Raw genomic sequence first — 72,089 nt, forward strand, 5'->3', positions numbered from 1 at the left:
CTGACCCGGTGCCGCTTCTCCAGGACAGCTGCTTGCTGCTCAGGGCTGCCCGTCACTGCTGCTGTTCTCCCCGCTTCTGCCGCCCCTGCTCTTCTGCCTCAGACTGTTGAAGCCGCTTGCAACCGGACCGCCCCTGGGATTCTGGCTGGTGACTTTCCCTGCGCTGTGCAAATCCTTGCTTCTTTCCTATCTTTCCTATTGCTCACCTTCCCTTCCCCATCACCCTTAACAGTGTCCGCCTTCCCCATCTCCCTGGTCAGTATTGGTAATAATCTGGTCGGACCATCATTTGAACTGTTACTTCTTAATCTCACACTGTGTATACACATAATCTAAGAACCTCGTTTCTCTCCTTTATATTGGAGCATGTCACTTGTCAACTGACTTCACTGAGTCTGGGCCTTCTGCACATTACAGCTACATACACACCCGTATTTTGTTTGCTGTTCTAGCCAAATATAGCACATAAGATCATTCTGGACAAGATGCTTCCATTCCATAGTTCTGAGGAGACACCATGTTCTGAGCTTTCCTATAGAAATGTTCCACGGGATATTAGGGAGAAACTTTAACACACAGCACAATGCACAGCATGGGTAGCTATATTATATCTCCATTTGAGATAGAGGTAAACTTCTGCTTCTCAAAGACCAAACGTTTCACTCTGGAGAAACTCCCTTAGAAACACCTCAAGATTATTCTCTATCCAGACTGCAGGTTTCCAAGAGGGATGAAAAGGACACTTAACTGCATCTAGACCAGTCTGAAACTCAGCAGTTTCTGCCCCTAAATTTTCAGAAAATACTCCCTGGTTTCAGTTTCTAGAGGGAGGAGTGGTTATCTCATGAAACTCAGTTTGAGTTTCAGGCTCAAAGCAACAAAGTAACTCCAAGTGTAAGACAGTAAGAAAAGAAACTGAACTTCAGCACATAAAACCATAATTCAATTGAGATTCACAAAATTATTCATAGGTTTACTTGAAAGGCTCACAACTTTAGTTAACCTTTTGGTAAACCTGACTGAGCTTTTAGAATGTGTGGGTGCAGGCTTTATAATGCAAGTTTTCATAGCTCAAGTCATCACCTGCACTCTGCACTCTATACATGCATTACAAAACAATTTCTATGCTCTTTTATACCAAGATAAATCAGATATAGTCCCCTGGAGTTCAGTTACATCTCTGAAAAAAGACCCTGCTCAGAGCATTTAAATGCTTTTTTTAAGGAATATCTTGAACTTGCAAAAAAATTCAAGCTTCCATTATAGATCGTAATTCTCAGGAGTAGAGTGCGCATTTGCACTGGCTTTTTTATATAAATATGCCAACTCTAGGAAAAGGAAATAGAAAGTTTAAAACCAAAACCAGCATCATAGATTCAATTTGGCTGCAAACTCTGTAAGATTCAAAGTAAACTTTCTAAAAACATGATGATTTCAGTTAAGTGACTTTAACTTTCATGTATTTTTTTCTAGAAAAAACAATTTCATTTTCAAGCTGAAAATGCTTTTGCAGCTGCTTTTATGCCTGCAGCTTTGTATAATCTGGAGTTCCTCTTATTGAAGACGGATGTTCTCCTGAGAATTGTCTCTCCATTCTATACAACACTCACTTGACATTTGCTGAGGACAAGAAATAAGGCAAAGGACAAAATATGGTTAAAAATCAAAAGCTATAAATACTTTCAGCCTTTGAAATATTCAGCATCTTAATGTCTCTACATATGAAGTTCAAGTAAAAAACATTTCAGATTCATTTTTCATGTTGTTTCTAGTTTGTGCTCAAATGTAATGTAGTATTCTGAGTTTAATTCAGTGATCATCTAATGCATTTATGAACAGAGATCAACACTGAAAATTGACATCAGATTAACACCCGCACAGTAATTCTTGGAGCATCTGAAATGCTTTTACACTTTGCTTCAAAATACCGTCATAAATTTTTTATTTTTCTTCAAAAGTGAATTAGTTGCTACCCACTCATCAACACACAGATCTACAAACATAGTTAAACATCCAGTTCTTAATTAGGCTTATAATTCCTGCTAAAATCAAAGGAATGTAAGCAACTGTATTTGTTTGGTACTTGAATATTTTTCTGACTGTAAAGCCTCAGTTACTGCATAGATAAGAAAAACAATCTGCATGAAGTTGCTAGTCAGGCATGAGGGAGGAATCAAAATAAGGTGTAAGAAAGTCATGGGGCACTAAAGCATTGCCTTACATTATTACTGTGTACATTAGAATGACACTCATACTTACACATAAATGTAATATACAAAATGGGAATAGTGACCAACACTGTCAGCATAACCTAGATCTCAATTTGGTACCTATTTATCCTGGATACAGTGAAAGAATCATAGAGAGAATGGCTAATGGCAGATGCTTTAAGGCATAGCTGGCTACACAGTGCAAAATAATCAGGGAAATTCTCTTGGGCCTTAAGGGAAGAAAAAAATAGCATTCTTCTAAATTAGGTAAAGGTGCAAGTCATCCAGAAGGTGGGTGTGAGGAGGGAGAGGCTCATGCTTAAATCTCTGCCTAAGAAACCAGCTGTCTAGTGCCAGCATGCTGCAAAGGTATTTAGGTGCCTACCACCCTTTTGAAGAAATTCAGTTTACTGTCTAATCATATCTTAGGTAATTTGGGGGTCATAAATAGCTTTCAAATTCAGCTCATGTTCTCTCTGTTCTCTTGAATGAAAAAAAAAATCTCTTTTTCTCCCATATGTTGTCAAAATAAATTCATGAATTCTGGTACAATTCTATGAAAAATGAAAGGCATCATTTCAGAGGTAAATAGAAGCATTATATTCTTTGTGGTGTTAAGTAAGTTGCGTAACTTTGTTGGATTTATGCCAGAGCTAAGCTCAAGTAGTATATGAAGGAGCCCTGTTAGTTCTTGTAATGATAAATCAGCCTAAATGAAGGAAACATTCCTGTTTCTGGCAGTTACATTCCAACACTGGCTGCTAGAAAATGAAATCAGCTACCTCTGTGCAGCCTCACCTCTGATAGTATCTGAAAAAATACTTTTTTTGTCAGCTACCGTACATCTTTTCTCTCAAAGATTCTTGGGATGTCTGCTTATGAAGTGACAGTCCATAGCCATTTAATCCCTCCATTTTCCTGTTTAAGATTATACATGCCATTTTAAATACCAGTGATAAAATCTTTCTGTTAAGCTGTGGCTGTTGTATTCGACTTGAGTGAACGCCGCAGAGTTTGTCTGGAGTGTTTGGCAGCAACACTGCTCTTGGAAAGAGATTTTAGACGGATATTTTGGACATCATTCTTATTATGAAGAAGAATTCAGCAAGTGTCTATCTGTCCTGAAAACTGTTCTAGAAGAAAAGTAAATTAGGATGGAAAAGGGGAAAGGAAATACTCATCCAAAAGATAGCGGTGCAGTGTAGATGCAGAAAGTTGAATCCCAGAGCAGCTGTTTTAGGAAGCAGAAAATTCCTTTTTTTTTTTTTTTTTTTTCAATTGTAACTCAGTTCCAGTCACTACTAAGTGTGGAAAGGCCTACTTGAGCTGGTTTGTCAGTGCAGTAATTTCAATAGCGAATGTCTGTGCTCACAGCAGGTCAAATTGACATAATGTTAAAACACCAGTCACTCATCTGTGCTGACTCCCAGTGCTATTGACACTTGCTGAGCTGACCTGGTGCTTGCATACCAGCAATTGACATATTTTTAGAATAAGCCTCTAATATAAAAGGATTCTGTATGATAGGAAAAAAAAAAAAGATGATGAAGAAGAAAAGGTAATTAGTTACCACAGCAGAGCAGTAGGAGGAATAGAATTCATTGTTTCTCTGAGACCACAAAAGTGCCTGTAAGGCTTTTTGTTTGTTTGTTTTTAATGTATCTATATTGAAGCATTTTTTTTCTCAGTCTGGGTATGTGCAGCCTGAAACATTTTCTCCATACAATAATTCTACACTGCTGAAAGGCAGCATCACCTGGGGAGGGCTAAAGAACTGTAGAAAAACTACGTCAATTTCTATGTCCAGATTTTCCATGAAAAAGCATGACAGTGCCCCCTTTTCATCAGACTTTGTTTGTCTCATTTAAATTTCAAAAGCTTTTTAGTAGACTTAGTCAGAACAGTTAAAAGAGCAAAGTTTTTGATAATTGCAATCTTTTGCAATCAAATTTATGACATTTATAAATATAGATGAATGGATTAAAATTCCTAGACAATGGAATATTGTTATTGGCCAACATCCTAGGCTGCATACCTGGTATGCTGAGGTATAATCAAGCTTAGGGTAGGGTTTTATGTGTGAAAGAAATGCTTGACTGGATTTAAATGGTTTTGATTGGAGCCGATATGATGCATAGTTGGACATAATGTTCATAATTGCCTATTTTTCTTGGCAAACAACAAGGTGCTTGATGACTGCTTTCTGAAATGTTCACATCTATTTCTTTGCAAAATGTACCATAATTTAACAGTAATTCTAAACAAACTTGTGTTGTAGTCCACTGGCTTTGAGAAAATGCATTTCTTATCGACTTAATTTCCTTATTATATCAGAATTGCAGTATCCCTTTTGTCAAGGTTGAATCTTGGTCTGGTTTTAATGACAGTTCCCACGAACACCTTTGCACGTTCTCATCTTTCTTCTTTTTCGTACACACATGCTTATAAACATAACAGGAATTCAGTAAAACCATTAAGAAATTTCACATGTTCTTCAGATAGATTAATTTTATCCTTTTACATTAGTATTTGACACAATCCAGAGGAGATGTTCTGAGGTAGATATCACAGAGTAATGATGATTCTAGTCACCTTGACACAGACATGCATGCATACTTCTTTATTCCCCAAAGAATGGCTCCTGCCTTCTTTGCATCTTTCTAGGCTTAACACATCAATATTTTCTAGACCAGAATAAACAGGAAGGACAGCCCAAGACCTTATCAAATAAGGCTTGATAAGCATTGCTGTGACTGCCTAGATAAACTGATAGGCTCTTTCAAAATTTTTGGTCATCCAGCCTGTTCTGTTCCAATTTAGTTTTCATGCAGAATGGCCTGAGATTTGTATTATTTATCCACTGTTGCCTTCTGGGCTGTATCTTAGCATGTCCTGATGATATGACAAAAAACTGGCACCTGTGAGGTAATGACTGTAGACGTTACAAGCTCAGGTGTGTTTTCCTTCTCTCAATCCTCTTCACTAGCATCTTTTAGCACTGTTTATCCCATCCCTCTTTTAGGTCCCCTCTATTCTACTGACATTAGAGGTTTAACAAGAGCAAGTGTAGAGTCCTGCACCTAGGGAAGAATAACCACATGCACCAGGTTGAGGGATGACCTGCTGGAGAGGAGCTCTGAGGAGAGGGACCTGGGTGTCCTGGTGGATAACAGGCTGGTCATGAGCTGGAAGTGTGCCCTGGTGGACAAGAAGGCCAATGGGATCCTGGGGTGCATTAAAAAGAGCATGGTCAGCAGGTCAAAGGAGGTGACCCTCCCCATCTACTCTGCTCTGGTCAGCCTCACCTGAAGTATTGTGTCCAGCTCTAGGCTCCCCAGTACAAAAAACAGACAGGAACCTCCTCAAAAGAATCAAGCTGAGGGCCACAAAGATGACAGAAGGTGTGGAACACCTCCCTTACGAGGAAAGGCTGAGAGACCTGGGGCTGTTCTGCCTTGAAAAAAGAAGACTCAGAGGAGATCTGATCCACATCTATGAATATCTAAGGTGTGGGAGGCAAAGAGACTAGACTGGACTCTTCTCAGCAGTGTGTGGCGATAGGACAAGGGGAAATGGCCACAAAGTGAGGCATAGGAAGTTCTGCACAAATGTGTGTGGGAACTTCTTCACAGTGCAGTGAAGGAGCAGTGGCACAGCTGCACAGAGAGGTGGTGGAGCTTCCTTCTCTGAAGATGTTCAAGACCCACCTGGACACCTACCTGTGCAACCTGGGCTAGGGAGCTGCTTTGGCGGGGGTTTGGAATCAACAATCTCTAGAGGTCCCTTCCAACCCCTACAATTCTGTCATCAGTATCCTTAGCATGTGCCAGCCTATTTTCTTAATTCCTTTCTCCAGCTTCTTTTCTCAGGACTGAAGAAGCTCAGTAATTGACCTACTCAAATCAGTATAATTCACATATTGTTCCCTACTTTTAGGCAAATTACAGAAGTTTCCAAATGACATAAACATTTCATAGTCTTATATAGAGTTCTGTGAAGTTTGTGTATGCAGTTCATCTCAGTTTAACTCTGTTGTAAGTACCAGAGACCTAACTGACACATAGTGTAGAAAGTTTTAAACACAGAAAAATCCTTCTCCAAAGTGGCTTGAAGATGTAATTCAAGATTTGGTGGGGACTGGGCACTGAAAAAAGAGTAGACAGATATTCAGCTCCTCTCCCTATCATCATAATTTAGAATTTACCACTTCTGGGCCAGCGCATCAGAGGGAAATCATAATTTGCTCATGTTGGATGCAAGAGAAATGCTATATGGGGAGCTGATGTGTAAGGCACTCCTTGAGCTGAAGTAAAGAACATGCCTATCTGACTAACCAAATCTCTTGTAATGACAGAGAATCAGGAGTCCCCACATCCTATCCTTTAAATGGGATGGTCTGGACCTCACACTAAGCTAAATGCTCCTCAGGAAATATATATATATATAATTAAAGTCATGCTGCTACAGCTTGAAAAATTCCTGAACTCTGTGCTCCAATGCAGGTGAAGAAAGCAGACCCTGAATGTACACCATAAAAAGACTCAGCTTGAGAGGATAGGGACAGAAACATTAGGTTCCTGGAAAGATGGCAGCCAGAAATGAATGTTTAGCCTGTACCATTTTTCACTCATGAAGAGCCCTGAGGAGCAGATGGCTGGGATGTATGAGCCAGAGACTAAGAGCCCCCCTGTATTTCTGAACAAATAAAATCATTTCCACAGAGCCTGGAAAGAGGAGATGCCAAAAGGGAATCCCACCTTGTCTTTTTCATCTCCACGATGTTCCTCTTTTTCTTTCATTTTAAACAGGCCATCTGCAGGGCCAGTGCAGAGAGTCCCTCTCTTGCTCAGGGGGGAAATGCTTCTGCGTAGTGGTGTCCCCAGTACTCAGAGCAGGTATCTAATTTTGACAGACTTTGCTGCATTTGTGTTAGTTCCTCTAGGAGAGCTGGAAAAGAAAATGAAGGCTCCTTAAAACCATTTCATAATGTCATGTCTAATAGTATATCCAGAGAAACTTCATATAGCGTACTTATTTAAGATAAAGCTGAAATTCAGGCTATCATCTAATATTCAGTAAATTTACTGTTTAAAAGACATGGACTTCACAGTCTTTTCACTGCCTCTGGGATTTGGGTGATCTGAGACAGCTCTGCTCCAGAACAGCCTACAAGCAATAAACTGACATTCTCCTGCTCATTTGTCAGATTTTTAGTGTGTGATGAATTAAAGTGTGGAGAAAATAGCCCAGAATCTGCTAGTTCTCTGTATGTGTTAGAGTCTTCAGCATTTGCTGATGATTTTAAACCTACTTTATCACAGAGGAGAAAGAGGCCAAGCAGATACATTTGTTTCAGTTTGGTGAAGTCAGTTGCAAATCAGATGATTCAAAGCTAAGTAAGAGTGCCTACATGAGTTTAGCACTGATTCAAGTGAATTAATCTTATGAAAAGGTATAGGTTTGCACAAAAATGAGTTTTCACTTTTTCTGCTCCCTGACAGCTATGCTCTATTCTACTTTATGTGAAAAAGGCAAAGGAGAAAGGGAGAAATGTCTGTCAGATAATCTTATTGGAAGGAAAGAAAACAAATATGTGCCCTGCCTACTCCAGCTGCTCTCCACCCCAGGAGTAACAGTTTGAAGTGAGCTTATGTATAAACAATAAACAAGATATTCTTGGATCATATGCTTTGAGCTAGGACTGTGTGTAAGGTATGGGGTTTGGACGTGCTGTCAAAGCAGTTACATTTTAATATTAGACTTCGCATTTCAAGTTCATTAAGATAGCCTTAAGCTATAGCATTTTATTCAACCTCTCTTGTAAGTATGGTATGATGTGTGAATTTGATGATTAAAAATAACTTGAGTGAGGAATGTCTAAAAATGGAGGAATTAACCACAGTGATATTTATGCAGCCTAGAGATGGATTTCAAGACACCTCTTTAACTCCTGTCTTCCTGCAATAATCTCTCTCTTTCCTGTTAGCATACTCTGCTCAAGAGCTTAAAACTAATGCTTCAAAATGGGAAAAAGGATAAAATGTGAGCTCTAGGGCTGGCATACATCTCTGGAGGATCTTTTGGCAATTTGTCATGCCATTTTTTTCTGCACAGAGAAGATAAATCTACCATCATGTACAGAATTTGAGAAATGGATTTGAGAAGATTTTATTTTCTCCTCCTTTTCCCAAGTCAGCTTAAAATCAATCACTTGGACAAGATGTAAATTACTAATATTGGGTCAAGCTTGTCAGAAATACTATCCTTGCAGTACATATGGGTGTGAAAATAGCAAATTGTATTCTTCTTCAGAGCAATTGGTATAATTAGGTGAGTTTTTCATGAATAGTTATGAACAAGTATCTTCTGTATGCAATTCAAAAGAAACCTTAGGAAAAAAAGAAGAACCTAAGTCCTAAAGCAACAAAAGCAGAAAAAAATACTTCTACAAATATCTTGGAACATTAATAACTTGACAGCATCTACTCATTCACAACATAGCCAAGGCAAGCTGAGTGTTTTCTGCTGCTGCATTAAAAAAAAAAAAAGTTGTTGATAAGTCTCAAGACCAAATAATTGCCCTTCAGAAAGTACTGTGGTATTAAAATATTTTTAAAAAATTATAAAAAAAAAGATAAAAAACATAAAAAGTTTTTTCAAAGCACATTGCATAATGTTTTCTTTTAAGGGAACATGATCCCTGGTGCCTTTAATAAAAAGCGAGGTAACAATTCTTCTTTAATTCCCTATGATTTCAGTCTAGAAATGACAGCTCTACCTCATTCATCTGCCATTACTTCTAACCACAAACACTTTAAGTTATGTAAAAGGGACAAATCAAGTTGACAAATCATTTTAAAACATTTCTTTAAGGTGAGAAAAAATAAATGTAGTTAGAAATGCTTATCTTTGAAGTATTTAGCTCTTCTTTTTATTTTTAATTTAATTTTATTTTTTAAGGGCTGTACTCCACTGATTTTCATGAAATGATATTCACTACTTGGGTAACCTTATCATAAACAGCACAGCTACCAATGTAAGAACAACTGTTCAAAATGGCAGAATCAAGTTCCAAATTTTCCAGAGCTGTCTTTAATATCTCTTTCAGATAATTAAGTAATTTCAGATAACAAGCACTTTGGTATGTCTTCTATGTTATTTGCTCTCTTAATTAAAGAGCAGAATATATTGGCATTCTACAGTCAAAGAAACACTTCTTAAATGAATCATTCTATTCAATAAAATGTCCCCTTGCAAACACTGTTTTCCTTGATAAGTGCATGAACAAATAAAAGAATGGAAAAGAATAATTGTTTGCTTGAGATGTAAGGGCACACAAAGTGGTTAGAACTTAATAACCTGGTCAGCAGCCCAACTAATCTACTGCAGTTTGTTTTCACAGCTTTGCTGTGAACATCAGCGCTGATGGCCTGACACTCCCTGCAGAGCCTGGGAGTGAATGGTAAATCAAGATACCAGCCACATAATGCTTCACCTGCGATGCCAGAGATTTGAAGGAGGGTGAACAACGGTTTGTAAATGCACTCATCAACTTCACTGGCTTTTTCTTTCTTTTTCTCTCTTTCTTTCTCTCTTTCTCTTCCTTTCTTCTTTCTCTCTCTTTCTTCCTTTCTCTCTCTCACTACATTGAGACTACATTTTCTCAAATACACTGTGAGATAATTTAATGAAGTTAGTTGAAGCACATATTTTTCTTTTTTTTCCTTTCAAATTTTAAATTGAACATTACTTTTTATTTTTTATTTTTTTAATTTCAAGCCTGCAATGCTAATGTGAGAGATGAATGGAATTCTGTTCCTCTCTAGGGGACTACACACAGCAGAAGATCCCTAAAGGATTTGTGTTACCCATTACAAAACCTTCTTATGTAATTTTGCCACTCCAGCCAACATCCATCTGGTAGAGGCAGCAAGATCCAGAAAAGTCTGCATGATCACAGATCAGCTTCAGCAAGGCTGAGCTCCCAATCTGTGCCAGATGATATAAGAATGAATTCTGCTAAAAAAGACCATAGAGCCAATTTTTTCTTTGTCTTTCCTTTGCTGTTTGAGGAGTTAAAAGCAGACAAAGTGTCTAAGTGAGATTTCACAACCCATTCAAAGCAAATGATTATTTGATAAGACCTACCTACCTAATTATGTTTTGAGACTTGACCCAGCTTTGTGCTGTTACTTGCTAAGGTCCATCATCTTCCACTGAAAACACTGCTCATACACAGCTAGGACCCTTTGCTGACAGTGAGGTCAAATGGGAGAGCAGTAATCCTGTCCTCAGCACACATTCAGCTGCTTTAGGCAGCTTCCTACTCAGCATCTGAGCAGCTCTGAGTTGTACAGACAGATATAACTGCACCCATTCTTGTCTATAATATCCTAACAATAGCTATAAAAGAGCAATGAAATAATACAATTACTGCAAGATCATAATTCAGCAGTGACCAACAGCAGGTACCTAGAGAATAAGACCATAATATAGTAAAAGGTACCTTATTTATTTTCTCACTCTCCATGAATTTGCAACACAAAACCTTCTTGAGCCAGTTAGCTGAGTACAGTGGAGGATTTTTCCGTTGAACCTAACCACTTTTCTGAACCCAGGTAAACTTTCAGTATCTCCAGCAGTTTAAGACAGATTTCCACAGTTTGTATGCCATCAAGGCGATCTCTCATATTGATTATTTTGAACACAGCTTTATCTGATTTCCTCCAATTCTTATCTTGTGAAAAAAACAGTAAATACTTGCTTTCCAAATTTTCTATCTCACTCATCTTTTTCAGAAGCCATCCATATCCAATTTAATTTCTTTTTCAGTCTTAAAAGTCCTAACTGATTTAGTTACCTGTTGTACACATTCCACATTTTGACCACCACCATCATCCTTCCCAGTTCAGATTTACTGTATTATTTCTGACTTCCCATTCAAGTCACCCATTCAATCATTTAGTGAAGTTCTTCTAAAAGGACACTAGTTTTCTATTTTTTACCATGTTTAATACCTTATAACACTTAACAAACTCTGACTTTCTTTTAGACACGTTAAGGCGAGGTAATTTATGGCTGGATTGGAAGGTACACCCTTTCACATGAAGATTCCTAAGTGTCTTCCCTTGAGACATTCTCACAGATTTTAACTCCTTACTCTTTACTTTTCTCTTTTTAATTTGGACTTAATTCACCTCATGTCTCAAAATTATACTTGATGTCCTTTTAGATGCCACAGAAGTGATCACTACGATGATCAGCTGTACAGCACCTAATGCTACTGCTGGATCTTAACCAAATGGCAACTGAAAATTCTAAGAGACATCTGCTCATCTGAGTTATAAGCATCACTGTCGTTACTTATGTATTTTTTTTTACCATCCCTTTAAATCTGTTACACATATAGTGAATAAAAAAAACAATTCATTATCCATTTTTTATGGATAAACATAAGTCAGTGTACCACAACAATGGTCTGTTCATGACTAGCACAGATTTGTGATGTGTAGCAAATGCTTTTAATAACTCTCTTGGCTTCAGGTCCCAACCATCTTCTCTGCATTTGCGATCCTTTTTTAATTTAAGGTCATTAGGGAACAAGATGTGTTTGATTATGGGTGTCTATGACAAACCATAAAGTGATTCTTAAGCTGTTGGCAATTCTTAGGTGGCACTTCAAGTTACTATTACAATAACAAACTTAAATAACTGTATGTATATGAAACGTAGGTCTGTGGATGCCTTAACATTTTTATTACTCTACTTCATGGTACTTTCTGTTACCAAAATGGAGCTCAATATCTCTTACAGATTTAGAACTAAACAGACAATATTTATTGGTTGTTTTTGTGGCATTTTTCTGGCTGTGTTTGGTTTTTGTGTTTTTGGGTTTTTTTGCTTTTTTTGTTTGTTTTCTTGTTTTTTTAGGGGGAAGGATGGGAGGGCTGGGAGGAATCAGTTCAGTTAGAAAGGAGTCCTTTGGGAAGTGAACCATTCTTATGTCCCTTGGAAAATCATTTAGCTCAAGAACTAAGTCAGAATGATTAGTTAGGAGAATAGGCACTACCACAGTTTTCTAATTCTTTTAAAATGCAAAGGAGCATTTTCCCTTACATATCCATGCCCTTGCCCCAATCCAATCCCTCCAGAAATATCTCAGTTCATGTATCTGGATGCAAAATTGAGAACTGGACAAAATAAAGTAGGAACTGAAATTTATTTAGATATCTATTTACTCACCAAAAGTATCTGGATCCACTTAGCTATTTAATGGCCGTGAAGTAAAACCTTAAAAAAAAGAAAGAATACAACAATTTGAGACCCAAAGCTAATCCTATCAATTAGACTTTCTAAAAGACTCACCTATGCTTCTGATAAGCATAGAATGACTCTTTTGAAATCATTCCCTGATCATTCTATAGGAGAGAAATTCTCCTTCATTATCTGTGACTCACTGGTTTCAATTTGAAAAACTATGAAAAGAGTAGGGTAGTAAAAACAAACCAGAGATGTTTCACATTAGATTTTGGAAACAAGAACTTTAGCATTATAAAAGAGAGGGGGATTTCTGACAACGTGATCACATCTCATTCAACCAGATTCAGATCCAGATTTTTAAATATAGTAAATAAACAGCATTCATTTTTTTTTAACACAAAATAGACTTCGGTTCTACGAAGATGAAAAAAAAACAACATTAATAAAGATTTTTTTTTCTAGGCCATAAGAAGTTGAGCATTCCCATTTTTCTATTGTGAGAATTTCTATACGACCTCCATAATTTCCTAATACACTGCAGTGGATTATCTGGTTCCCAGATAAGTTTCATGACAGTTTAATAAGAGAGAAGAAGAAGCCATTTCTTGCTACAGAATATCAGGAATAAGTTTGCTCTTGCAATGCCTAGAGCAAGGGTGTAAGAAAGAATAATCTGTGTAAAGGGAGATCAGACATACAGTGCTCACTCTAAAAATATTCCCTTTGTATTGAAGGCATGTAAATGCTGATTTAATGAACTCTGGGCAAAGGTGCTAGTTTTAACGAAGTGTTGCAGCACAGAGGCTGCAAATAGTATGCCATTAGCTGCACTTTCATGAGAGAAGCTGCTTCAAAAGTAAATAAAAAACTTTATTCTAACGTGAGAGATTCAACATATGCTATCAAAAGATGTGAATTTGGCACTACATACTCAAAGTGAGACTTCAGTGACAGGAATATTCACTACTTAAAGATTTATAGTAGGTTCTGTCTCCATCTTGCATGAAAATAATTACAAAATTCAAATATTTATAAATGATGTATACCAAACTGTAGTCTTCAGTGTGATTTTTAGAGAAAATGAATATCTCAATACTAAAGTGCTCCTAGCCTGCTGTTCAGAGAAAATGGGTTAAGAAGTTCCTACAGTGTCAGATGATTCCAGCTTTGTTGAACAATATTGAAATCAGCTTGATTTCCCATTGATGTTTTGTTTTTCTAATTCTGCTTAAAAGTTAGTGCTGACTAGGCAAATGGTGTGCTTATGGCTACAAGGAATGAATTTCCTGAACTGTAAAGATACTGTCTTCATACAGAGATCGGTTTCTTTGGATTTTCTTTGTTATTTTGTGGGGCATTATTTTCTGAATGTTGACCAGAAAATGAGGTTATGCATAAGAGATACTGAGGTCTCATGAGTGTAATTCTGGCAGCCAGTAACTGCACTTAAATAACCAGGCATTGAAATGTATATGGTACAGCCATGACACTGTCAGTATTCAGACAATTTAAATGCTGTTTGAATCTACTTTGCTGTTTTCATCATGTCTTCTGGAAGAAATTAGGAAACAAAGAGCCTTCCCATTTCAAACTCTTCTGGTTTAATACAGCTTTCCAGAAAAATAAGCTTCTGGTTTCAAACCAGTTGTGGGGAACAAGAAGGAAAGATGATAAAATTGAATTTTAGACATGTTTTGATTTTCTGAGACAGGAAGAGTGATAGTGACAAAGGACAGGTCTAGGATTTCTCAGTAGAATATCTCATCACAAATATAGTATGAATTTTAAAAGCAAAAGTTCTCAACAAATAAGAAAAATTGTTTCATGGAAACATGATATATAAGCTAACTGTAGCAAATACACACATACGTATACAGACCACCTTTTTTTTGAGATTCAGACCTTGCTTCATACATAACTGAAAAATGTTTTTAGCTATCTGAATCTTTAAAAGAGTAGTGAAAGAGAGAAATCCCCCTTCCAGCCCTAAAACTTTACGTAGTGTAAGGACAAATTCTGTTTGAGAAAGGAACCATCACTGGTTTCATACTTAAAATTACAACATTAAATATCACTTAGCTGAGTACAGTAGTCTAAGATCAGTATCTACATGTCAACCACTCTGTAGATTGTTGCAAAAAAGTAATTTTTCAATCTTTCAATTAATTGCACTGTAAAATTTTATGGCTTTGGTCTGCATGCATGGTTCGTGCTCAATTGTGTTAAACAATGAAAGGAGCAGCCTGGGATGAAGGAGAGACCACAGGGAGGATACAGCCTGACAGTGAGGCCAGCATAGCAAAAGTAAAAGAGTCATAAAAGCTGACAGACAAGCATGAATTTTAATTATCCTTTCCCATGTGCTGCTTATTGTACCTCATCTCACCTCCACACCTCTCCGTTTCTCTGCCCTAATGTTTGTAGTATGCCTCTTCCCCCTCTCCTCTCCACATCCTGAAATGCCCTTGCCTTTCTCTACATGCTTTTACTTTGTCCTGTTTGACTGATCTCCACCTACCCAAACCCCTATCAAATAAAAATAAAAATGTTTGGAGGCTCACAGGGTGTTTCCTGACAGGCTATTGCTCATTCCTCTCCTGTGACTCAACCCTTTCTCAGCCTGACTGTGCTCCTGTGTGGTAAGCCCATCATTTACATGTATACACCCTCACCCTACATTGCTATTCCATTGTATATTCAGCTGGTAAACTCTTCAAGGTGAAGGTTGCTTGCTTCCTTCATTATGCAATCAGATATTTCCATGTGTTGGTGTGCAGTTAATATCAATACAAATTGCATGCATTTTCAGAATTCTTGAGCAAAGTTAGCCACAGTAGAACATCGTGAACCTTTCAGTATTTTTTGCAAACCTTCCTTGTTTCAAGTACATACTTCTAATGAACAAGAAGATTGCAACTTTCTCATGTCACTTGTACAGCTCTACATCTGAAAAACAACTGTATCAAAACTGTAGTGGATATTTCCTAACATCATTCACTTCCGTGTTTTCTGGTATTCCAACCCATAATAAATCTGGAAATATGCCAGAATAAAGAAAGGAAAAGGAAAAAAAGAACCTCCTTTCTGTGGGTGGTCATAGGCAGGATTTGGAAAAGTAACAGAATAGACTGGCTCTTTGTCTCCTATTTCAGATATTTTCATCAATTCAGTTTGTCTCTAGTATAATCACAATGCTAAGAAGTAAGAAAGAAGTAGGAGGATAGGGAGAGAGAAAAAGTAATTAAAAAAAAATGAGAATGAGAAAGAAAAAGGAAGAAGGAAAGGAGGGAAAGGGAACTTTCTCTATAAGGTATACTGTGGACAGTCACAAATGATGGTGCAAGTTTGTGGGAAAGGTTGCTGATATACTAGGAGCACTAACGCATATACCAGATTCACTCACACCAGATTCACTCATACGCCACTAAGCATTAGGTGCAATAAATACACTGCCAAGTATAACGACTTTCCTTCTTCCCTACAGATTCAGAAGGAAAAGACTTTCAGAGCACATTATTGCACTCGAAAGTGTTCTCCTTTATGATAGTCAATACTGAAATGTTTCACACGCGAGATTTATTCTATTACAAAGCTCTGAAACTTCCATAATTATGTTTTACTTAAGGTTTTTGAATCTGATTAATTAAAAATATGCCTGAATTGCAACAAATCCGTGCTCCTTAATTGTTCAAATACAAGCTTTTAATACTTTCATTTGTCTATTGCTTCCTCTGTATTATGTGTACATACAGTACCAATATGAATTAAGAAAAAAAATATCAACTGCAGCAGATCAAACTATTAGCAAAACTTCACATATGCAGTTTCATATGAAAACATTTCAAATGCTCATACAACATTTTAAGATCTTCCCAGGTGACAGTCACAACATTACATAATGTTCTAATCTTACTGGTGTTTCTTTCTTTCCTCCTTTCAGGTTCTGCAAACTTTCTCACGTGTTGAAAGTTAACTTCACACATAGAGGCTTTCAGAATCAGGTGCTGAGGTTTAATTGCACAAAATAAAAATAAAAATAAAAAAATAAAATTAAAATTAAAAATAAAAATAAAATTAAAATTAAAAATAAACCTGCATATGAGCTAGGCACCCACCTGTGGTCTATTCTAGGTACTTAACTTCACAGTCATGTACAGTGTGGCACTGGATTTTCCAGACATGATTCAGATCTGTAGTTTTGAATGTTGAGAACTTGCCTCCCTGAACTCTGTTGAAAAAAAAAAAAGAAAGAAAAAAGTAGTTACAGGATTTAATCGAAGCATCATGTACATAGGAAGCATATCCAAAGGGGAATATAACAAATTAGTTTGATTCTCCTCTGACATGTTTATTAGGTGGAAGTACGTTCTGTAATTAATAGTAAACAGCAGTTATTAAAAGCCACATGTTGAGGGGGAAAAAGAATCCCAACCATCTTCCATTATCTTAATAAAACATTTTCACCCTTATTTCTTGTACCACAGTCTTTTAATCTATGATTTTTTTTTTTGACAGTGGAATTCTTGAAACATCCAACTAGAGGAAGTACTCTCTATGAATATTGCACAAAGTTCTAACCTATCTTTTTAAAATACTAACGTGGCCTTTTGCTCTCCACTGCATAGAAACACTGTAAATTATCACATAATCCAAAATCAAGGACTGTATTCTTTTATTTTTTATTTTTTAAAAAGGAAACATCAATATAGATCCCAGACATCATTGAGTCAGACAGACTAAATTCTTTACTGTAATACATATTGTCTGTAATAGTAATTTCTATGAAAAGAATTTCTAGTAAAGGCATTTCCTATTTTGGATTTACATGCCAGAGATATAAACTGTAAATTTTAAGGTGAAGATAAAAACCACTCAAAAAGAGAAGCAGAGATCTCACTGAGGAGAAACAAAAACATAACAATGACAAGAACAAAAAGCCTCAAAATAAAAACAACTCAGAAACAAAACCAGATCACTCTGGGAGCATGCAATTAACACTTAAAAGCACTGTTTTTTCTACAGTTATTTGTTTAGGGAAATAACAGTAAGGCACTGTTTTTCAGGGAAGAGCAAACAGCCGCAACTAATGGTTCCCATGGAGGACTCCTGTAGGCTGTAAAAGTCTGTGAACAGCTGAGTTCTTGTCCATATGTGCAATTTTGTTCAATTAATCCTTATAATTGTGAGAAGAGATGATCCCCTAAGAATTACATATACATTCAGGGCACGAGATAATTGAAAGATTAAGACCAAGACTGACATTATGGCAGTGACAAAGAAAGATGAAAAGGCTACTCTGGATAGGTAGTCATTTGCCTACTGTTCAGAGTAGCTTTTCATGAGAAGACTATCACAAGAGAAAGCCATGTAATAGTCTGCGTTCCTGACACCCGTGAACTGTGAGATACTGTGACTTAGCAGTAAAATGCTTGTTGTTCAGTAGTGAAAAGACAAGCTGAATGGTTGTTCTAAATGATGAACAGATCATATCAGTCAACCCTGCTGCTACTGCTACCGAGTTTGGGGAAATAATTTGGACAGAGTTAAAAGAGCTGTGTTTGAAGGAGCTGTGACAATGAAAGCAATTAAACTTGACGCTACTTTTATTACGATCTGCACAGAGCTAAACAAAAATTGCTACTCCTGCCACAGGAAGTCCTAAGCTGCAAAGCACTGGAAACAAAGGAATTGCATAAAATCTCTCTCTAAGATCAGTAGGTAAGGTAAGCCTCTGGTTTGATCTATCTCAGTTTTTCTTATAAAGCACATCTTTTAACAATGATGAGACGGAAGCAGGAAGCAGCACTAGTCACTGAAAACTTGTGCCCAGCAAAACTGATTTTTTACTTACTGCATCCAACTGTGCATGTCAAACTCTAAATGTATTTCATTTGGGAAAGCACTGGAGCTGTTATGCTCTGTCTGAGCCAAATTTTGCCCTTGGCTTCAAGCACACAGCTCCCATTGACTCCACTGGAAGTTATTCAGAAGGAGATAGATTGTGTAAATTAGGCATGCTCTTGAGATAGCAAAGAAAAGGAGATTCACTACTGAACTCCAGAGTGGGAGTTCACCGAGGGCCAGCGAAGTCAATCTCCAGTCACTCCTTCTCAAATCACCAGAGCAATGGCTTGCCAGATCCATAAAATAGTTCATACATCCTGCTTGAAAAATAAAAGGATTTTATCAGCCTTTTAGGCAGAACTTCCTTTCATTCACAACCTCAGAATCAGCCCATCCTTAGAGGATATATTGGTGCTGTACTATAATTTGTGAAAGGAGCTGGGTTTTTTTTCCTCAGAACTACATTCCCCTAGATCTGTCTGAGATCCCTTCCTTACCTACAGTGCTGCTACCTACATCATCCTGCCACTACCTACCTCCCTGCTTTTTTCCCAGTTCCAACACTGGTTATTCCCTTTGACCTTGCTTATTGTTTGATGTTTTTTCATTGCTTTTCCTTCAAGAATCACTGGATTTCTCTCTAATTTTCTCATAGGTTTAGACTGTCATTTCTTGTCATGAAAAGTTCAACAGATGGATGTGTTAGCTTGGACCTCATACTTTAATTTCAGTGAAAACATGGGAAGCCTCTAAACCTTACAGATGTGAGCCCAAATTACTGCAGTTCTTCCACATCTATCTTATTAAAAAAAAAGAAACATCATGTTTTCCAAAAACTTCCCAAAGTTCTGGAATCTGTACTAATCCTGGAAACTGATCAGTAACACCAGTTCCAGCTTATTTTTACATATTTTTAGTATCTAGTTTAAAAATTCTGCTTGGTCCTACCAAGAAATATACTTACCAAGAAAAAAAAAAAAAAAAAAAAAGCAGGTCAGATTTTGCTTTGCTACTCACATTTATAAATATTACCTCACCAGAATAATAGAATGTAACGTGCAAATTGTGCAAGAACTTGCACGAAATATATAGAGAGATATAGATATCTTCTTAAACTAACCTAATGTAAACCCCAAATGGCTTATCAAAAATATAAAATATAATCAAACATAGGTAAATTGGATGAAAGAAGTAAATGGCTAAACAATTTATGTATTTAAGTTTTGTAAGTTATCGGATAGAACTGTATTTTTCTCGGTTGTTTTTATTGGTTAGCCTCAGTTAATTTGGGGGTTCCAGCCTCCAACCTACAGCAGAGCCTATGCCATTTTCAAGCAGAAGGAAATTGGAGAGAGTGAAAGATTGATATTCTTTTGTCTCACTGTGACTCTTCTGGTCTCCAGAAAAATTTCGATCTGTGTCTTGCTGCTATCTAGAAGCACTAGATTTATCTCTTCTATTCACATACACCCTGTGACTGCACAACGTCTGTCCCTGGTCTGTTTCAGAAAATGCTTGAAGTATATAATTCTAGACAACATAAAACATTCAGTAAGCAAACTGGGGGGAAATCAACCTTCCTTTGTTTATTCTCTGTTTGAGAAAAGCAGCCCTTAGTGAAGTATTCCAGGATCCAGTCATTTGCTTTATCTAAGAAAATCCTTGAAATAACTGGAAACATATTTATGCTCTGTAAAGTCATTTCCTGCCCTGCTAGTGAATTGTGGATACAACATCCTTTTAACCACTTCTCTTTGGATTGCTATTAACAAGATATTTTAAAATATTTTACCTTTAATTATAAATTTCCTGTGAGTTGTCTGTTGCTTTTATATGTGCAAAGAGAACCTGCTACTGATTAGTTTTACAAGTGACTCCAGAGCTGTTTTTGTCACTGGATTTCTGAATGAAACTGCTGAAAAGCCGATCTGTGTGACACCGATATTTGTCCTTTGTTCAAAAGAAATGAAGACACAGTCACTTTTTTTATGTCCTTCATACTGAAAATCTGCTACCTATAAATCAGATATCTCAAAAACAAATTTAATGACATCTTATAAAGCCTCCTTATCAACACTGAAGGTTGAAAGGAGACAAGAGTTGCCTGCCAGCTCTGTTTGATGGAGTATTTTCTTGAATTATCAGCTACCAAGGATATCCTCAGTATTCCAAACCCTCCCAACTGGCTTGTCACCTTTCAAAATCTCTCAATCCATCTCTCAAAAAAAATAAACAAATATAATCCTCCCTTGATCTTTGCAAATAACCAAGGTAGGTTGGTGTAAGGTTTTTAGCTCTTTTAGATACCATAAAAAAACAGCAAGTATATTAAACACACAGAGCTCAGCCCAAGGAGGGAGAGATTTCTGTAATCCAAGCCATTAACCCCCCTTAAATTTCTTATGTTACATTCCATATATATGACAAAAAGTGAACCTGAGAATTCATTTCCAATTCTCTTTCCTCCTTCCAATTCTCTTCAAATGTAAGTTGCTTAGAACTTTAAAAATGAATAGGAAATATATTTTAAAATATTTTATTTTCTTGTTTGATCTATAAAAAGTATAAATGACAATAACAAGGTCCTCACTGTTTTTGCCTATTTCTTTTGATTATTGTAAAGGTATATAAACTCAGCACTCAGTTAACATGAGGTATTTTTACATTACAAATCTTCTCAGACAATAATTTTTTATTGCAGATTCTTCAAAATAAGATGTTACATACATCAAGCATGTTAAGAATGAGTAATTTCTTCAGTTGGTATAAATTAACCACGTTCTGTGTATCACAGTAGAAGATACTATATACTACTTGTCAGATGACAGTTAAACCATACCCTAAGGGTCTGACTAGTTAGAGCAATTAACCCAACATGATAAATTTTTTTGACCAGTTTTATGAACAATTGAAAAGAGCAATGTTGCAAATTCTAATACAGATTAGTAATAGGATCAGAGAGTAAATACATTTAACAAAAATAAATACCATTATTTGAGATGTTCAGTCCTAAAATAAGATAATGAGCTAAAATATTCCCCCTTTTTGAATATTACTGTCCTTGTTAGGTATTTTTTTTTCAGAATACTATTTAGTTTTTTGTTTCAAAACACACTTCTTTCCTTCTGGATACGGCCAGATTGAACATTAGCAGTCCTACTGGTGACCTTTTCTGTTAGGAAGTACCAGAACTCTGTTGAATTTCACCTGATTGATTGTGGCTTAATTCCCCACTGCTTATTACAGTGGGAGAAGATCTCTAATGGGGTAGGGTAACAGAGACCCAGGGAAGAAATGTTAGTGGCAGCCCAGCTAATAAGGGGAGTTTATAGTAAAATTTTGGTGGAAATGCTCTTGTATTTTGTTTGCTTGTTTGTTTTTTATATCGGTAAAGGGCAACATTCAGAAAGCCAATCTGTACAGCAGTGTGAATACCAGACTGATCGTAGAAATGTAATTCTCTCCTGCCTTTTCCATTTCAGTTACTGACTTATTTTTCCTGCTTCCATTGCGCATACCATTTGATTTGTAACATTCAGTTATAGTCAAAGTCAAACGCTGAGAACTGCCATTCAGTTGAAGTAACTGGATTTTATAGTTACTCAGTACTCTGTAGCTCAGAGAAACTTGGTCTCTCTGAAACAAACTTCTTAGACCTTCTCTTATGGTAGTTGCTTTTCAATTTTTAATGTCCACCACAGAACTTGACAGATTATACGTCAAGTGTAAGACAATTTCTTTCAGATATGCAAGAAATATAGAGCCTAGTTTTTATTTTCTTTTAACCAGTTTATATAATTTTCAGAAGACTGAGGGATGATTAATTTTTCAATGAAGTAAGAATAACTGTGATGAAAACACATTGATCAGTTTAGTGAAGAATCGTAAAATAAGCATCATTGCAGAAAAAAGGGTTATTGATTCAGTTAAGCAACATTTGAAGCATTTTATATTTTGGCTAAGAATTAAAGCATGTCCCATAAAAAAATGTGACCTACGAAAAAGCCTTTAAGGAGACTTATATAGCTAGAGAAATTTGTCTGCATACAGATAACCATGTATTACAGTCTGATATAGCATATATTCTAGTCTAAAATAGGAAATGGAATACATTGCATAAAAACTATCAATAGCAGCATACTCAATACATGTTTTTGTTTTTTCTATGATTCATAGGAGAAATAAGCACATATATCTACCATTTTATTTACAACATATACTGGAAATTAGCCAAAATAAGCCATCTTGCTACTTCAAGTAGAAGGAAGTCTGAGACCAGTGAAGCCCAGACAATTAGCAGGTCCAGTTCATCTGTGACTAGTTAACACATAATAGAAACCACCTGGCTTCTGTTAAAAAAGCCAGACAGAACCAGAAAAGATGCTTATGAGAAGCAGTGAAAAAACGGGGAAGAAAAGAAGTTGTTGGTTGAGGGAATTAAACCTAGCAGCTAATGTTCCTGTGAAAGAGCTGGAGAAGTTGAAAAGAGTGTGTATGAGCAGGTGGTGTGTTTTTTAAGGCATGTGTTTTGAATACCTCCCTAGGCAGCAATGGTAGCCTATATTAGCCATCGCATCTCCTAAGGATGCTATAATTTAGATGTCCCTAGTTTGCTGTATCAAAAATGCTTCCACAGAGAAGAACCTTTCACCTGCTTTTAGGGCATATGCTGCTATTTGCTGGAAAAAAATAAAAATAAATACATTCCAACAATTCAGGAACCACATTACACATTAGGTTTTACGGCACTGCCGTCAAATTTTAAATGGGCAAGGATCTGCACAGGCTTGGATGCAGTGCCAACAAATTCCTTTACCAACTGACACGTCCATCATGCTGTCTGAATGTTGATGTCTTCCCTTCTTGTAAGTCATTCCTCCAGGTCACCATGAGCTCCGTGCTTTCTGAGATGCTGGAGCTGCTTACAACATCTTTTGCCAGACCAGCAGGACATGGAATTCCTCCATGGAATCCCTTAGTTCCTTTTCATTTGATACCCTCTTCCCTGCCTCCTGGAGGTTTGTGCTACTTCTAGTACCCTCCTCTTTATTCCAAATTCATTCTTTTCTGCAGAAGATGGGTACTTTCTGGCTGAAGTGCTAACTGCATGAGCTAACACCTAGGGCTTGTTGGCTTGGGGCTGCCTGGCTGCAGAAGAACAGTCTGCTACTTTCTAGTCCAGCTTCCTAGAAGACTCGTATTATTATCACCACAGGACTCCTAGTTAGCATGAATCAACACGCATGCTACAATCAGCAAATATCACGCTAACTTTTCCTCCTGTTCCAGGAAAAATTAGTCCCCTGTGGCCTCAGGGCTCTGTATAGCTGAATTTGGCAACACTGTCCAAACTGGCCTTTCTGCCTATCTCTTCTCCTCATTAAAGATATCCAAAACTATTATCTGATTATATTAACTTCCGTAATATTAAAGATAAAGAAAGATTCTAAAAAATGACTCTCTGATTACTCATTCAAGGTATGGGTCTGGACACACCTTACCTTGGTATGTAAGTTGTTTTCTATTTCCCCCATCTAAATAGTACACAACTATGTGTCAGCAGGTAAGGCTTTTCCACCACCTACGTTGTGTGACAAATTCTAAGTTTGGATGCAGTCTCAGAGGAGACAGGTGGAAAAGGGAAGGTGAGAAAACACTTTTTTAAAATATTTCTAGAGGAACAATTGATGTTTTACAGGTGCTCAAAGAAGAGAAGAAGCCTTGAAGATCATCCTTCTTTATTAAATCTCTGCAGTGAACTCAGCTGCAATCTCTGTAAGAAAAACTGACATTGCTTTCACCTGCAGGCAAAGATGCTGTGAGTCTTCACACAGGTACCTTTTTTGATGTGGTAGACTGAAATCCAAGTAGCTTCAGCTGAAAAGAGAGAGATGTGATGTACACTTGGGTGGGAAGGGGAGTTATTTGATTGTCGATTTCATTTCTTCCTGAGGAAGACTAAGGATGGGATTTTTCTTGTGTTCTTTCACTCAGACTTGAATCTTCCCTTAGTCTGAGCAGACAGAGCAAGATCACAAAAATAAGATTTAATTCAATATCAAATCAGGTTCTGATGCAGTAGAGGTAAGAGAATGCGTGAACGTAAGGCAATGGCTTAACAGTAATACCAGTTATGAGTGTTTCCTGAAACAGTTATTTTAAGTAGGACATGACAATACTAACTGAAATGACTTAGACATTTCACACGTATTCCAGTCTAATGTCTTTGTTCCTTCTGTGAAAACAAGCATTTTCAACTGAGCTGTATGTACGTCAAACCATTTATGTTTGGTTCCCAAAACACTGGAGTGTTGAAGAAAAAAATATTAATGAATCTGAAGAATGATGGACCCTCCAGTCCAATGCCATCTAGCCAGCAAGTATGTAGTATCATATTTTCTTACATTAATTCCACCAAATCAACACATAAATGTTTCCATATGGTTTCCAAATAAATCTCCCATATCCTGTAAACCATAAATTCTTCCCTCTAGAGATATATGCTAAAGGAGGTTAGACATCAATTCCAGCTCTATGGGAGCACCAGTTCTGATTTTCCACTTGGTTTCATAGGTCTTTGTGCTCAGGCAACTACACTAAAGTTAGCATCTCCCAGAAACATGTCATGTCATTGGTATGAGAATAAAGAATCATATCTACTATCTTTCACCACCGACCTTTAGCTGTTTCCCGATCTTTGTTCTCTGATGGGTTCAAATTACAAGGATTAGGTAAGATAGCTTTGGCAATGGCCAGACATCTTGTAGATGGTGCATCTTGCACAATGGCATGGGATCCCAATGCTGCAGCTCAAATTCCCTCATGGTCTATATCTGCACTGGTCCAGTTTAATGCATAGCCCTACATCTGGCTGCAATTTCAGACTTATATATTCTGTGGGACTATTTGTGAAATTTTTTTATGAATGACGAATATTCCACCAAAGTTTGTTAATGGTTTAGCACAGAACTGGTGCGTGTGAACAAGAAACTCTTACTAGTCTTTGGTCTTTTTACCATAAAACATTGATTCATATCCAGTCTCCCCACAGACATCAGTTTCTGCTTTAAAGAGTTTAACTACAACTCCCTGAGTATAGTATAAAAGGCATAACTCTTGTAAATGCAGTGAACACTCAGGCCCAGAGTATGACTAGAGTAACTGAGTAAAGTGTCAGCTCTTTGCAGGCACACTGTTTGTTATAACTCATTATAGCAATGGATCATTTTGAAGACATATTCCTATAACAGGGGAAAGTTAGGAATAAAACTAATACTCTTTGTGGCTCTAATGTGTAAGAGATAAGATTAGGAAACCTTACATGTAATCTTATTTTTCTCAACAAATCATGAGCATCTGCATAGGTCTGCACATAGGATTAATACATTTTCCCAAGTTTCAAACTTTTTTTCTGGAATCACCAGAAATACTTCAGGAAAGGGAAACTAATTTGGCTTGATTTCAGACTGGAGGGTTTTTTTCCTCCCAGAAGAACAAGATTCAAAATTAGTGCCAAGGAAATGGTTCTTTGCAAATCTGAACATGAATACAAACTGTGGCTTTGTATTTCCTGATCAGGATGGAAACAGAAACATGGACTCTTCAGATCTAAACCCTAAAATTAACTCAGAGAGCACTATTCAAAAACACTTCCTTAAGGCAGCAGGGGAGGACGGCAATGAAAGACTTGATGAGAGTTTGGTGAATAAAGAGGAAATAAGGGAGGGACATGGGGAAATGACAGCGGACCCTCAGTCCCATACAAACTCTTTTTGAATTCTCCTTCATACGCATACATTGGAGTTATTAGCATGACCAATTTGCTGAGAAGGATTTATTTAGCTGAAATGTCAACATGTGTTTTGTACAAAACTTTAGACTCCCTAGGTTCATACATTGGAGAAAGAACCATAAGAGTGTTCCGATTTTGGTGTGAAATATTATTGGAGAGTCAATAGCAACAACAGTATTACCTCAGTCAGCTCTTTTTAAAAGACACCTGTCACTACAGGATTCTATTTGAGACATTGTTACACTTATTTCAACACAGACAAGAGGATGTCTCTATTTGCAAAATATTTATTAACATTTTTATTACTTAAACTGTCCAGGGTTAAGCCTACTGTGAATTAATTGTAAGGTCTAAGGGCAAGTTGTTTATATTGATGAAGGGACTGGATTATTACACTGAGAAATGGAAAGCACATCCTGTTATTGCTACTACCAGTAATAACATTGCACGGAAAGAACTAGACAGACTAGTTGCTTGGCTCTCAAAAGATTTTATTTTTAGCCTAATGATAAAAATGTCTGTTTTCACAGGAAACCAGAATGATTGATACAAGAGAGTGGAAATAAAATTCTTCATTTAATTTTCAGTTCTACATTAAAGACTTGATCCCCTGAGTGTCAGAGAAATGTTTAGTGAACCCTAGAAAGACGACTCAATTTTTACCAGCTCCCACCCCCAGACCCTTACCGCTCTGGTCATGAAAGCTCCCGTATACAAATCAATTCCTCGTGCAAGTTTAGAGCATTTTCAGAACCACTCTTAGCTGTGCCAATGAATAATGATGCTACAGGAGAACAGCTCACAGAGCTAGAATAGCCTGTCCTTCCCCCAAGGCATTTCAAGTTGTCCCTGTGGGAATGGAGGCAAAAAGCGGATAGATGTCTTGCTGTTCCCCAGTGGAGTTTTTTCCTGTTGCTGTAAATTACTTTCAGCTCTCTTTGCTACAGCAGTGCAGAAGGTACTTATTTGGGGTTAAGAGCATGGATCAAAACGTAATTGTTCTGGACCAGATCATCAATATTCACTTTCCATGGACATTCCAGATATATTAGGGCCAGCTTCCAAGTACTAACAACAGTTCTAACTTCTCAATTATTTTTGCCCTAGACAGATTAACATTTAAAACATGCTGTACTAAGAACAATGGTTAAATTCCTGCCTGTGCTGGCATCAACCATAGTTTTGCTGTTAACCAGGAAAGTACCAGGAAAGCTAGCATTTCACTGAGTGTGGTTAAAATAAAATATCTCATTTTGTTTATTGAAATTAGCATTAAGCTTCAGTTCTGAATGTACAGAGAACGTTCATTGTTGTTAATGATGTTGCTTATTAGTGCTTCAGGAGTGCGCTAAGGTACCCAGTTAGGAGCAGTGCCCATTTCTCTTAGTCATACGAAGTGAAAAGGGTTGTTTTGAAAGAGTTTGCATACTTGCATCTACATCCCCAGCCTCAAGATCATAAATCAGAATGCAGGATCAAGACTGCACTTTGGGAGGCTGCTCATTTCAAGCATATTTCCAGTAAATGAACTAGAATATCCTGGTTTATAGACACAGAACTGATTGCAGGGGATTTCATCCGAACTCCTTTAGCAATGTTCTACATAACTTGATGGTTACTTAATGTAAAGCTGACCTACAGTTTTCAGTTAAGCTAGTAACTCATACTATGTTAATATTTTTAAGTGCAAAATAGGGTGACTTGCTCAGTAGTTACAGTTGTGACTGTTTCTCATGTACCTTCACTGTCCTTAGAAGGGGAATGCAACTGACACCAAGTGAAAAGCCTCAGTTTGCTCTACAGGAGTCACTCTATTATGGAAGTGCTAATAACAAGGGAGGAGATATTTAACTCAGCCTGAAATACTTCATCTGACTGGAATTTTGAGTGTGCAAAAAGGGACAGATACAGATCCTTACTGAAGCTGGCAGAAGTGCAGAGGAGGTATACAGAGTATGGAACCTTGAAAAAAGCAGCTTAGAATCATTTACCTTAGGTGGAGAAGAGGTTTTATAGTGACTACCCAGAGCCTTGTCCATTCAGTAGCTGAAATTGATTATACTTGTATTTATATGAACTTTTACAGAAAAGATGGGAACAGTCTTCACTGAGGCAGTTCCATTCAGTGTTTTAGCTCTGCAGTTATTGAAGTTCACATGAGGCAGGAATAAATGATGAGGATGACACATGTTCCACTACACTGGGACAGGCTTTCATAAGATGTCATGGCAAATATCCCAAAACTCCCAAATGACCAGATTACTGGGCTTCTTTCCAGCCCTTACCAAATGCCAGCTGAAGCAGGGTTGCTTCCCAGAAGGACTGTTGACTATATTGGATTTGGCCCTTCTGTTTGCTCATCGTTGCTCCAGAAAGACCTATAAGTGGAAGGAGGAAAAACTGTAAGAGATTTGTTCTTTAATAACAACCTGGAGCTTGCTAAAATCCTTAGGCAACCTCATTCACACTAAAGAAGGGGAGATTTTAAGCCTTTCTTCAGAGCTCAAGAAGAAACAGCCAACAAGCTTTTCCTTCCTGTCTGCAGACTTTGGAGGATGGAAACAAAATGGCCAGCACTCTAATTTTTTGATTGCACATTATCATAGAGGGATGGGATCATCCTGTGTTAGGAATCTTCTAGGTGTTTTTAAGAAAACAGATTAAATGCAAGAAGCTAAAAGAGCATTGCAATTCTTTGCACTATTTTCTTTAGCAACAGAATGACTATTTGTGGTTAGCTTATAAATCTCAAATTCTCTCACTTCCTTTAAAATATTGAAAATATGGTGATAAAATGTGTATGTACTTCAGATATGGGAATGTATAATGTTTAATATCAATTATAATGATTATTAAATAAAACCATTTGAAAAGCATTTTGGGGAATTAAAGACAAGACCAACCCGCAAAGTATGCAGATACATTATTTCAGCAGAGAACCTGAAAACAGACAAACAAACATGGAATTCTGAGCTACATGGAAACACTGTCACTTATTTAAAATCAATATTGTGCTTATAAATTCTGGCTAGTTTTAAAAAGAACAAAGGAAGAAAATAAGAGAATATAAGAAAAAGGAAATAAGGTCAGAGTATTTGCATTCTTATAGTGATATTGTTTTTGCTTTGATGTAAGAATTGTCCTTAAGCTTAACTGACAAATTGTGTCATTTGACGTTTTACAGTGATGTTTCCAGACAATAGAGTGACCATATCATGGGCTGTGAAAGAGAGTTGTGAGGGACTTCTGGGGATAATATCTCCAGTTTCCAGCAGTACAACACCCTGCAAAGGACATGGAACTTTCATCAGATAGCTCTTGGAGTATTTTCCACTGTTTCTCTGAGTTATGTGGTGCCTATATTGCAGATAACACTCAGTTATCTGAAGATTTTTGTAGATAGCTTGTAAAATCAGGAGAATTTTCCACCCCAGTCATTGACTTTTTGCCTTGCTAAGACAGGTCATTGCATCCTAAGAAATACTTCCATGGGGTATGTGGATTTTTCCCAATTTAAACACAGAACAAAAACTGATCAAATACAGGTGTCAATGCCAAAAATATCAAAAGTTCTAATACCAGAGACAGAGCACAGTTCTATCTTTAATGAGGCTTGTTTGTTTTATTCTTATAGCTAACAAGAAGGGCTTGTTTTACCAAGGACTTAAAACAGTGCCTGTACACATTGTTATGCCAATATCATCTTCTGGAATTCAGCTGTTTTACACCTGACTTTTTTCTAGGCCCAGGGAACTGCATGGAGATGTCATAGGAAGAGATGCAACAACAAGGTATGAAGAGGGGGCACAATAAAAGGAAATCAAATAGTAGGGTAATGAAAAATGAGCTGCAAAGGACCTTGAAAACACATCTGCAAAGATGTGAGAAGCCACATGAGAAGATGAAGTGAACAATGTGGGGTAAAAAGATAATAGTTATTAAAGAAGCAGAGATAAAAAGAGGATAATTTTGAAAATTAATTAAACATCCTGAGGGCAAGGCTGGAGGAGTGGGAGGAGGGAGGGGGGGGAGAGGAGGGAGGAAGAAATCCCTAGAGAAAAAAAATAATAATAAAATAAGAGGAGAAGGAGGTAAATAGCTAAATAGCAGCTGTGGAAAGGTTTGGGGGTACTGATAATTAGGTAGATGAAGCCTGCTTTTTCATTTTGTGCCAGTCTCTATAAATCCTTCCTAAACCCAGAGGTGTGGAAGTATGAGTATAAATTCAGAAGTTTGGATACTTTTCCAGATTGTACCTAAATCATATAAACCTTTTTATATATAGTATGTCTTAGCCAGAAATAACTTAAGAACTCACTTTTTCTCATGCTGCTTATTACTGGCTGGATTATTCATCCTCAGTAATACTCACAGGAAATACAGATTTTTTTCTGTTTGAGAAACATTTACAAATAGGCTTTGAGGCTGATCTCCAAAATGTGAAAAGCCTCTTGATCTTGTTGATTCTTCTGAACATTTTTTTTTCAGTGTGGTACCGTCTGAAATTAGCATTTTGCACAAGTTGGGTGACTAGACTCTAACTGTTCTCAGCAACATCAAATGTGAGTTACTTTTGACTACGAGCAAGCGTGAAGAAATATGTAGAGGTACAGTCACTGCCTTTCAGCTGCTTTCTCTTCCTCTTTTCTTTTATTGTCCATACAGAAAATACTGCTACAGTGTACATGACATCTGCCTGAGTCTGCAGAAAGCCTGAAGCAATGGTTCTGAGATGGCACTCTTCAAGAGGAGTTTGCTCAGTTGTTTTTAACACCAACAGTAAGTTTCTTTCTACACTGTTCAAAGCATGTTTTGGAAGGAAAGGAAGTATCTGAACATGTGGATCCACATAGACTTCTCTGAGTGCTTGTTCAGTGTGGTATGCTTTTAATAACACATGGAAAGGGTGAAGAGTGCACTTGTTCTCCTTTTCCTGAAGGGAGGGTTCAGCTTTCAAAGGTTTGGGAAATGCCAACTTGGAGGTTCAGATCCTGTGCCGTTTAACTGTTCACTGCCTGCTATTTTGGAGTATGTTATTGGTTAGCTAAGTCACGGGATATTCCTCCAGTTCGCTAATTGAGTTAGTGTATCCTTTTAAACAGAGGAATAATGAACGCTCTTGTTTGAAAAGGAATAGCCTCGTTCGCATGCAAATATGGGTATTCACACAAATCAGCCATTCCTCCAACCTCCTCAGGAACAAAAACCTTTCTGTCTGAAGCCGCAGGAGCAGCAGATAACAAGGGGCCTTGATATGGATAGATCAAACAGCCATTTCAAACTCCTGCAAATGCCCATGAATGCTGTTGTGCAATATTCACTCAGTACTGGCTTCTTCTGTATTACGGAAAATAAAAGGAAAAGTTAAAATGACACGTAAAGAAATGAAACATACAAAACAGTTGTTCTTCCCAAACCAATTCATGTACTCCAGTGTAGGATGTTCACTTATTTTTAAAAGATAAATAATTATTAAAAAAAAAAAAAGTAAGTGCTGTGGAAACACCTTAGGGTTCTTTTCATTTGTGCAAACTGAATGTATATCAAGCCCAAACAACAGCTCCAGTAAGTGTCAGGCAATACATAATCCCAGATGCCTGAAGATTTCAGATGTAGTGTCTCGGCAGATGAGAAATAAGACTTGCCATTTGAAGATATACCAGAAATTCTTCAGTGATTCTCCAAGACTACTCAAAGAATAAGTTATGTCCTCATCTGGCTACAAAAATAGCTGTTTAGTCATAAAGTATTACACAAAAGTAAGTGAAAAGAAAAGAGCCTTGCAAAGAGTGACAGCTCCAAGGGTAACTTGGCTCCCTTTCCTCACTCTGTTTTTATAGCTGTAGGAATACCTTATTACTTTTCCTCAAGCTGTCATCAGAGCAACAGAACCTGCTGTTATTTGGGTTTCTCTTCTCTTCAGATGGAAAGAAAGGGATGTAATAAAGGCAGGTCATGAGCAATAGGTTGTAATCTATCCACAAAATGGCCCCACCTTGCCATTTGTTCTTCTATATTGTGTTCGAACAGACTCCCAGTAAACATGTCTGCTTCACATTGATCATCACTGATACGAGGATCCCTAATAGTGGCTCCATCTTGACAGAAAAATGGTAAGCACCATTGTGCTCTGAAGTTTTTGTCTCTTTCTACAGCTACTGCAAAACAGTACTGTTAATTTATCTGATGAAAGACATGATGGTGAATGTTATGTACAACCCAGATGTTTCCCCACTGATTTCTTAAATAGGAGAACATAATTATGCTGATTGGGAGCCCATTATTTCAAACTACTTGTAAGCAAAAGAAAAAGACCTCAGCTTACAGTTCTGCTCTGACAAGTTTCTTTGCATGAGATGTCTGCCATTCTGCTTGCTGTTTATAAACCTAGCCAGTCAAATAATTCCTTCAGTTCTTCTCCATCTGTTTTCTCACAACAGTGTTAATGTTCACTTAAATAAGCATAGTAGCATTAACCTTTTGAACTCCTTGCCTCTCAACTCTGCTTAGATCAGATTTGTGGTCTAGAAAGTTGACTCTTCCCTCAACTTTGACAGATTTTCTTATTATCCCCTGTTGACCCTGCAGAGAATTGCTCTGGCTCAATTCCTGAGGCACCTATAAGTTTCAGATGGACTCAGCTTCACTATCTGATTGCCTGTCACGAGAATTGTCAGTGTTTCAGTTTATTCCCTTCTTCTCAATAGTTATAATGAATTATCTTGTGCTTATGTGCTCTTCTTTTCAGCAGGTCTTGCATATCACAGTTTCATCCGCAATGCAAAGTGCATGTCAGAAAATCTGTCAGTCTTGGAAAAAAAAAACAGATAAGACACCTAACAAGTGCATGTATATACGCTTTATATAGTTCTGATTTTAATGGTATTGTCCACATTAAATAGCACATAAGTTACATAAGCCATTATCTCTGTGACTCAAAACTTCTATTTGTGTAAATAATATCAGGTCTTATAACTATATAGAGCTATATAGTTCTGTATAATTATATAAATGAGGCTTAGACAAATGAAAATGTCATTGAACGTGGGTACTCTTCATACATGAAAACTAGGGGAAATATTTATGACTCTACAGAAAAGCCAAAGTGTTTTAAATTACCGTTTAAGACAGAAGCTGCTAAGTAGTGTTAAGCATAAATATTAACAAACAGGTTTGTATAAAAAATTATGTATTTTGGTGTATCCCCAATGACTGCCCAGGCGTGTATTTTCAGTCCTTTTATAGTTTAGTCCTTTTAGTATAATTTAGTCCTTTTTATAGTCCTCTCAGTGACAGCTGAGCTAATATGAATTACATTACATTGCCTGTGAAAGCTGTCACAAAGCAGCTAGCCTATAGAAAACTGAGATGAACTCTAAGGTCCAGAACATGGATTTCCAACCCTTTGGCTTGCCTGGGCCACACTGAGTGAAGAGGATTTGTTTTGGGCTGCATATAAAATATATAATATAGCTAATTTATATAAATAACAAAACTTCCTTTTATATATATATAGTTTTTATTAGAACATAAAAAATAGGGAAACAAAAGCATAAAATTAATGGGATATTTGACCTTCTTTATGAAACTAATGAACGTGTTAACATATTAGCTTATTTAACTATTTTATGAAGTAACATAAGCTCAAGCTTAATAATTAAATAAGAAACATATGTCTGCTAGATAACAAAACTCATGTATCTCCATGGATGCATACATGTAGGTAGACTGAAATATTTTTATTGGTAATCATTATGTTTTGTTTTCTAAGTGGCACAAGTACATGTAATATGTAATACACACAGGTTTTGATTCTCTTTTGTGTGTGAGGCAAGCCCTAGAGGTGGAGTTGGCTCTGCACTACATCCTCTCCTCCCCAAAAGACTCATTAAAATATCTCTAAAACTCACATAATAATAGTTAAAGTTTATGATCTTGTGGGGCTGCATCTACAGCTGTCCAGGATCACATGCAGCCTGTAGACACGGGCTGGACGTGTATTCTCTAGACCAAGAGATTTTGTTTACTTAGTTTGGATGGTACAGTTTGAGTTGTGTTCCAGATGAATGTGAAATCCAAACTCTAAGAAAGCTATGAGTAAACAGCTGAGGTATGACCCTGGGAAGAACGATTGGAATATGAAACATAGAAGCTGCTGCATATTTGATTTTGATTCTGGATGGAAAACAAAATTAGTATCTGAGGGCAATGGCCAAAATAAGGGTTAGCCCCCAAAAAAGAAATTCAAAGAGTGTGATATAATGAGTAACCAGTGTACTAGCAGAGAAAAAATAGTTGGATTTAATGCAATTATCCCACTGTAGCAGTTTTCACATTTTCTGTGTTCTAGGGTTTATGTATTAGGTTTACTGTAGTCTCTGTGGCAAGATCCCCTCTGCCCTGGCATGGGCTTATTTTTCTGAATAAGAGTTGTAAGAACAACACTACAGATAAGAAAGATTAGAATTATAGACAGAATTGAGATTGCTTAGGTGGGATCACTACAATTCAAGGATTCAGGAGGGAAAACACCAGCATGGAAAGATGCAAGACCCGAAAGGGCAAAGTCATGTGCGCAAGGAGCTGAGATGCAGACATCATAGCCAGGAGTCCCAGACAGAGCTGTTGCTGTCATGAATGTAGTAGTCGGATGGTGGCAGCTCCCCTGTGTTGCAGGACTTCTGAGAGGAGAGTGAGTGCTGACACTATTCCTTCCTTGCACATGTCCCTCCAGGTAACAGCAAGTTTTCAGATATCTCATTTATTAGGGGGGTGAGCACACAAATGCTTAACACTTGTTGATTCCTATACATCTTCTATGTGTACTAGCTGTAAATAATTGTTTTAAATAGTTTCATTTCTTATACCCTTGCAGAATCTCTCTGCATTTGCCTTAAGATGTCTGAACAAGGCAAACCAAGATAGAGACTGTAAGGAAGGAGTAGGGCCATTACTTCACTGTTAATCTAGCTTTTACAAAACCTCCTTCAATAGGGCAGCAGGGCTGACACCCTGGTAGGAGCACCTGCTCCAACCAGCACTTACAGACCCGTGGTATCTCATGTGGCTCGAGATCTGTTGTAGGCCATACTGATTTAATACCATTTGCACAGACTTGCAGCACAAATGCCACAGTTTATCCCCTGGAGTGCAGAGTACAACTCTCCTATTATGCATAGCTGCTTAGATGCAAGTTGGAAAGCAATTCCTCAAGGAGCAGCAAGACAGCTTGTAGACTGCCATATGACTCTCTGTTGGAGTTACTGACAGGCAAAATCAGACACCAGTTAACTGAGGCACTGATCCAAAGCCCCTCTAAACACCTCGGTGACTCTCTTGAAAATAAGATGTAGGAGCTTTTCAAAAGATTACCCTTAATCTGTCACAGCATGCAAAACAACTTAATACATTTATCTTTTTTTCAGCTAGAGAACTCAAATCCTTCTGTGACAAATCAACTAGGAAGTCAAACTTCTACTTAGCAAATGTCTGTCCTAAAATTGTAAAAGATGGGTCTATTTGTCACTGAATTGTCCTGCACATACTAGGGCTCCTATCAATTGGAACTTTATTATTTAATCAAACAACAGCAGTACTGAGAGACCATTGCTCCATGTCTCTTTGAAGTGTTGTTTTACATAGTATCACATTCTAATCACTTCTCAGGCACCAGTTGAGTCTTTCTCAATCACCAGATCAGGCCAATATAAACAGGCTTGCTTGTTAACCTGAGCCAATGTACCATGAATTACTTTTATCTATTTAGCACCTTCTCTTCTTAAGTTATGTTGAATGCTGATCTTCTCAGCAAAGCATATGAGCTGTCTTTTCCCCTTTTTGTAATGACTGTCAACTTGTACTTTAACCAACAACTCAGCTTTCTGTCTAGTTTGTAAAAATCCTTGAGATGCACTACAATAAAAATCTGTTTTGTCGTTCACTATGTCCCACTTCTCAGAAAGTATCAATATTTGCTTTTCAGCCATACCATTTGGGTATTAAGGTATTTCCTTCATCACCCTCAAAAGCCGATTATTCTAATACAGCTCAGGAAAAGTCTAGTACTTGGCTTCTTTCAAGTCAGAAGTACATAGAGTTTTATTTAAAAAAATTCTTTTAGATCATTCAGCATTAGATATATTCAAACCAAAGTCACCTTAATACTTAAAATCAAATTGTCAGATATTAAATGCTCTGGCTAGTGAATACTAAAGAACAGTAGCTGCTTTTGAGTAAGTGCACCTTTCTCCATCTCCAGATATAATTTTGAAGTGCTTATTACCCATCTAAGCATGGAATTCTTAAATATCTTGTTCTATTATATCCATTCTATTACATCTGCTCTTTCAGCAATTTTCTTGTAAAATTAGATTTGTGCTAGGTTTCTGTCCTTTAACATAGTGAACTATTACCTCTCATGACATATTTAACCTTCTACATGTATTAAAAATAGTCTAGCATCTTGTCTTGGAGAAGTTTATGTTTAGTAGAATATGGAGGAGTTTCATATAAAAAAAAAACAATAACAGAAAAAAATCAATGTGCTCTTTATGCTTTAAAATAGCAGTAAATTTTCAGTCTTCCTCACATGCACAATTCTGAAGCTTTTCCACTGAAACTGCCCTAATGGTATTATCATGATCAGTATTTTTACAGTATAATGAAACCTTGTTGAACCTCCAGTGGTCCTTTCCAACCTCAACCATTCTGATTCTATGATTTTCCCCTGGAAGAGGTCTGGTGCCAGGGACACACTGCTGCTACCTTTCTTACAGCTGCATCTTACAGCTTAGTTCAGTATTTCCTGATTTTTGGCAGTCGCTCCTTCTCCTTGTGTAAAGTTTCTGTGCTTTAGTGCAAGAAGAGAGGGAGGAGGCTACTGGGGAAAGGAGTGGCATAGCAGGACCACCCAGGTGCTTTTTAAGGTGAAGAGTGAGGGGGAGAAGAGTATTTGCCCCAGGACCCAAAACAGCTCTTGGTGTGGGCTCTAATAATACTGCTGGAACAAATCAGATGTGCAAAACATTAGTAAACATCAGGTTTTTTTTTCTTTGTCTTTTTCCTTTTTCCTTTATTTATTTATTTATTTACTTTTCTACTTAGTTTCTCATTTTTTCTTATCTTCTCCCCTTTATATTTCTCCTTTTCTTTCTTAAATTTTCTTTATTTTCTTTTTTGCTTTTCTTTTTCTATTTGGTGTCTCTCTCTCCCTCTTTTTCTTTTTTTTCATTTACTCTCTCACACCCAAAAACACATCATTTCTTCAGAGAACATCACTCCATAATTTAATGGCAAAGCATCAAGGACTTTCAACAGCATAAAAAAACAGTGCTATTGCTCCCTAAAGTTAAGTTTCTATTTTTAAAGCATAGTTACATGAAGAGGTCATAGCAAAATATGCCAGAACATGCATTTATAATTTCAGTTTTTGTTGGCAGGAGCTATCTGAAAACTACATTTCTAATCATTCACAGGCCATGTAATATAAGAAAAGCTGATGATGAGGATGATTGGAATAAACCACGTTTTGCTTAAGGTAAGAGTGAATGCACAGGCAGTTTCTTCAGAGTAACTTCAGAGTGAATTTACATCCTCACAGAAATATTCATGAAGTCGAATCCCTTAATATAGTGTCCATAGTAGAACCTAGAGGGAATATTATCTTCATTTACTAGTAGGTTCAAAGAATTTTCTTTTAATGGTCATCATACACTATGGTGGTACAAGGCATTAACTTATACATAAAGATATTTATGGACTTTGTACATTCCACTTTGGTGGACATTTGGACATAAGAAGTGCAGGCCCAAGACTAGTTTTTATGATAGCAATGTAACTTATGAGAGTTGTAAATCATTCTCAGAGTTAAGAGTATTTTTTTTAAGAACCAAATCAGTGTTCAGAATAAAGAATAAGAATGAAAAATATGAAATACAAGTAATGCATTAGTCCATATCACTCCTGAAACAGCAGAGGTATTTGAATTTACTCCAGTTTAAAGGGCAGTTGTGAAGTATATTTTAGAACATATTCCACAACACTTTTCCATAATGCTGTGATCAGAAACATCTATAAAAATGCTGTTCCCATTGACACTGTACTGTCTTTTTGTCTGGAAGACAAATAATACAATCCCAGGGCAAAGTAATAAAATATCTTGGTGTTGTCTCATATTGTCACTTTCTTCATTTATTGAATTTGAAGAGCTTATTTCTAGCAAATCCTACTGAGATATCGTAAGACCCTTATGAACTTATGTGCTGTTGTAAGTCCTATATATTACCATCCACAGTCTTTCTAGATAGCTTTTCCCAGCCTGTTTTGGTTCTTATAGTCATCACTTTACCTCAGAAATTGTGAGGAATATGTTTCACATTTTTCTAGCGGTGAGTGATTGTGATCACCATACCCTTTATAGTGACTTCTATGTATTAGATGTAATCATGACTCTTCTTAGTCTTTCTTTTTTTAGACTAAGCAAAACTAATTGCCATCTTCACAGACATCTTTCTTAATCTCTATTGCTTCCTGACACTCTTTTATGGACTCTCACCAGTTTTTCTTGAAGTGTGATACCTGCATGTGATGATGGAGTTTAGTCTTTTCATGAAATACTAATTGGTAGTAAATAATTATATCCCCTTTCATGTATACAATACTCCAATCAGTATATTCTGAACAGAATTTTCTTTATTCTTTTGCAACAGCTGCACAATGGATGCTTCAAGACTTTGTATTTGATGAATGCTTGATGTAGGATGCCACAGGGTCCTGAAGTCATCATTTTTCATAGAGCAGGGATGCACAAGCTGATTTTCTATAAATGGGATGTAAATACTTGTGTGCATGTGGGTCCTGTCCTAATGTGAATTTATGGGTGGCTGGCATATATAAAAGAGACCAAGAAATTTCTTCTGACTTCAGTAATTAATGTAGTATAGATATGATCCTTTTTTTCTGTCTTAATTACCAGCTGTCTAATCCCTTTTCATATTTGCTCCTTTCCTTTCCTTTCCTTTCCTTTCCTTTCCTTTCCTTTCCTTTCCTTTCCTTTCCTTTCCTTTCCTTTCCTTTCCTTTCCTTTCCTTTCCTTTCCTTTCCTTTCCTTTCCTTTCCTTTCCTTTCCTTTCCTTTCCTTTCCTTCCCTTCCCTTCCCTTCCCTTCCCTTCCCTTCCCTTCCCTTCCCTTCCCTTCCCTTCCCTTCCCTTCCCTTCCCTTCCCTTCCCTTCCCTTCCCTTCCCTTCCCTTCCCTTCCCTTCCCTTCCCTTCCCTTCCCTTCCCTTCCCTTCCCTTCCCTTCCCTTCCCTTCCCTTCCCTTCCCTTCCCTTCCCTTCCCTTCCCTTCCCTTCCCTTCCCTTCCCTTCCCTTCCCTTCCCTTCCCTTCCCTTCCCTTCCCTTCCCTTCCCTTCCCTTCCCTTCCCTTCCCTTCCCTTCCCTTCCCTTCCCTTCCCTTCCCTTCCCTTCCCTTCCCTTCCCTTCCCTTCCCTTCCCTTCCCTTCCCTTCCCTTCCCTTCCCTTCCCTTCCCTTCCAACACTTTGCATATGTCTATATTGGTTTTACTCTGCAAACATCTTTTTGCAGTTCACTGTGACCATCTTGAACTTGTTTTTGCTCTCCCAAGTGTTTGTACCTTTCTCAGATCATGTTGCTATCAAATTTCCTCTTAAATCCAGGTCCTTAGCTGATCCATGAAACAGAGCCAAATCCATGATGGACAAGTTAACTAGATAACACAAAGTTATGCAGATGTCAAAGCAGAAAAGAATGATTAACATGACATTTGAAGTCATGGAAGAAGAGTTAGTGTTCATTGACCATATTTGTCTGGAAGAATTATATTTGTACCAGTTAAAGAAACTATAGCCACCTAGAAAGGAGAAGCATGGGGAAAGAAGAAAGATAGCTTCAGGCTCTGAGGTAAAAAAAAGAAATTTACTACCTGAGCAGGACAAAAATGTAGTGAAATAATAGCAAGAAAGCAGCAGAGGGAATTAGACAAAAGACATCTCTAACTGCTATGCCTCATGTGTTTCAAGTTGTTTCTATGGTCACAGAATAAGAAGGTCAAATCAGATCAAATAAAGCAGGGCAGAACAGAACAGTACAATTAGGCCATAGTCAAAAAGTAATTACTTTTCCATCCAGTAGAGATTGCATGTTACTTCTTGGAATTGTACATTATTACCTAAATAATAGATAGTAGCCAGCAAAGCAACTGGGAATGAATTGGGAAAAATCATCTAAAAAGCCACTTAGCTAAATATTATAACATTATAATTTATATTAAAGCTCAGATAAAGGTGAATGTCAGACATCGGTGGGTCTTAATATATTTATGCTCACTCATAAAGAGACTAGAGGAATAAAGAATGCAACACTGCACTAAAACGTAGTACTGAAATAATTTAATTTTAAAACCAGTAAAAGCTAAAACAGCATTCCTTTTCCTCTATACTCATTGCATTTTAATTTTTTGATATTATAGTTATGAAAATTACACATAACCTATCCTACTGATGGTGATTAGTTAATTTGAACTCTCTCTAGAGTCTCTAGATTTTTACTTCGGAATCCCTATCCCAGATGTATATTCTTTATATTTTTTCCATAAGCCTTAGCAACACATACAATCTTCACATTTTTGCCATTTCTTTTTATAGTAGTTTACTAAAAAAGCCAGTTGTCTTACTGTGAGGAAGCCAGTTCTTTGCTGAAACTAAATGTTATAGCTTTATGGATGTGAGTGGAGGTTCCTAATTCAACTTGCATGAAAATAAAATAGTGTTAAAATAAAAGTTGTACTTTGTCTTCACTGATTTTCTTCACCTTTAGTAATGTAAGCATGAATATAACCCATCCATGCATATAATGGATTTATCCCAGGTATTTATACTGATTGGAGAAAGAACACCTGACAAGAAGCCCTGCAGAGAAGGACTTGGGGGTCCTGGCAGATGAGAAGCTGGACGCAAGCCAGCAGTGTGCTCTTGTATCCCAGGCTGACTGTATCCTGGGCTGCATTAAAAAAAGGGTGGCCAGCAGGAAGAGGGAGGTGAGTGTCCCCCTCTACCCTGTTCTTTTGAGGCCCCAGCTGGAGTATTGCATCCAAGCCTGGGGTCTCCAACAAAAGAAAGATGCAGAGCTCTTGGAAGAGTAGGGCCACTAAGATGATCAGAGAGCTGGAGCACCTCTCCTATGAAGAAAGTTTAGGGGAACTGAGCTTGTTTAGCTTGGAGAAGAGAAGGCTGTGAGGAGACTTCATTGTGGCCATCCAGTACTTGAAGGGAGAATATAAACAAAATGGAGAACAACTGTTTACATATGCTGATATTGATAGGACAAGGATGAATGTTTTTAAACTAAGACACTGGTGATTTAGGTTAGATATTAGGAGGAAGTTTTTCATTCAGAGTATGGTGATGGACTAGAACAGGTTGCCCAGGGAGGTTGTGGACTTCCCATCCCTGGAGGCATTCAAAGTAAGGCTGGATGTGGCTCTGGCAGCCTGGTCTAGTGGTTGGCGACCCTGCCAATGGATCTTTGAGGTCCTTTTCAACCCAGCCCATTCTATGGTTCTATAATCTCTAGAAGCCCCTCCATCTGCAATGGAAAAGTCCAACGTAGTGTAAAACAGCCTTCCCAGTCAACAACTGTCTTTCTAAAGAAGCCCAAAATACCCATCCTGTATTGCCTGCAGTACACCAGTGCAGTACCAAATCTTAGGAAAGTTTATAATTCCATCAAGAAAGTAAATAATTACCATTTCAAGGAAGAAAGATGCCTTGATCATACTGTCTGAGTTATTGTCACTCCAGTTCAGCCACATTTCAGCACTTCACTATCACTCCCAACCAAAAGTAATTCCTTCAGCTCCATCTGTCATGGAATCAAGAGGGTTAAGGAAGCTGTAATTTATTTCTACCAAATGAATAGTAAATTAGGATCTCTCACTTTCTCTCTTTCTCATGCATCCTTAAGAAAAAAAAAAATTATTTCACTGGAAATTATGATTTCATCAGCTGAACTGAAAATCAAGAAATAGACCACTTTAAATATTCACATCATCTTGATTAAAGCAGGTGTCTCCAAGCCCTATTATTGCAAAGTGATTGTCAGAATTTCCATTGTAAATCTCTTCTCTCCTTTTCAGTGGTTTTATACTTGAGCCTTGGCTATAAGAGCACATTCCAGACTGGAATTTAGGCTGGCTGATTATTAAAAAGAAGAGAATTTTCCTTTATAAATGATATTAAAGGAATTTTAGAACTAATAAAATATTGGCTTTTCAGAAAGAGGGAAAGACAGGGCATGTTTTTCTATATTGATCTAAAACTGTAGCCACAATTTGGCAAAGAATAGCAGAGCTGAAAAATTGTCACATTTCCCCAGATGGTAAAGGAGTACTATGAGCTGGTAACCTGTTTTCCTCCTTTATTATTCTTCATTCCTTGTAACTCCTGGAATGGAAAAAAAAAATGACAGGGGACATTGAAGTATGCAGTTATTCTCTCTAATTACAAAAATTATAGGTATCACTGTCATATCATTCCTAGTCTTTACTGTGTTTGTTTTCGTGAGATCATGCAAAATGCAGAAGTACTTTTATTTAGTTTTAGATGTGAAATAAACCAAAGAGATTTTCACCTTATAAACTCCAGGTGGAACATAAGGGCACTAACCTGATTTTTTGTGTGTTCAGTATGTAAACAATGTTCACACTAATCATTTCAACTGTCCCAAAGGATTTGGTCCCAAGAGACATACCTAGACATTGAGAACCAACTGTAAATGCTGTTTGAGTAGTACTGTCACAACAACCTGTGGCATGTTTTTGGACTATGCCAATTATTACCCTCCCGAGGAAGTCTTAAGCATGACTCAGGGATTAGCACTGAAAGTGAGGGAGTTTAATAGCATTGGCATTAGCTGTTCCCTGCCAGCTGGCCAGAGAACAGTCTCAGAGACATTTGATTCACTGCTACAGGAAATGCCAAAATGGTCAGAACCAGCTAGCATACTGCATGGTAGCCACGTCATTGTGCTGAGTGATGCCAATGTTAGCAGAGCCTTTCGCATGCTCAAGTTTAAGAAAACCCTTCCTAGCTGTTCTATTTTGAAGAACTTAAATGTAACTGTGAGTATTGTCTTTTTTGCTCTCCTTTCCATCTATATTAAGGTTATATACTTGTCAGTACTGCTGGAGTTTCTAGTGCAACTCTTCTGAGAGAAAAATTCACATGCATTGATACTTTCACAGGAGAAAGAATATAATTGCTCGAAGGAATTGGCTGTAAGATGCAAACTGCTTTTTCCTTGCATACTCTGCAACAACATTTCAAAAGTATTTTATCCTCTTTAAGTAAAGATTTAATGTTACATGTCCGTAAAATGAAAACACGTGTTCTCCTTAATATGCATTCAGAGAGAAAATCATTTTACTCACATAAAACCTGATAATTGGACCTTATGTGGGGAAACTGAAAAAGAAATGAAGTCTCTTTTGAGGTGGCACTAAAGATGTTCCACAATCCTGGCACTAGCCACAAAAATGTCTGAGCCATCATCCTGCACTGGCATAAGCACTTCATTCTTTCATCTGCATGCAAAAACTGCTTGGACATACATATACTTGTGACTGAAATAGGTTGTGTAATGATCTGTTATTAATGAAATCCATTGTTCATTTGTTTATTTGAAAATTATTTTCAAGCACTGGTTTTCATTATTTTAATAGTATGTGATTAAATTACATTGGTGACATTGATTTAAATGTATGTTTCTGCTGAATCCCTTTTACATGTCCAAAACCACAGAGGAGGGAAGTGTACTTCTCTTTCCTAAAATCTTGAACTCCTACTGAAGACTTCCCATCCTCTCATACATTAGAGAAATTACACTTGGATTTTCTTATTTAATGCTGGGAACAAGCTGCAAGAATCAAGGAAGGAATCTGTGTTTTAGTTCTGGATTCTCCATACACTTTGGTTACATACCCTTCATTTTACATTATTAAGCTTTAGCATTCCAACCTACAATCCTACCAATATTGATAGGAAACTTTTATCATTCTAAGGAGGTTGAGCCAAACGCTGACTCAGAAATTGCATTCAAAAGGAACAGAATGAAAGTGATGTCAAATTCAAGCCCACAATCAGCTCCATAAGACTGCTTATTTTTTTATTCTCCCCTTTAAGATCTATAACAAGTGGTACTAAAAGTGCCTTAATGTTTAAAACACAGGTTTGTTTCAAACTACAGCTTTGAAGGCAGGGGGCTGCAGATTCTGTAATGTCATTGAAGCCCTTTTATGAAACCACTGTGGAAATTCTGAGGGAGCAATAAGACTCAGTAGGATTATATCCTGGTAAGAAGCAAAATAAAATGCCTGAAGTGATCCCACTGTGTGTTAATCACATGGTTAATTTATTAAATTCCCATTTCATTTGTTTCTGCAGCTTGTCAGAAATTTTACTGATAATGTTTCTTTTAATCATTTTGTTTTGGTTTTACCATTTTTTCCTTTGTCTTCCAAGAGATTCTATGTTGATCAATCTGTTTTCTGTCCTGAACTCCATCATAATTAGTGACTGAGTACGTAGCTGAGTAAGAAGAGTTAATGACAGGGCATAGTCTTTTGTAGTCTCTTGTTGTGTAATTGTTGCTTTTCTGGGTTCATAGGTTTCATGCAATTTGCTTTGGTTTTGATCTTATTTTCTTGTGAAATTGCTTTAAGATAAGCCTCTCTCAGTGATTTTTATAGTCTTTCTTCTTTGTTTGATTAATTTTCATCCTCTTGATTTCCTTATTTTCCTTTATAGAAAATGAATGGGGTAGGAACTCTAATATGGGGATGCTAGGAGAATCCGGCTCTCTTGCTCCTCCCAGCTGCTGAAGAAAAACAGCAACAGCAATGTCAAGCCCATAAACGTACCCACCATTTCTCTGCCCAGACACCTCGACAAATTAAAAACAATCACTTCTGAAAGAAAAGAAATAAATTTTGCATTGTGACCTAGACACCCGGCAATAAAAATTTTCTGCACTGCAACAACATTAATCCTATTGCGAATCCCAAGCAATACACCAATACAAAGCAGAATCTAAAGTTAAACCAAGAATTTCTTACAGAGCTTCCTACAATTCACTGCATCCAAGTATTAGCATATCCTTGGCTACATCACAGTCTGTCTAAAATGTAAGATTATGTAAAACCTTTGGAGTAGCAGAAGAAATGATACATGAAATAGCTAGGATACAAATTGACTTGAGTTTTAGACTTCATAGACAATATAAAATGAAATAAAACTAGTCCTTGCTTATTCATACAGATTCCTCCAGAAGTATGTATTTCTAAGTACCCTTTGCATTACATTAAAGGATCAGTACTACATTTTGCACTGACTAAAAACTGCAACTGCCTTTCAAAGACAGATCCAAAGAACAGAGCACCATATAATGAATTATCCCTCAGGTATGGATCAAAATCACTCTGGTTTTGATTGGAACAGGGTCTTGGGTCAAATATTCAGCAGAGGGTGGAAAAGGAAAACTAATTTGCAATAGCAGACCTCATGTCTCCAGGTCTCATAAAGACTTTTGATTTCTCCTTTTTTTTCTCTCTGCAGGACAATCATACATCCCTGAACTTTTTTTTTCAGACAGACTAAGAGGTGTCATTTACATCCTCAATTCATTGTGACTGAAGGAATCTCTTTTGGTTAAGTACAGGGTTTTACCTTTCAGTTGTTTCAGCCTTCTCTTGCAATTAGCTTCACTACTTCACTCGCTGACATTCCTTCTGACACTCAAGTTTCACTAATGGATCAGCAAGTTCATTTTCCATGCTCTGAACTATATTCCCACTGAAAAATATTTTACAACAAAGAAACCTTCAGAGCCCAACACTCACTACTGAGTCTGGAAAGGTGGAAATTGTTGAACTGAAGTACCCAATCAAAGCCATAGTAGCTCTTACCCAAGGGTGTGGAAAATAGGGAAAACTACTTCCTTCAGAGGAAGGAGCAGAAGATGTTCACTCTGTATGCATGGCATTCCTTTAATCTCTGGTATGACATTTGCCTTCAGGAGATATTCTTTGCCAGGAGAAATACTTCAAGAGGATTCTTCAAGAATGATCTGAAAGGAGACTTAAATACACAACAAAGGTCTGACAGGGCCTTTGCAAGGGGATAGTGAACTGAGAAAAGTGCAGCAGTGAGTGCACGGATCCTGTCTTCTCCTGTCTTCCTAGAAAGAAGGTAAATGGTTTGGGCTTTGTATTGTCCTTCACAGAGTTACATCCACTGTGGATCAGCCAAGTTTTGCTTTCAAGGCAACCTGTACAGACTTCTAAGGCTGCAGTATCATTTCTGACTGACATACTTTCCAAAGTAAACATAGTTAGAAAATGAATGTGTTCAGCAGGCAGAGCAGAGCTCACAAGTTTTCACTGTATGAGTGTGAAAAAAGCAACCTCTATTAGTTGTCAGTGCAAAAACAATAGCAGGACACTACCTTCAGTGTCTGCAGTGTAAGGTAATAAGTCACACAAACCATATTTGACAATCTTGAGTAATTATTGTCTGGGTTCAGGGCTAACATTGGTTCAAGATATCTTTTAAAGACAAAGCTGATCAAAGTCAGACACAAGCTGTAAAAGATGAACACTTGAAAATCTAGTGCCACATTTTACAGCATTGTGTATGTTAGTGTGCCTGATGTTTCATCCTTCTGGATACACCCATTTTGGACCCAGGGATAAAGTCCTCTCCAAGAAGTGTATTGCTCATGTTCATAGGAAATCCAATTAAGGAAAGGATACTTTAAAAAAACGCGAGGAAGATGTCACATTTTTGTATCTATTAGAAAATATCCTTTAATCTCAACAGTAGATGCATTATTCTAATCACTTTGTAATGAGGGACTTGCTATGCAGATATATTAGGAGGAAAAAAAAATTAGTCCAGTTGTGTCTGCTCTTTGTGAACTCATATCTATTCTATATACAAGAAAAAGTCCTAAAGAAAACTCCTAAAAAGTGGTTAATTAACATATAAACCACAAATGTCGGAGTATCATAAATATTCAAGTAGTGATGGATAGTGGGATAAACCCTGAGTGCATGCCGTAAGTTTTTTTATCTCCATAGATATCTTGAGCTGGATATTTACAGTAAATTACAGCTGCACATGCTTTACTCCAGAGCCATATGTTTTATTATTCAACCAGATGTAAGCCATAAAACTGTTTTATCTATTTTGTGGTTCAGCCTAGTACTAATAAAATAAACTACAAATACCTGACTTAAAGCTTTGTTGGCATTTTTGCACTCCAGTTAAGTGCAGTGCCAATGCCTCATGCAGTGAAAGTGATCTAAGAAAATCATATGTTCTTCCCATTTCTTAAACTTTCACAAGGACCTTAAATATTTGAATGAACAGTTATAATTTGCTCCTTTATTGTTTTTCAACACATGGACTATCACCATCACTGATACTTCATGTATGCTTCCTGCAGATTCAAAAGGACATTTCTAGGGGCCTATATTTTGTCTTAGCATCTACATCACTGACATTCCTTAAACGTTCCTTAAGGGTAACATCAGGTTACAAGAATAATCAGCTAACCCAGAAGGGATGTGTTTACTTATATGAAAGAAAGATAATCTTGCAATTAACAGGACACTCCTCTGGTTTTTTGGGGTTTTTTTTTTTTAGTCTTTTATATTTAATCTTGGACGCAAGAGTAAAAAAGTATTAATTTGTCTCACTGATACTTGAGAATCAAGAGTGTTTTAAGCACCTGTGAAAGCTGTCCTAAGTGCACTCATAAATGTTTTCTATTTATGTCAAATGTGGTGGAAGTCAAATTCGGTTTTCTTATTATTGTTTTTGCCAAAAAGATTTCTCAGAGGTCATAAAATCCTATTTTTGGTGTGGAATGTGACCATAAGCAACACAGGACATCATGAGGGTATAGAAGTCATAAAGAATTTAGTGGAAAGATCACAAAATACAGACGGTTTTGTGAATACTTTTAGTTATATTACTGGTGTTGGACAATCTCAAGGTTGTTATGGACATCTGCTAATAAGTCTCTTTTGCCAAACAACATTAATTTGACCCTCAAAATGCATAACCCTAGCAAACTAATGAGGAACAGAATCCTGAATGTTTATCAAAGGGAACTCTCTTCCATTCCATCCACCTCTTGCATACTTTCAAAGAATTAATCTGTTTTAACAAGGGACCCTCTCCCTATTCTGTGGCCTCAATTCAATCCCTAAAACAGGGGATTAAATCCAACATTCTGCCAGTTGAAATTAAAGTGGTTTTACTTGTTGTTTTTCAAGCTACTCTGAGTGTTAATTGGGGTAAAATCTGCAGCTCCTGGATTACCACTCACATTTTGATTAACAGAGAAGGAAAACTTTGCCTGAAGTACCATAATTACAAAGAAAGTCCATTAACCCTTTCTCAATGTAATAAGCAGGTATCACACAGGCTATTTGACTTGTTTTCATTACTCCGCATGCAATAATAAAGTTGAAGGAAAAAAGAGTACTGTGTCATTTTTCACTCATAAAATACATCAGATTTCATTATGATTGATTAGAAGGAATTGAGCAGATGTTACAGGCAGGAGTGCTTTTAAATCCTTTGTACTGAGATTTAAATCTAAAATAATACAGATAAAGGAAGTGCGAAGGATTTCATACCATGGTCCCATAAGCATTTGTAAAATATAAATGCTGGTTAGATACTTTCTTATGCCTGTACTTTATCATTTTTATGCTGCTGCTGAAAGGATAAGGTCTCAAGTGTGAGTTCCTGTGATAAACACATTTTCTTTTGGCTCATGAGTCATAGACAATGTAAAAAGTCATTTTCCTCTCAAAACGCCAATATTGTGAACATCTGGTTGATACCCTTCTTAACAAAATTTGTTCCACTGCTCTGTTACATATAAACATCTGTCATTTATATCAACCAGTTGACAAATGCACTAGCGTGAATTCTAAGAACCATCATACTAGATCATTAAATATCATTTTTATACAAAATGAAAACTGTGTGTGTTGAAGACTGAATCTTATTCAAGTGGCTTCTTTACCAAAGAAGAAAAACAGTTAAGTTTATATCAATTATCTTTTTTTTTCTTCTCTCAACAATTATATTTAATTACTCTAACTCACTATCCACATAAAGGACAATGACGTGATATTTTGTGACACTACATGGGTACTGTGTAGTGAGCAGGTTTACCTATCTAAAAGACTGAATGTTTTGAGAAGCTCCAGATCTTCTGAGTTTTCCAGATATGTACGATGCGAGAAGTAATTTGTTTAAAATATTAAATTATTAAAATAAGGTTAATAGACTGTGTTTTTTCCATATTGCTTCGTTCGAAAGATATAGCCATAGTTATGAGGACAAGCAATACATTCTTGTAAATATTGTTACTTTAAAGAGTTGCAAAATCATTTTTACCTTTCCTTTTTGATATTTTAAGGACTGTGAAAGCAAAATCTGAGGCAACTATTACTGATTTTTTGTCTCTCAGCTACTACTCAAGCAAGAGGACATCAGCTGAGTTCCCTGAGACCAAATAGCTGCTGTGTGGTCCACTCTGTGTTTAGGAAAGAGAAAACTCTTCTATGGCAGGAGGGAACAAAATCCCAGGAGGCTTCAGTCAGAATCTCCACAGGGTCATGTCTGCTTGAGTATTTAAGGTTGAAACAGAGGCCCAAATAGGAAGGGTTTTCTGTATTTTTTTGATTCATGACTCCAAGAAAATTTTTGTGTGACCTCCAAACCAGCTGTATTGGGTAGAGTCCACTATTAAGAGCAAGTCAAGATGTGTAAATGAGGTGTCTCCTTCTCTCCATTGACTGTATAGACTAAACAGAGAGTCACCTGGCAACAATTAATAGAAAAATGGATTGCATTTCCTAAATGAGGTGCATAAAGTGGGCAGTCTGCACCTGGCTGTATGAGCGTTAAATTTGCCATCCTTATTCAGATTGTAAGAAGCATTTTTCATAACTTTTCAGGACAGGCATTGCACAAGACATTTGTAACTAGCTGAAAACAAAGGAACCCTGTGATTCACTGAGAAAAAGGATATTTAGCTAGATGCATGACAGAGCCAGAGGCAACTTTGGAGCTGCAAATGCAATTACTGTTAGCCAGAGGCATTTGCTTTTTTGCTTTCCACTAACAAAAAAAAAAAAATCTGTTCTGATTTGTCTGATTTCTGTCCAGAGGAGAACAGCATAAACAATAAAACGTGCTCAGTCTTAGGAGACTTGGAAGATCTTCCCTGAAAGACAATATGAAAATGTCTGGAAAAGGACCCTTTACCTACATGCATAACATAAAAGAACACAATTTTATCATCATCTTCCTTCCTTCACTCTTACTAAAATAATTTGAACATTGTATTCTTTGCATAGGATGGGTGAAAAGTATGAAACAATATGATGTGCATCCTGCACTAATGAAGAGAAGGCCAAATCTAGTGTCTTAATGAGATAGAGTACAATATAAAAATTGTGTTTATTAATAAAGCAGAATATTATTCAATTTTTTTATTGAGCTAGACCATTTTAAGTCCATTTGGGGCAGGGAGAGAAAGCAGTGCCTTTACAGTACATTCTTTGTTCCCTTAACAGTGATCACCTGTCACACTTGATTCTCGCAGTGGACTTTTTATAGCAATTTGCTATTCTGACCTTTGCATACATTTTTTGCAAGCTTTACTCTGGGACCATTTAAGTTGGGACGGGTGGGCATATACTGAGTAGGGCAGCGAAGAAATGGGGAAGGATTAAATTTCAGTTGTGAACTAGCTGCATCTCTTAAACCATTCATTACTAGTTTCCCTAATGTTTGAGTTTTCAAAAGGTGATGAATTTTTGTATGGAAAAGGGTATTTTGTTGGCTAGACTCCTCTGAAGCATATTTTCAACATTAACTCCATATTGGCAGCAGTTTCTGATTGTGATTTGTTTTAATGAACACCAGTTTAAACTGGGCTGATCACAATGCCTCCTGGAGTAAGGTTAAACTGCAGTGTATTTTCTGAGCCTGACCCAAGCAGAGCTCATGCTGCAGATGGTAGCCATGCAAAATGACATTTTTGAGTGTAGGAGTTAAATCTATACAGGATAGGTTTAGAATACATTGGGGAAATTAACATTATTCCATTTCTATTTTCTTCCTGTTACCTCAGTTCCCCATCTCCCTAATCACTGCATGCACCCATCACCTTCTGTCTCTTTGAACTTGTCCATGTTTCCCCTTTGCCTATAACCTCTTCTACTCCTGCATCCCCCAACCACATCAGCTGGGGTCATGCTCAGTTTGCGTCCTCTCACTGTCCTGATCATACTGCTCTCATCATCCCTCAGACATAAATTTCCTCAGCCTCCTCACACATTTATGAAGTTTCCTGAATCCTAACTCTCACTTCTCAGGCCAAACAGCTGGAAATGGAAAAAACAACAGTTTCTAATTAAAAGCCTCCAGTGGTAGACATCATACATTTAACATCACTGAATCTTTCAGAAATGCCCTTAATTTCCCTTGAAAATACTGAAAGGTCAGCTCTCACCAAAGCCCACAGAACAGACCAAAGCAAAGTTATGTTTATTACTGATGTCATAAACTAAAAAAATGATCCTTCATTAAAACTAAATCATAGCCAAATATCGTAGCAACAATAATTTTAGTCTTAATTTTCTCAAGTTATTAAGAGTTGAATATAGAATAAAGAATTTCTGAAGAACACAGAAGGGAATCAGCAGGTCATCAGCACTGCAAAAGGACATCAGCTTAACCTTCACTGCTAGAGTGCCCATATCACTCTACATCTGATCTGCATCCATTTTGCACATAATCTGTTTGCTTCTACTGCTCTGCAAGTGATAGGGATAAAATAATTTTTTCTTTAGAGATATCTACCAGTGTTTCACGTATTTTGGTTAAAAGCAGGATAAAATAAATATGGACTGTAGTAGAACGATGAAATTTCTGGGAATAGTATCCATTGTGAACTGAGGGCAAAACTGAATTGGTTAAGCATTAAATAGAAAAAGTCAGATCTGCATATAGCATAAATTGTTATTGTTATTCCACCAATGTCATTACAGCTGTATTGATCAAACCCTCCCAAGAATATCCTGAAAAGTAGTACTGCAACCAACTGGCAAAAGGAATACTGTCATTTATCACAATACGCTTTGCTTACAATTCAAAGTTATTCCTTTGTAAATTTTATCACTGGAATATTTTCTCAGAATTAACTTCAACTCCCTTGGAACCTTTTCCATTTGAAATGCAACAGACTCAGTGTTTCATTATTGCAAGGAACAATAACATTATGCAATTTACATGTATAACTAAGCACTTGGATCTCAAACCTCAAGAGTATGGTATCAGAATAGTAAAAGTTCCTTCTTGAATACATAGTCCATTTTGATTATATCTACAGTGACTTCATTTAGTTAAGATAATAAAGCAACACTTATTTTATTTTCCAGTGTGCTATTTATTCTGCCTACTTCTTCCTATTGCAAATATCTATGTATTGCTTTGTTTAGTAATACTATTAGATAAGGCTGTGGAGACTGGAAATTCTGCCTCTAGGATAGTGGAAAAAAAACACTACAAAGGACTCGAAGGAAGCTGCAAATATGGAGTCCAGAGGTGAGATTTCTAATGCATCAGGCATGTAATTGCATTAATTCAATACAATGATTTAAAGAGATTTGAAGCAATGCAATTGCCTCATCCAGACAGATTCTTAATAAGCAATAGAGGTGCGAGAAACAATTATGGATCAAAGATTGATAAGAAATGGGTTGGAGAGGGAAATAGGTTTGGAAGATGTTGTGGCTCTGAGGAAAAAGAAAACTTTAAAATATAAATTACACAATACACTGTTATGTAGCATTATATTTTTTTATTAAAGGAAAACATCAAGGAACATTAAGTGAGAATGGATAATTTAAATATTTTATTTTTAAAATTGTTGAGGAAAAGAAATCAGTTTTTGTTCAAATATCACTCTCTCAGCTTACATATTTAAATATAAACACTGGTGAAATAATTCAAATTCTGAAAAATCTAAAGTCAGTGGTGGATTTAAGGAGACATTGCAGGATTTGTAACATATTTCCCCATTAACACCACAAACCTAGTGTTCAGCCTGAACAGACAAATAACCCCAGCTTAACTTTCATGCTCGCAAAGGATTCTTAGTAATTAGATTTTTTCCTGACTAAAGTGTCTCCTTTAAAATTGTAAAAAGCAAATCAATACCATAATCCAAATGGTCATTATTATCACCAGTCCTGAAAATCAACGGCACAGGAACTCTATTTCTGACTCCCTGTCTTTGCTGGTTGTGTTCATATTAGTGCTTTGTTTTGAAAAGAGGTAGGCCAGAAACAGAGTGAGTAAAGTAAGCCGCCCAGGTAGCCAAAATACAGCTGAGAATCATCATTTCTGGTATGGAGAAGGACTGGTAATGAAATGCCAAGGGTCTCTGGAGAAGATAACATGAGATTAGTATGCTATCAAATGCACTTTTCATTTTCTAATCTTTTTTGTAGATATAAGTTTACTGGACTATGGATCAATGTGAAGGTTCCCTAGACTTTCCCAGCAAACTGTCTATGGCTGTATTAAAAAAAAAAAAAAAAAAAAGTATTTTAAGGATTCAGCAGATGTCTAATGCACAGAGAGGGAGGAATAAGCTAATGCGAGACAGAGGTTTATGAGCCCCCTCTGACAAAAAGAAATGTATGTACTAGAAGCTGCTATAGGTGAGCACTGATAGTATAGAAAAAGTAGCTTCACATCATGAAACTTCTTCAAGAGCTTTCCAATGGACAATTTTCTGAGTATGCCTTTTTTGTTGTTGTTGTGATACATGACTGCAGCTAATGACTCCAAATAATCTTTTTTCCATTATTCATTTTATAAATTTCCGGTTGCTTCTGATCTTTTGTGCAGTGGATGCAAATCATACCTTGGTGGTGGTGGGTTTTTTTTTTTTGGTTCGCTGTTGTTTGGTTTGTATTTTTTGTTTTGTTTTGAGCTATTTGACAGCAAGATGTTCAAGCTGCTATTGTAAAATCTGGTAAATTCTGCACCCTCCCTGTGAGAAGATGAGTGGAAGGAAAAATAATATGATCTAAAATGAAAAAAAACAGTACACGGAATGTCCACCAATGAGCTCAGTTTGAACTTGCTCAGGGCAGTTTTCTTCTTTGTAGGAAAATACTAGATCTCTGTTCATTTTTAATAGTTTTTGTTTTGTTTTGTTTTAAGCCATATAGGTGTGTGATGTCCTTCTCAGAACCTTTCAACAATCTGAGCTAGTGATTCAAGTTTGACCAAGCTATACCAGACATCAGAAATGGGAATTAGGATCCAAATATTTCTCTGTGTCCCTTCTGTGGCTGTCTAAAGAAAGAAGGTCTAGTTTTTACTCTTGGCTAATTTTAGCACTCTCAGGACTTTTCCACATTGAATTCATTTACAGTAGCCTAAGGAGCTTCTCCTATGGCCTGTATTTGCAGTGAGAAACTAGGTTTCTCATTTCAGTCTCGTTTCTCTTTGGGATAAGATCACCTTCACTTCCCCTTTTGTCATATTTTGTGGCCCAATTAGTGCCAAATTGCATCTCAACAAAAACATGATCAATTTCCATATACTAATGCTGATTGAAAGGAAAAGTTATGGCTCACTGAGCCAGCACTGTTGCTTTCTGGCCTGTTTTAACATCTCCTCCAAGTAAAAATCATGGCCTCAGACCATGTTTCTATTCTGACAATTGAAAGGAGTACATCACAAAATAGTACAGCTGCAGTCAGTCATTGCATGGTTGTGGGTTTGGCAGGGGGAAGAGAGTTGGAGTTCTTAATATTATATTTATACTACGAATTGCTTATATTTGGAGCTTTCTGGTGCTTAGCCCTTTAATCCCCCTGCTTGAAGAGCTGTACAGAGAAATACATTCTTTGCATATAGTTATTTTCCTCATCGAGTTCCCCTCTGAAAGTTACAGTGTGTAGTCCTTGATGCTCTACATAGTAATTTTATTAATATCTATGTGTGTACCTCCAGAAACAGATTAAAATGTCTCTTCACAGAATCTTCTTTTCTGTCCCTCTGGTCAGCCAAGGCCTAATTTCAGTCACCAGTCATTTTACATTTCCCCAGTTTAGCAGCATGTTATGGAACTCCCGATGCTGGGAAAAAGATAATGAAAACTAGTTAGCAGTATTGGTCTGCATGTTTCTGTTAAATGGATGTACCTATCTTGCTATCATTCACTGTAGTGGCAGTGTCTGGAAAGTGGACTTTCCCTCAAGACTAATCTACTTTAAGTTCAATGGGTCAGCGGAAGGTTTAGAAAGACACGAAGGACTCCATACACTTGATTTCTTAAGTTGAAGCAAAATCAACATAACATGTACTTTGTAATCAGTAATTTATTGGAATATTAACTTGGGATAATTTCTCCATGGGAATTTCTACAGGCAAGAACACTTATAACAGAGCACCACACACACACATAAATATATAGATTAAAATTGTTCCAAGATGATGCATTTAGATTCTTTTAGCTGTTACAGTTAGAATCATAATCTCCCTATTTTGACTGTATTTCCCATGCTTCAATATCAGCTCTTGAATGATCAAGGCAGTCAAAAGCTGCTGCAGATAATTTCAGATATAATGAATAAGAGCATGATACATTTTAAGACTTTTTTTTGCATTTTGTCCAAATACATGAAGAATAGCCAAGACTAGTAGACTTTTAGCCTGTCTAGTAGAAGGATTCATTCCTTCACTGAAATTACTTGGAAAGTATACTAGAAGCCCTAAAATGATCTCAAAGAACTCAGAAGAGAATCTTCATTGTGCTCTGTAATATCCAGTGGACAAAATGTCACCCTTCTTGCCTAGGTATTCAAAATATGCCAACTGTACCAAACATGCTAGCTGAAGAGCAATGGGAAAAGCCACTATCCAAAATCTCATTTCTGTGGCTACTGTAATCTCTGTAATCTCCCTTCAAGTCTCAACATCAGCCTAAGACTCATGCAATATACCAAGGACCTACTTACACCTTACTTTCTTGTCTGAACATGACATAGCTTAAGATGAGTGGTCAATGGCAATAGAAAGAAAACAGTGGTGAAAAATGAGTGGTTAAATTTATTTTGCCAAATGCCAAGAGTGACCTACTTTGTGGCTTTTTCTGGGAAAAAAATGCCATAGGGTATATATCATTCTTGGCCCATAGCACTGCCTCTGCAAGTTCCTATTGGGGCAGTGGGAGAACCACAGATAGCAATTGTTATTTATGTTGATTAATAATACATGGTTAGAAAGTGCATATTTGCCCTACACAGAGAAATCTGTAAAAACACAAGAATATTTGCTTTCAGCCTTCAATTTATTCCTTGCTCAGACTTTCCAGACCCAATTTTTTTCCAAGATATCTGTGTTCACAAATCAAAGGCACTGAAGATACTCTACATCCAGGCTCCTTTCTCTAGCACTTCAGATTAAACTCCACACATACATCTCTTTTGTAAAGAAGAATATCATTCCACTCAAGAACTGATGTTAAAAATGTGAACACCTGAAGTACCTCACATTAAAGGGAACATAATATTCCATTTTGCTCACTCATAGAAGACACAAATGTATGCTCAACCATTTTGGGCCTGCATGAAAAAATACACTTGAGAGCTTTCCTCTCTTAGGGAATCATTAGACATAACTCTACCTTAGAGCTGTGATGTCAGAGACTGCTGTATGTCACACGATGGGCCTATCATAGTGGACACTCATCCTAGAGAAGGATGCAAGAGTACAGTCATCAGTGCCTAAGTGTCCCATCTGCAGTGAGGTTGCTCCAGAGGATGAACCTGAAAAAGGAACAGTAACTGAGTTTAAATGTGAGTTCACTGTGTGGGTGATTTTTATAGTCAGTTTCTTCAGTGAAGGCACTGTCAGTATTTCACATGGCATTTGACAAGCCATAGTAGGAAAGAGAATAATGTCTATTGACTATGTCAGCCTTGGGCAGTGGCAGCAGATTCCTGGCCATTAAACAGAAAATCCACGGATGAACCTCACACCCATCACATGATATAGTCTCAAGGTTTATCAAGACTGTACTTGTGTTTATGGTTTACATGAGAGGAGAAGACTTATTCATACTCCTACTTGGCTAGACTCAGACTATACAAATTTACTCAATCTGTCCATGTGTTCCCACCATCAGTATTTCCTTGCCTAGCACAGATGTACTGCCAATATTTCCTTTAAGTCATTTTTCTATTCTGTTATCATTATTAGACCTCGTTTGAGATTGTTCTTTCTTCTCTTTCTCTTAAGATTTATCTGCTGTGAATTGAACAGGCTTCAATATCCAGCTGCATGAATGAGAGACTTTGAAGACTTTGCTGATTCAAGGAACTGCAGTGATTGACTGGAACAGCAGTACAGTAATAAGGGGAATCACTAGGGGTATGCTGGAGCAGACAGCTGTTATATTATTTTGGACAGGCAGTTTTCCTTATAAATATTTACTGTATAGAAAAACAGACAGCTATTGTAGTAGTGATCTGGAAAAAATTTTGAGAAATGACTGGGATTTTCCCTGTGAGACCAACATCAAAAGCTGTAACAGAATACACTTATGGTCCAATATTGCACAAAATTTGAGCTCAGCCTGTATTTAGGCAAAATTTCCAGTGAAGTATTTTCAGTGTGAATTTTCTTGGACAGGCATCTCAAGACTCACACCTACTGCTTGAAAATCTCACCCACTCTGAGACATGTGCCTGACAAAAATGACCAAACATTCCTTTGACATAAAGGAGCCTTCACAGATCTCACCACAGCTGGCCTGATTTACACCAGTGCAACACTTGATCCAGCAACAGAGATCAGTAAATTTATTAAGAAATCGTTTAAATGTATACAAAATATTTTTTTCTGAGAAGTTGCTTCCTCTTTTAGCATCAAGTTCTGAACATCTAAAGTATAATAAACTATTTCTAATAACCATAAAAAACAAAGATTTTTTGAAAAAAATCACACTATGAAAATTCAATAACTTGAGATAGCCATAATTTAATTGCAGTAGTTGTTATTTTTAAATTGGCTCTTTCATTATGTAAAATGCTGTACCTATGAGATAATTGACTTTTCCCCATAATTAAGCCTGCAATTAAAAAAATGTTATCAACACTTAAATAACTGCTTGGGAAATAATTCAGTGAAAAGAAGAGCTAAAACTGAATGAATGGTCTTTTCTCAGAGTGAATAACAACAAGGTTTCATAGTCTGTCAGTCATAGTATCAGCAAGCTTGTCTTTGAAAACGTTTCCATTTTTCAAGCTGTTTGAGGGATTGCTATAGATCCTGGGGGCATAAGCCTGAAAGAAAGATCATAATTCAGCAATAGGAGGTCTGCTTATCTCACTCAACAGTGAGCTGGCAGAGGATAGGGACCCACACTTTGTTTACACAGGGAATAAACAATGTACCTGTTTTGTGCCTGAATTGGCTTTAAACCCTAGTGGTACAGAGGAGGTGGATGAAGGGAAGAGTGACACAGAGACAGTGAGGAAAGAGTTGCATGCATGAGTGTGTAGGTGTGTAATTAGCGAGACTATTCACACCTTCAAAATAGAAAAAGGAATCTGCCTTGTCCTTACAGTTGATCTCTCTGTTGAGATCCCATGATCTCTCTGTTAAACCATATTTTTAGGATTCTATTCAAATGTCATTCTGGAAATAACATTCATCTTCCTTTGCAAGAAAAGAGAGAAGATAGTGAAGTGATCCATTTGATGAAAGAAAAGTTGTGACTCAATTTTGTATTATTCTTAATTAAACAGAGACGATTACCAAGCAGATGACTGAAAATAAGGAGAAAAATGAAAACAAAAACAAAAACAAATAGAGGTAATAGATTCTTGATTCTTGGAAGACTATTGGGTAAATAAGAAAATAATCCAATAGTTGCAGCCAGAGGGTGGTGGCCAACACCTCTGTGTCCAGGTAGTCTGGTGATGAGTGGTGTCCTCAGGGGTCTGTCTTGAAATGGGTGATCTTCAGCATCTTTAACAATGACAGAGAAGATTGAATTGAGTGCACCTTCAGCAAGTTTTCAAGCAAAATCAAGCTGAGTGGTGCAGCTGATACAATAGAAGGAAAGAATGTCATCCCAAGGGATCTGGACCGGCTTCAGAGAAAGTGGGCCCATGAGATAGTAATGAGGTTCAGTAAGACCAAGTGCAAGGTGTTGCAACCGTGTTGGGGCAATTCCAGGCATGAGTACAAAATGGAAGTATTCACTGGGAGCAGCCCTGCAGAGGACTTAAGTGTTCTGGTAGACAAAGAGCTGGACATGAGCCAGACATGTACTCTTGCAGCCCAGAAGGCCAACTTTATACATGGGTGGATAAGAGGGAATGGTATTAGAATAAAAGAGGGGAGATTTACATTAGGTATTAGGAAGAGATTTTTCACTCATAGGGTGGTGAAGCACTGGACCAGGTTGCCCAGAGAAACTATGGATGCCCCATATGGAGGTATTCAGGTTGGATAGGATCCTAGGTAGCCTGATCTGGTGGATGGCAAACCTGCCCACAGAAGGGGTTGGAACTATATGATCTTTTAAGATCTCTTCCAACCCAAGCCATTCTATGATTCTATAATTTTATGAAACAAACATTTCACTGGGCTAAAGTCTGCTATGCCTACTTATCATGAATGGCTCTTCTATGTGTGGAAACTTGATTTATTTCAGTGGATGGGTCTACTTGCAAAGCAAAGTATTCCACTAAAAAAAGAGAACAACCAACAAAGGCACCAGGAGAGGTTAAACTGATTATAACAGCAGTGTGGTAATTTGCCTCATAAGAACATCTCATTTCACCCTTTTAGAAGAACTGTATTTTAAGTTTGATTATGATATATTTAAATTTGGAGTTACACATGACATTTGCCACAAAGAGAGATGAGTAATTAGTTCAGATGGCTGCTACAAAGCCAAGAAAACCAAACAAAACCAAACAAAAAGCAGTTCTCACTAAAAAAGAATGATAGGAGAATTTAGGCTTATGCTAACACTACTGTATCAAAGAGTGTCTATTTCTGATTTTCTTCAAACATTTCTAAATGGATTCCTCTTTGGATATTACAAGAAATTAGATTTCAAAAATAAACACATTCGAGTACATCACCTCTAAAAATGACTCTTTACAAGTTACAAATTGAAGATTTAAATTATTATTTCTATTATGCTACCTATGTTTCAAAAGATGATCTGACTCTTAATTTAAAATTTAAAAAAGTAAACCTTTCTGTTTTCCTTCATAGCTTTACTGCAGCAAAGCTAACTGAGTGTAAAGGAGTTTTAACTGTTTTAAGTAATCAGCTTGACTGTCTCATTCCTTCATGAAAGATAATGAAGTGTACTTGATCAGGAGGTTCATTAAAAATGATTACATGAAAAGAAGAAAGTCATTACAAATAGGATTGCTAATTGGAAAAAAAATGAGTTAACGTGTGACTGAAGTTTGGATCAAAGTTCAGAGTCAAAAAAATGTATAGCAATTTGTTTTCCCATATGCATTTGTTTGTGTGATGTTATGACACTAAGTCCCTCAGTAATATCAACTTTCATTTCTCTATGTGATGTTAAAATAATTTACATTTTTCAAAATTACATTTGAGTTTCTGCATATAAACTACCCAAGGAAGTAATTGACTGTTTAGAAATCAATGTTTCTAATAACCGAACAAGTGTTGAGTCATTACAATTTTCAGTGCAAATCATATTCTTTGTATGATTTCTGAATTAAGCATGTCACATCACTGATACCTTACACCCTTTAAACTGAATTAGAGTAAAAATGGTAGTTAGAGAAAATAATCATTTTTCATGTTTCATTTGCATAGCTTATATAATCAGAGTAAAAAATAGTATGCATTATTTACCTTATCATGGACAAATATTTCTTGAATAGCCCTATAAGCCTCACTGAAGACACACCTCTGATTAAGATTTCCTTTTCAGAGGAAATAAAGCCTTATCTTTTCAGACATAAGAAAAAACATTGCTGTAACAAGAATACTCATAGCTTAACAGTTAACATACCAAAGTAATAGGGCAAAGTAATTTCAGATTTCTACTGAAATATACAGAAAGATTTCAGCCTACGGGGACTCGATTATACAATGAGCCTATACTGAATAAATTTTTCTTCCTCAGAAGATTATATAGTGTTTTTGACTATAAATTGGCAATAGGACTAGGACTTCCTCTCTGAAATCCATGTGTCCTAAATGCCTTATGAGAATAGAATAAATGGCACATTCATCATAGAGAGAGCTCAGATAGCAAACTAAACCTAGACACTTACCTTTTGCACAGCAGCTAGGTGAGATGATCCCTGAGTGTTCTTTGTCATTTTTAGGGTTTTGCAGAAAGTCAGCAAAGTTGATCTAATTGCTTGGGATTTATGGAGAAAAGATTTTTTTTATAAAGACATAAAAGTACAAACTTCTTATGCAGAATATAGAATCATAGCATAATTAAAGTTGCAAAAGACCTCTAAGAACCTGTAAAACGTGATATGTAACAAGAAGGATTTCTTCAGATTCACTGGTCAGAAGAGATAGGCAAAGGAGTGTGTATCCCCACTGAGAAGTGAGAAGGGAGAGACAGCAAGAACTGATATGGTACTCTGAAATCTTTATCTCAAACTTCAGTGGCAGAAAGGTTTCTCATGCCTCTTGTATTCTGGAGCCTCTAGTCAGTGATAAGGGGAGCAAAATATTTCCCACTGTACAGGTAGAGCAAGTCCAAGTCTGCCTTTTGAGGCTGAATATGTACAAGTCTATGGAGTCAGATGGCATGCATCCCATGGTTCTGAAGGAACTGGATGATGTGGTTGCCAAGTCACACTCCATCGTATTTGAAAAGTAATGGCTGTCAGGTCTCCACTGACTGAAGAAAGGGCAACATCACTCTATTTTTTAAGAAGGAGAGAACGAAAGAGCCAGGGAACTAAAAGCCAGTGAATCTCATGTCTGTGCTTGGGAGGATCATGAAGCAGATACTTCTGAAAGTGTTAAGGCACATGGAAAATGAGAAGGTGATCCAAGATGACCAACATGGCTTCACCAAGGGCATTTTGTGCCTGACCAATCTGGTGTCCTTCTGTGGTGGGAGTGACAGTATTAGTGGACAAAGGAAAGTAAATTGATGTAATTTATCTGGAGTTATGCAGGGCCTTTGCCACAGTCCTGCACCACATCCTTATCTCTAAACTGGGGAGATACGTATTTGAAGGCTGGACAATTAGATGGATTAAGAGTTGTTTAGATGGTCACAGCCTGAAAATAATTTTTTCCTAATTTCTAACCTGAACCCCCTTTGATGTAATTTGAGGTCATTCCCTCTCATCCTTCTCCCTCTAGTCACCTGGCCAATCCGCACCTCACCAAAACTTCCTTTCAAGCAGTAATAAGGTCTCCCCTGTGCATTCTCTTCTCCAGTAAACAATCTAAACAATCCCAGTTCCCTCAGCTACTCCTCATAAAATTTAAGCTTCATATCTTTCACCAGCTTCCTTTGTACTTCTTTGGACATGCTTCAGCATCTCAAGGTCTTTCACGTAGTGAGGGGCCCAGTACCAAACACAGGGAGAAGATCAATTCCCTAGTCCTACACTATTTCTGATGCAAGCCAGGATACTGCTAGCCTCCTTGGCCACCTGAGCACACCGCTGTCTCATGCACAGCAATCTGTCACCTAGTATCACCTGATCCTTTTCCTCCATGCATCTTGCCAGCCATTCTGCCCCAAGCTTGTACCAGTGTGTGGGGTTGTTGTGAACGAAGTGGTCTTGTGGAAGTTTGTACAGTTGGCCTCCGCCCATTAATCCAGCCTGTTCAGACCCCTCTGTAGAGCCTTTGTACATTCAATACTTCCTCTCAGTTTGGTATCATCTGGAAACTTAGTAAGAATGTATATTTTTGTATTTATTGTCCAGATCATCAATAAGAATACAAAACAGGGCTGGCCCCAATATTGACACCTGAGGACCACATCTAGTGACTGGTCACCACTTAGATTTAATTCTGTTCACCCCCGGTCTCTGGGCCCAGACATTCAGTTTTTCAACCAAAGAACACACCATTCTAAGCTATGAGCTGCCATCCTCTCTTGGAGGATGCTGTGGGACATGACTTAAAATAGATTACTTAAGAAAATAATTGTATCTATGGCAAAATATACCACTGTGTCTCATCGTCACTGTTAAGTGGATGTATGTATAGCTTCGCAGAACTGTTCGTAGCTATCTTAAAAAGTAAGTTTATAAATTAATTAAATTATTTAATCTTAAATAATTCTTTAAAAAGGAATGTTATCACTGCTGTGTCTTTAAGAGATAGAAATGTATACTTTATCAGGAACACTAATCAAGGAGCAACAAAGAAAAATGGTGTGAAGACAGTGCCTATTCTACTTTTTTCAAAATGTTTTTCTATCTTGTACAGTTATAACTTACACTGTGAAGTAAGCAGGAAATTAAGTCACTCTTACTATTTGTGAAATTTATTTCTACCAGTAATTAGTTCAATTGTACTGCATGCACTTAAGCATCTGGAACTTGATAGTTCATTGCCTTGCCCTTAAGTACAGGTATTTTTTTGAATTCAGTTTGTACAGTGTAATGAAAATGCAAGGTACAAGAGTGTAAAAAAGTCCAGTTATTGCATCTTAAAGCCTCAAATCTGAAACAGTCTTTCTATATGCCAACTTCACAAAAATGCAGGACATAAATACTGTTTAACAGACATTAGATTGAAGAATGACTTGCAGGTAGAAATTGTACTACTGATACTTGTTTGAGGAAATTAAAAAAAACAAAAGAAAAGAAAATGTTGATGGAATTTATCAACTGATATTAGTTACATCACTAATGTGAAGATAATGTCCTTACAATTAAAACAATTAAAAAGTTTGTTGGATTCAAGGAATTATTAACATCCTGGGACTCGTGTTCTGTGAAGAAATGCTTCTTATTGCACTTGTCTGAAGAAAAGATTCTGCAGAGAGACATCTACACAGTGCACCATTGTAGGCTGCAGATCCTCTGAAAAGGCATGGTGAACTGAATATTAACGCCATTTCACACATTCCCAAGATGTATGCAATTACCTCAGGGAGAGGAGCTGGGAATGTGAGGTCTCAAGGGCTTAGATAATGACATAAAATAAATTGCAACGATTACTCGTATATTTTTCCAAGAGACATATTATTTAAAACCTGTCTAGGCTTTCGAGAATGAAAGACAGAGGAATGTCCACTTTATGAAATTGCTATTAATGTGTGACCTAGAGTTGAAGACAAGGTTAATTATGGGTTTTTAACAGAAGTATCATTCCAGTTTAATATCAGTACCCAGGCCTTAAATATTGAAGTAAGTCACATTTTTCAGGGACAATTGCCTTTGAATGAAGAATGGCAGGGCTCTGATCTCTGCTGACCCTTACGGCTCCCACTGTGCAAGCCATAGCAACAGTGTTGCTACAGCAACTGGGGAACACAACGTAAAATAGAATAAAACCATGAAATCTGATGTCATTTTCATGAGAGACAAAATTGCAAATAACCTCCTAAAGTAGATTTATTATGTGTTTGATATACTGCAAAAAGTTTATATGGGATCAATCTGAATGGAAAAGGAATGGTGTTGCTGTAACACTACCACCAACAGAACTAAGAGGTAAGCCAATCTTCCAGGACACATAAATGTCCTTGTCAAATGTTTGGTGCTTAAAGATATTAATCTCAAATCACATACATATTTTCTCAAAGTTTTCATTCTGTGGATATTTTGATCTTATTTTAAAATAAGTAAATAAATAAATAGAATACACCAATACACACCTGTGTGATGAACTACCATCAATCCCTGAATTATTATGGTTTTATCAAGAGTACAAGAAAACAATCTCAGATCAAGCCCCACTGATTAGAAAACACAACATTTTTTAATTAATATAACTTTTCAGTAAGCTTAAGTATGTTCACTGCATTATGTAATGCATATTATAATAGACTCAGTAAACTACACAGTAGAATGCAAGGCATCTCTTTTTGAGGGATCAGAAGGAATTACACTGATTGATTTCACACAGTTTTTCCCCGTGACTCATAATAATTAAAGGTAGATATTTCAGAAGAAACTTAGAAGTAATATTTTATCCAGCCATAGATTTCTATACCACACAGGTAAATTTCTGCCAGAACACATATGGTGATATACCTATTTTCCCAAACATAAGCTTTGGTGGCTCCTGTAATTTGATACACTTTCATTAGTATAGGTATTCAGGGAGCATGTTTTGCAGAAAATGTCACCTGTGTATTAATAGCTTGTAATGCTATGCTCTATTGCACATATTCTGCTGAAGGTATTTTCCCTTCATAGAAGACTTTAAAACTATATTGGTTCAAAATTTAACTTTGCAAATATCGTTGGGGTTTTTTTAGGAAGTTAAAAGAGAAACTTACACAAATCACAGATTTGAGCAACAGTGATCCTGTTCTTACAAGGTCATAGGGGATCAAAGGAAGGGTTTGTGTAAAATACACAAGCTGAAAAAAAAAAAAAAACCCTGGAAAAGCTGGAAAAAAAACCTGGAAAGCTGATAAAAATTACTGTTGTAAACTGAGAACACTATATTTTAATTACTTTTTAGAATATTTTAAGGCTCATACACGACAAAACACTATTTTCTCTAAAATTACTCACTTTTTCACCAATATCAAACATTTCTAGAAGCAACATTGCATAGGTTATTGACAACAAAACAATATGGTATCTTCTTTTTCAATTAAAAGCTAAACAGAAAAATAAGAAGTGTCTTAAAAAAAATCATTTCTACTCACCAGCTCTAGCATTCCTAAAGTTATCCAGCACAGAATTTTCATTGAAAACACAAGCCTATATTTGCAACCTAATTGAAATGTCAGTAAAGAATTTGACGTTATTGCTGAAATTATAATTTTGACATCAGATTTAAACTGTTCGTGAAATATAGCTGCAAACTCAAGGGCACAGCATTGAATATATATATCTGTGTAATAACTAGGTCTTTTTCAAAAGAAAAATGGTTAGAGATTCACAGCCTTGGTCTCCCTTCTGAATTATGCAATTATGTCCACTAGTTGGTGATACAGGAAAATCTTCTGGGAAATTTGTTTAAAGAAAAAAAAATTTCATGTCCATTAACTGTAATTACAATACCTCTTTTAGCAGGGTCAGTTTCAGAGCTAAAATAGAAACTCCTTAAACAACCTCTTCACATCAGCTCTATTATTACTTCTAAGACTCTTAGTCAGGTATAGTATTAAACAGAAATTAGGACGTTGTTGGAAATATAGGAAGATTCTTCTAGGTTTGAGTTGAGTGGGTGTTATGTTTGTTTTGAACAGAGCTTCTCTTCTAAGCATCCATTTCTTGTTCTGCAGCAGAGGACTGTGAGTTAATGCCGAAAGTCTCTTGTGAAGAATTCAGTGGAATAAAGTGCTTATGTGCATAGCAGTCAGTGATGGCCATTCTAGATCATTTATTGAACAGATTTCCATTGCAAGAAAGCATTTAGCTTTCTTGTTTCCTGAGCAGAGGTGACGTGTGACAACCCTGAACAACTTTTATTTCCCTGTACAGCATGCAAGTTTGGGATTTCAGTCTTCCAAGCTCAGGTGTCCACCATTCATTTTACTATCTTTACTGTCTTCCCATACTCCCATACTTCAGATTTTCCTTCCAATTTGATGAAAACTACTCATCTGTTTTGCTTTTTCATCTCTCTGGATATTCACTTGTACACACACACATACACTCATGTAGGAGATCAAGTGCAGCTCCTCATACTCATGATTCACAAGCAGCAGAAACATCTAAATAAAGGTGCAAGTCCCATCTCCACTCCTTCCAAATACAGAAAAAATTCTGAAGATCTATACTTCATGCACTTTCTGCAGCCAGTAACTCATAAGATTCATTCTCTTCACCTGAAACAAAATCAGTCACATGTCCTATAAGGATTAAAATATTTTCAGTTTATTTTGTGGATGACATTTTTGTCTACACAAGTTTCTCCTTTCCTTTCCCTGTTATTAGTGTTACTCTGTGTGAAAAGCGAGCAAAAATAATTGTTCCATTTATGTTTCCTGTGTCATTGGCATCAGGAGGAACTTTGACATTAAACTTAGAGATCGTTGGATCCAGCCCTAAACAGGCTCAGGTACTGTAATAACATCGTTTCCTCTTGTTTTCAACAGTGTACCCTGTTCTTTTTATTAATGTCCATCCAACACATCAAAGATTGATCAAGTCAAGGCAGGTTACAGCTAAAGAGGACATAATTCCTATCAGCAATGTTTAAGGCTAAAGCTATGACCTATTTTATTAATAAATAAAATGGGCTTCACAGGTGTCAGAATTTCACTGCAATCCACCACTAATCTTTGTTTTGCAAGAATGAAATAAAAACAAAAGGAATTTGTACATAAAATGACAAGTTGACCCTCACCAGGTTTATGTTAAAACATGAGACTTCTGCACATATTTCCAAATATATGTTTAATCATGAAATTTCAGTTCTTCCCATATGTGATGTAGGGAGGGAATATTTATATTATTTGATTGTTTTAAATTTACTTTCCAGGCTTAATTATTTAATCAGCTGAAAAGCTGGAAAATATACTTATGACTAAATAAGTTCATGTTTATGGTTCATTTTATATTTTAGCTAGTCTCCAAAATACCATGTGATTCTGATAACATTGATAGAGCTGGAAAGAGCTGGAAACTTTTACATTAAGCTGTCTAGTAATACTATTCATTGAATAATATTGTCATATACAAAAAACAATTGCCAATAAGCTGGCATAATAAACATATTTCATAATGCACAGTTCTAGTAGATGCTAATCTTTACCTTATCTGTTCTAAATTTTCATAGTTCTGCAAAACAAGCATTGGTTCTGGGTAGAACAAAATTTTAAAATCTGATTTCTATTAAACTGTCAGCTCTCTAGAGCAAATATTCTTGTTTTTATCTTAGTGGAAAAATGTATGAGAACATTTATGTTGGCACCAGGAATAAATAAAGATCATCTTAATTTTCTTAGTATTTTCCCTATTTTGTAACTTGTTATCAAATAGACTTACGAAATAAGAGAGTCTTTAACTTGCATGTTCCATAGGTATGTCTGATTTTTTGCAAGCAATTTTTATGGCAATTAAATTTTGATGGTCTGTCAGACATCTGCAGTGAGTAACGTAATTGGATCTAATTTAAAAAATAATAATTTTTGCTGTACAAGTAGCCAAAGAAAACAAAGAAAAGGGACAAAGGGTTAAAATCTGAGCCAACTGCCTTTCCTCAGGAAAAGCCTGTCATTGAGACAAGGGGAAATCATATATGAGAATCATTTTCCCACTCTACGTATAAATAAAGAAAAACTTCACTGTGAAAATATTAGCCATGATGTTATTTCTGACAGATGTCCTTACATCTTGATTCCATCACAGCCCAACATAATGTTTTTGAACTCTACCTCAATTCAATACACATTTACTCTGAAATAAGGAAAAAAAAAAAAACCCAAGAAAGTGTAATATTCGGGGTATAGGACATGCAGATAACCATCATCCGAATCATTATCCAATAGGGCCAGGCAGGTAACACAGCATTTAGTAGGTACACAAATAATTCCCATTAAAATCTGATAGATAGTACCTCCCATTCAAAAGAGTAGGAGGGGAAAATAATAAGAAGAAGTTCTGGAGTGAACTATAAGTTGTTATGCCTGTATTTGCTTTTGATTGCCTCTGTGTATTTGTAGGAATTCAGCCTCTCTTCTGGAGGCTGCTCTGTCTTATGACAATGTGTAGAAGAGATGGTCACCATTCCCACATGAGGCAGCTGGACTTTTTTCATCCCTGTTTCTTTGTTCTGTTTATACATAGCTCCCTGCATACATGTGTATGGCCTTCTTCACTGATTAGTTTAGTGCATTTCCAATATGCTGGTTTCAAGTGGGTAAACTCTGAGTTTGCCCTGAAAAAGTTGTTTTACAATTAACATGTCTGCATGTCTCATGCAGCATTTATTCTCATGCTTTAAAAGATCATGATATTCTTCATATTTACCTCACACTCAGGGCTCTCAGAATCAGTGTTGTTGTTCTGAGTCTCCGCCAACTGAAGCATCCCACTGTTCAGGCAACCCTCAGTGGCAATCCCTAATAGGAGCCAATGTTATTGACCTTTCTCATCTTCTCCATCAAAGCAACACCTTACAGTGGAGGTTTGGCTGTTACTGCAGTTACTGAAAAAAAAAGGTTTTTTGATATTTCCAATTGAAGTCTTACTTTCACCAGGAAGAAACCTCTTCTCCACACAGCAGAGGGACCACAATCTACTTTTGTGTCATCAGGGTCCATGGAGTTGATGATTTCATTCCACATCTTTTCATATCTTTGGATTCTTTAATTGCCAAATACCCTTAAAATATGAGCTTGTTCTGAAAAGTTCTTTCCTATAGTTGTTGTGGTTGTTGGGTTTTGTTTTTTTTTCTTCTTTGTTTTTAAATAAAGGTAAAAGTTTGGCCATCAATGTGACATTAAGGAAAAAAATATAAAAATCTTAAATCTTGCCTCAAGGAAAGAGAAGGGAAAAAAAAAGCTCAGAAAATATACTATTGTTTGTTTCAGACGAATTTCATGGAAAGGACCAACTTCAGCTGTAGCAAAGTCAGGTTAAATAATGAAAAGAGAAAAAGGAAATGAAAGGAGAAGAAAAGGAGAAGGAAAGGAGAAAAGAGGGAAGGGAAGGGAAGGGAAGGGAAGGGAAGGGAAGGGAAGGGAAGGGAAGGGAAGGGAAGGGAAGGGAAGGGAAGGGAAGGGAAGGGAAGGGAAGGGAAGGGAAGGGAAGGGAAGGGAAGGGAAGGGAAGGGAAGGGAAGGGAAGGGAAGGGAAGGGAAGGGAAGGGAAGGGAAGGGAAGGGAAGGGAAGGGAAGGGAAGGGAAGGGAAGGGAAGGGAAGGGAAGGGAAGGGAAGGGAAGAGAAGGGAAGGGAAGGGAAGGGAAGGGAAGGGAAGGGAAGGGAAGGGAAGGGAAGGGAAGGGAAGGGAAGGGAAGGGAAAAAGAGAAAAATCAATCTGTTTCACAGTCAGCTCTGTATGTTCATGAAAATCCTCCCTCACTCACCAGAAACTTGTTTAATATCTATGAAACAGAACTTAAGAAAACATCATTGTTTAACAAGATACAAGCTGATGCAACAATCTTCATTTCCTTTATGTGTAATAAGATCACTATTTCAGATATTCAGTAAGGGTCTGGAGGAAAAAAAATGAAGAGACACTGAAGATCTAGATTTACATCCCTAGAGATTCCTTGGACACCTTGCTAGGCTTTCTGAGACGTGAAGAACTTTTTCAGCCCTTCAGAATACAGTAACCAGAAAGGTTGACCAGAAGGTCAGGATGAAGTTACTATTGAGGTTTGGTTACCCAAAGGTATTTGCAAGACATCCAAGAAAATAAAAATGCCTCTGTCATTTTCATAACGAAGAAAGTCAGAATAGCATGAGGTAATATAATTTCAAATATGCCCTTTAGAACGCTTATACTTCCACTATATTCAACAGGACTGTATGATTTTGATTGTTCTATCTTTGGGCAGCCATGCTTGGTTAAGAAGTTTTTTAGAGGATAGACCTTAGGCATTCAAAAGCACTAAGTCAAAAATCTGTTTTCTGGCATATACAGCAATACCTTGAAGAAAATGAAGTTCTGCCATCAGTTACCTTAGACTGCTTCCTAATTATCTCTCTTCCTATGATATAGCTGCTCAGAATTGAGTTCCCTGAAGCACAGAGCTATCTGAACTAACTTAACCTAGTTAGCTCAGACATCATTACTACTCCAGTGGCAGCAGGCTGAGCTAATTTCTCCTCCTCATCAGAGCAAATTGCTCTATCTTCAGCAGAGATAGGCTTGGAATAAGAAATTGCCAGTTTCCATAGACATGGTGTACAACCTCTTCTTAAAGTTAGCTTTTCATGTGGGCACAGTAAATCATCATTAGCATTTGTACAATGCACTGGGGATTTTTGAGGTGGTGACAGATTTTCAGCTATGCAATAAAACTTTTTTTTTTTTTTTTTTGCCCATGAAGAGATGAAATACCGAAGCAAGACTGAACATTTACAAATGTTATCATTCATGGTACTGAAAGATCAAGTAGCAGAACTAAAGAGACAAGCAGATGCACTCAGGAAAAAATCAATGCATATGAGATATTTCTTTGATGACACATGCCTGGTTTTAGACTCCAAAGAGGTGACAGGAGAGGGAGACCAGCTGCAGGGATGGAAAAGATGAGTGAAATAGAGATAAGACACAAGAGAAACAGGATAATAGGGAAGATAACGACTGAGTAATTGTGAAGAAAGATATTTAGAGAGAAAGGAAGCGTGACAAAAACAGTGAATGCAGTAACAGTGCCTCGTGTATCAAGTATTGGATTTCATAGATGGTGAATCAGAAGTTCAAATATAACACTGGAAATACATAAGAAATGAAGAGATGAAACATTGTAATCTACATGAGAATATTTCTCACTGGTGGTAATATCAATGTGGAGAAGGTAGGTAACACTGGGAAAGAGGGGCTTTTTGATCTTCACTTCTTCACAAAAGGAAAAATATGGAAGAAAAACACTGTTTTTTTCTTTAATTGAAATTCATTTTCCTTCTTTTGTCTAAATCATCAGTAGTTGCTGATTGTTACTGAATTTTACTTTCATTACCGCATTGCTTTTACGTTGTTGTTTTGCAAAGCTGT

Source organism: Cyrtonyx montezumae, unplaced genomic scaffold (genome assembly GCF_038088225.1).
Source record: "Cyrtonyx montezumae isolate F1298 unplaced genomic scaffold, pur_monq_1.0 scaffold_3, whole genome shotgun sequence".
Lineage (NCBI taxonomy): Eukaryota > Metazoa > Chordata > Aves > Galliformes > Odontophoridae > Cyrtonyx > Cyrtonyx montezumae.